The sequence below is a fragment of the Dermochelys coriacea genome, chromosome 8, assembly GCF_009764565.3.
Source record: "Dermochelys coriacea isolate rDerCor1 chromosome 8, rDerCor1.pri.v4, whole genome shotgun sequence".
Lineage (NCBI taxonomy): Eukaryota > Metazoa > Chordata > Testudines > Dermochelyidae > Dermochelys > Dermochelys coriacea.
In genome coordinates this window covers 71344142-71416230 of record NC_050075.1, presented here as the reverse complement: position 1 = coordinate 71416230, position 72089 = coordinate 71344142, and the positions used below count along the sequence as shown (strand labels likewise).

The 72089-nt window shown below is 40.5% G+C and overlaps 1 protein-coding gene across 2 annotated transcripts; it reads left to right on the top strand.

The window, feature by feature from the left end:
* Positions 1 to 32856: 32856 nt before the first annotated feature.
* Positions 32857 to 70536, top strand: PALMD (palmdelphin). Of its 2 annotated transcripts, XM_038414964.2 has the most exons (8): positions 32857 to 33178; positions 38700 to 38780; positions 49970 to 50100; positions 61041 to 61155; positions 62258 to 62291; positions 62390 to 62503; positions 63357 to 64454; positions 70414 to 70536. In XM_038414964.2, the coding sequence occupies exons 1-8, from the start codon at positions 33134 to 33136 to the stop codon at positions 70455 to 70457; spliced, it is 1662 nt and encodes a 553-aa protein (XP_038270892.1). In that variant the 5' UTR covers positions 32857 to 33133; the 3' UTR covers positions 70458 to 70536. The 2 variants fall into 2 exon arrangements, with proteins under 2 accessions (XP_038270892.1, XP_038270894.1); XM_038414966.2 differs by lacking the exons at positions 32857 to 33178; positions 38700 to 38780; positions 49970 to 50100 and adding an exon at positions 56025 to 56349.
* The last annotated feature ends 1553 nt before the right edge of the window (positions 70537 to 72089 follow it).

The following is a 72089-nucleotide window of genomic DNA, read 5'->3' as shown; positions in this document are numbered from 1 at the left end:
ATAGCTATATCAATTTACAACAGCTGAAGGATGTTGACACATATTCAAAGTTTGAGCTACAGAAGCCTTAATATACCTCGGTGCAATTGCAACAATTCTTTGGGAAAGAATTTAACTTCAGTTGTGTTGAATATGAGCGAAGTAACCCTCTTTCTATAGGTTTCATAAGATTTTTTATTATCTAATGATAGGAGGTTGCAGTAACACAAAGTGGACTTAAACTGTAAACCAGAGGATCCCTACACATCAGCAATCACAGCTTACTTATGTGCTTTTGCACTAATTTGTACTATCTGAAATGGAACGGTCTGTTTTGAGGTAAGGAAGTCTGATTAGCTTTGGTTTAACAGGTATTCTATACAATATGGTCAAAAGGGGTGGAAAAAGTTATTCTGAGACGTGTCACCACAGTAAGACAAGTACAAAGTAAGTAACCATTTGGCCATTAATGTGCATCTTATTGTTCAGTTGTTGAAAGTCCAATACAGAGTTGTCTTAAGAATTCCATACAATAGGGCTTTTATCACTTCTCTCGGGAAAAGATTCCACAATCTGAAATCTCACCTCACAGGAAGTTCATTTTTATCTTCCAGGGTTCATTTCATTATTTCTAGTTATTCCATTATTTATTCCTCTCCACTGGCACTTCAAGTATTTGCAGGCTGCCTCCTTCAAGTGTTTGCAGGCTTACTCACTTAGTTAAGCTAACTATTCATGTTTAGCTCTTCTAATTTTTCCTCCCAAGTCAAAACCTCCAGCTCTCTGATCATTTGTCACTCTTCTCTGAATTCTTTCTTATGTATCTACAACTTCTTGCAGTTGGTCTATAGAATCACCCTGGAGACATGGAATCCTTTAAAATACATGTTAGTTTTCTGATGCCTACATGTGATTCTCCCCTCATGGCTATTTTTTTTTTTTTGCACATGTCCTCCTTTAATATTAAGGCCTCCAATTTTCATTTCAAAACAAACACTCAAAAAATAAATTAGACATGGTCACAGACATTACTGTGCTTTCAAATAATAAATCAGCAGCATCTGAACTAGAATCTGGATAAAAATGTACTGACCTCTTTTCACACTGTTTCCTCTATCTCAACATCACATTTAATAATGAAGGATTAGTGTTCCTTTAATTTTAAACAAAAGCAAGAGCATAATGTAAGCGATTTAATTTCAGCATGTTTCCTTAGAAGCATTATTAAAAGTTTTCCTGGTTAGTATCTGCGAATGTACAATCTCACTTTTTGCCATAATCTTGGCCCACAATAATCGTATCAGGTCATGAAGTTGAAGAATGAACGTGGTAACAAGAAGTTAGGTTGCATAAGGAATGGGGTGGTGAATACGACAAGTAATATTATAAAGCCTTTATGTAAATAAATGGTGGGGCCTCATCTGGAACGCTGTGTACAGTACTGGTTATCCTAGCTCAAAAAGGATATTGAAGAACTATGGGGGGGGGGTCAGCAGACAAGGGCAAGGACAATGACCAAGCACCTGGAAGAACTCTCCTATGAGGATTGATTGGAAAAGATTGGGTTTTTTAAAAAAACCTTAGAAATGAGACAAGAGAAGAGTCCATACATAATGAATGGTATAGAGAAGATAAATCAGGAGCTGTTCTCCCTGTCTCAAACACACCAGAACAAGCAGACATTCAAAGTGGAAAATTCAAAAAACAAAAAATATTTTCACATAATGTGTAGGCAGACTGCAGAACTCACTGGGCATTTATATGGATATTAAGAATATCCTGAATATAAGAATATAATTAATATAATTAATAACATTGTTGTGGAAGAGAGATTAAACTTCATGCTTCAGGATTTATCTTGATTTCGAGTAGTTGGTGATTGGCATGAGAGCTTATGTGAGGGGGCAGATTATTCCTCATTTACCTACTGCAAAGTTCCTGCCTCTGAAACACCCAACAGTGAACACTGAGAGACAGGATACTGGATTAGATGGGCATTGGGTTTGCTCCAGTATGGCTGTTACTAAGTTTAGTTACAGTCACAGAGCTGTGAAAATAATGCATTTTGCTAGCAGTTCTGAAAAACTGGGGAAACATTCATTTTGGATTGAAGAAAATGTTCAGTTTCAATTTTGACCATTTTAAGGTTGATAAATAAAAATTAAAAAGGACATTTTGAAAAAGAGTTGTTGCAAACTGGAAAAATCCAAATGTTCCATTTAAAAAACATCAAAAAACTACACTTTTATTTTTACTAGGGTTGTTTTTTTTTTAAATATATTTTCTTCAAATGAAAACAATTTGGTGAAACAGACACAAATTTGGTGTTTTGGTGTTGCTGAAACTGCACTTTTCATCAAAAAAAGTTTGGGCCAAAATATTTGACTCTAGTTAGCCGTCCTATAAGAGTTGAGAGGTTACTAAATGATCAGGTATTACGGCAAAGGATGTGGTCCAAAAACCTAGATGAATGAAATACAAGCTTCTGCTCTTACCAAAGTTGTTCCGTTTTGTTTGCAGTCCTTGTCGACCCTCACTTGCCTAGAAATTGGAAATGTCCTAAACTCAAACCTTTTATACAGAATCCTGATTTGTCGACAGGGAAACAAGTGCATCATCATCATTGCAAACCCCACTCCATAACTTTAGTGCTTCATATAAAATATCTTCCCAGCAATGTCACGGGAAACCCCACTCAGAAATCCAGGTTCTGGTGGAACATAAATTAATTCCAGAGCCCACAATCCCTCACCCAGAATGCCTTGTTGCCAGCAGAAAGGCGGTATTAGCTCAAGTACTTTGGATTTCAGCTACTGTGATCTCACACAAACAGAGGCAGTCACCCAAGTAGCTGGGGCTCAACCCATTTTAAAAAGGGGATCTCAAACTGGGCACCCACGAACTGAAGCAACACACGCACAATAACTTAACCTTCACCCAGCACATCAACTGGTAGCCAGTGCCAATCACAGAACAAGGGGGAGGAATTCTCCACTTTCAACAGAACATTATTTCAGTATTTCATTTTGGCCAGCTACCTCTGATAGCATTACTTCCTTCCCTGGATCCTCAGAGGATTCAATTTGCTGGTGACTGAAACAGCCCTAGTGCAGGAGAGATTCATTTTAAAGCATTTTTCCCCAGGGTCAGAGTACTGGCTGGATTGTGTCCAAGCTGGATACAGCATGACTACAAAGAGCAAAAGGCACACAGCAAATAGACACAGACACAGCCTGGCACCGTGTGTATCACCTCACTGCTCTGGTCATGGACTTTATGATCACTTAAAATGGGCTATGCAACTGATAGCAACATTTATCTTGCACACAAAGCTACGTGAGTCCACGTGATTTCACTAATGGAATCATTTGGATGCAGCAGAAAAGGTTTATGCTGGTCTGGGTCTTCTTATGAAGTTCTGTAGAGGAGTTGTGGAGAGGACAAAAAGGTCAGGGTGTTGAAGGTGGTGGTCTAGAATTAATCAGAATAATATAGGATAGTTGTGTGTGCAATTTGTGGCAATAATAGAGCATAATAATCAAGGCAGTAATCACAAGCCATCACTTGCCTGGCTGCTTTCAGATGGCAGTTTTCTGTAAGTATCCCAGCAGAGGAGAACTTTAGGGAATAATTTGTATAAGGACAAGGTGGTACTTCTAGATTGTTAATTTAGGACTCTAAGCAGATTCTTGTATTTTGCTTCAAGAGTCTTCAAATTGAGTGATGTGGCGTCTCCGGATGAGAAAAAAAATGCACAACCTAGTCTGGGACCAGGGCCAGATCCTCAGCTGGTGTAAACATTCATAGCTCCATTGGCTATCAGTTTACACCACCTGAGGGTCTATGCCATATATTTTTGGAGAAGGGGACAACATAGGCTTCCTCACTGCCTTATAGAGTCAGTTTAATCTGTGCAGTGAGGATGTAAAGTACTACCCTTCTGAATTACCACCATCTCACAATGCTTTGCATTGGTGTAAGTGATGACAAAGTGCAGGGCAGTGAAGAACAAAGGCTGCAGCAAGCACTCTAAGGTTTAGTTATACCCACCCTTCTGTTATCTCACACTGACCCCTTCACCCATTAACTTCATTTGCCTCCATTGGAGTTCATGGAGTTCTGCAGCCACCATTTCATCACAAATCCTGTTCACCTCAGCGTGAGTTAATTTGTATCGATTATACGGGTCAAACAAGAGGCAAGATTCTAACGTGCCAGTGATCAGGCAGGAAGTGAGAAAGACCCTTGCTAAAAAGACAACCTAAATGAACACCAAAACTATGAATCACAAACCAAAATGTTTCAATCATCTTGCCACAGGACCTGTTGGCCAAGAGCTAGTTCTGCAGCTAGATTAACTAAATTTGATGAACCTACCTGGAAAAAGGAGCTCTCAAATAGTATTGGAGGCAGAATAATTTTTAAAGAGTGAAGAGCAATGCAAAAGAGTCAAAAGGATTTGGATTATTTTAGCTCCCTTATGCTACAATTAAATCCATAGAGTTTTGTTGTGCTGATAGTCCCGTTCATTTTCCTTGATGGACATACCAAGCACTGAATAAATAGATCAGTATAGGTCTTTGGACAATTTAAATCACAGCAGAACAGGTGAATTTTGTTTCCTTGTTTGCTTTATAACTTTGAAATCATCTTTGACCTACAATAAAATCCCTGAAGGATGCATACGACAGCAGTTTTAGGTACGTTGTCACACAGTGCATGCTCCGAGGGATCACTGACACAGCAACCATTTGACAGGCTTCTCAGTTAATGTTCTTATGAAAACAAATAGGTGAAGCAAGTGAGAGGTTCTTGAACTTCTCAGTATTTCTGCTGAGTGACCTGACACTAAGTGATTTATCAGTCACGTTCTCATGCCTCCAATATTCCTGCTAGCAACTATTTTCCGCATTTGCACTAAGATTTAATACATTTAAATAAATCAACTTAAAGTGCTGCATTGATAAATGCCACAGGAAAATTATAGTAAAACATGAATTTACTTTGAACTGAACAGCCCATTCAACAGATTTTTCCTCCCCACAAACTCAAACTATCTACCCTAAAGTGCCATTCAGTTCTACTGGTAAAGTCACAGAATGCAGGAAATGCAAATCTTAAGATTTTTTCCAGTGATGTCAGCTGAGTTGTCTTTTCATTCCTGTGGGCCTGTTCTCATTTACACTATTTTTTTCACCTGTGAAACTACATCAATAGGTCCTGAGAGGAGGAGTAACTCTGTTTACATATTTCACAATAACTGCATCGTCCCCTGACTGCATGGGGGATAAAGTGACTAGCAATGCTGTTATAGTGACATAAAACTGCCAAGAGGAGGAGGAGAGAGAGAGAGAGAGAAGAGCTAGCGCTGCAACATCACCTAGCCTCCATCCAAAACTGCAAAAGGCCCTTTTTTTTAGGAGCACTGCATGCATCGCCTTGCACTTTGGCTGTGCCCGTCATTTTTGACGGTGCCCACTTCCAGAGCTGGGTCAGCCAGCTAGTAGGAGAGCTGGGGATGCCTTTGCAGGTCTACAGCTCCACTCTGAGATAGGCATTTAACCACCAGAGACCTGGGCTTCAGTTTCCGTTGGTGACTACTGCTGGAATCTGGGAGTGAACCCATCTGTTTTACATATCTCTAGATGAGCAGGAGGAGGTAGACCAAACCAGTATCCATGCACAGGGTTACATTTCCTCCTGCATTGCCTACCCTCCCTCTTTGTCAACTCTCCCTTTTGGAAATAAAGGCCACCTCCCCTACACTTTTTTTTTTAAATATATATATATATATATATATATATATATATATATATACATACATACATATACATATACATATACATATATACACACACACACACACCTCCTCTGTGTATATAAATCTCCCCACTGTATTTTCCACTGCATGCATCTAATGAAGTGAGCTATAGCTCATGAAAGCTTATGCTCAAATAAATTTGTTAGTCTCTAAGGTGCCACAAGTCCTCCTTTTCTTTTTGCGGAATACAGACTAACACGGCTGCTACTCTGAAACCTCCCCTAAGAAGAAAGTCTACAGGCGCAGAAAGGGAGAACAATCTTCTCAACTTAGTGAGATGCTTACAATGCTCATTTCTATGCAAGTCTCCAGAATGCTATACTAGCTCACAGCTATTTCAGACAAGTGCCCAAGGCATAAGAACAAAGCTCATTCTACTTGGGTATTCACAGTAAGCTTGCCTTTGTGCTTTGTCTATAGCCCATGCGCAATTACGTACTTTCCCTACAATTGGCAGAAGCACAAGAACAGGCTGATGCTTCCTTCAGTGAAAAGTTTCCATTACGCTGGGAACAGATAGAATTGGCACTGCTGGCTGGAGAAACAGTGAATCGGAAAATACATCATCTGTTACTTAAGAGCATGAAGTGGGAAACTAATGAGTGTTACTGTTAATCTTGAAGCCTGGGTTTGCCCATCAATTAGAGTTCAGGTGTGAAGGCTGCTTGGTAGCAAGTAAGTTCTGTATTTGCAGCTAAATATTTGTGTAGCACCTGGATGTGACGCCAGGTATTTGACTTGCATTTGTAACTTGTGGGGATTTGTTCTACTGAAGTCACCTAAAAGAGCTTGCTAAACCAGTGAGAGACTGGAAATCTATTTTAAGGATTGTGAAGTGTACAGCAGCAAAACCACCCATTCTTTAGAGAAACAGGCAGCCACGGAGAAAATGCCATGGCCAGTAGCAAAGATCTGGGGTTGGATTATGCCTTGGCCCTTATGTGGGTACACAGACATGTGCAAAAAAACAGCTTCTACTATATGTCCTGCTTCTTAGTGGGAAGGCCCCGTCCCTGCACTCAAGGGAGAACAGGTTTTTCACCCTTGAGGTTCAACCCATGCCAAAGGTGGAGCTGAAACCAGATCCTTCTCCACTTGTCCCACCCTGAAGAACAGACCAGGTGAAGAAAGGAGAGCACTGAGCCACATCCTGACCTACCCCTGGGAGTGCTAGGAAGCTCCTTGTGGGGTGGTGCTGCTCCTCACTTAACCCTCATACAGGATTGTGTACAGCATACCCTGTTTCACTGTTTCACTGGTTGCTCTACTTACTGCTGGATGGCGCTGCCTCTTGACGGTTCTGGGGATTAGCTCAGTCAGGCTGATGCCCCTTCCAGTGGTTACACCCTCCCAGTTTCTCCTCTGTAGCTCCTCTCTCGCTCTCAGGGGCCACAGTTGTCCTCTTCATGACTCCACCCTGGTCACTGTTGTGATTTCCCCTCCTGGGGGGCAGAGGGGAGCATATCAAGATTCCTGCTCTCCAGCAGTCCCAGGCAGTTTTCTACTTCACAGTGCCACTCCCACAGTGGCTGGCAGGGGAACCCAGGCCCACCCGCTACTCTAGGTTCTGGCTCAGGGACCCTCTAGACAGCAGCTAAGGTCCATTCCCTGCACCTTTCTGCCTTTCCCTGTATCGCTTCCATACCTCCTGGCATTCCCCATTCCTCTGGGTTTGCCAGTCTCTTCTATCCCTTCTCCCAGTGAGTAACTTTAAGCAACCTCCAAGCTCTTCTCCGTCTTCCCAGAGAGAGGCTGCTTTCTCTAATTAGCTGCATCCAGCCTAAAGCTCCTCCATTTGCAGCCTAATTAGCTGATTGGGTCCACCTAGCCCAATTCAGCTCTTGCATGGCCAGTGTGTGGAGCACACCCAATCTCCAGCCTGTAATGACAGAAAAACCTACACAGTATTTTTGGCATTAGGAGTCCTTTAAATGCAGTAACAGAGATGGAATAGCACCAGTAAAATAACCTCCACCCTAAACATCCTGTCTTCTCATTAAACTACAGTATAGTGACTGTTCAATCGGAATGCTAAAGTGTTTTCATATGATTTATATTTTACTGACTGATGAGACGACAACACTGTCACATATATCCATAGCAAATCAGATTTAGAGAGAGGGCAGGGGTGACTTATGCTGAATAATAAAGGAGCTGAGCTGCAATGCAATAATTTAAAGAAAAACTTTCAACATGGATCCTCCCAGAGGGCTTTGTTGAATCCTCAGGGCTAAGACTATATGGGCCAAATTCAGCTATATTATAACTCCAACTTCAGTAGTACACCAGGGATGAATTTAGTCCAGCTGGCTTCTGTCACTCCTGCCTCACTATTATATTCCAAGTAGTAACTTAAAAGTCTCAAGAGCCAATCAGGTTTCCATCTCCCCTAACATACTGTATGCAAACAAGAGAGTTCCCCAGCAGATTCAGAATGGCCATGCTGATTTGTGTCTTGGCTATCATTTACTCACATGCTGCTGATGGAGAGCAAAGATTTATCCTTTCCGAACAAATCCTCTCCAATTGTCCTTACAGCTGGAGAGTAACTTAAACAGTGCAGTGAAATTTACCAGCAAATGAATGCACTTTGTCAGGGGGTTAGGACGGGGGCCAAAATGAAATCTGCTACAGACCGAATCCTGCTATTGCTACCATTTGTTTTCATTTGTTTGCACTAGTACTGTCCCTGAGTCTGACACTGGATCTGCATGCGCGGATCTTTGCACCTGGCAAGAACTCCAGGATCACCTCCACAGTCAGTGCATCGCACAGGAAGTGGATAGGTCTGCATAGTCTAAGAAGCCGTCAAACAACAGATCAAATGAAATAACCTGTTAACCATTGTACTGCTCATTATAACAGGACTCAGATAAGAGACGTCTCTCATTCCTCCTCACTTTTCAAGATGGCCCCTTCACTGCAGCAAGTTTAAAACTAAACTCGATTAGTTGCTAGAGAAGGCCATTTTTACTTTAGTTTAGAATTAAACAGTTCTATGACAATTCTGGTTTTGGTCATGCAAAGCTGTAAGTGTAGATAGGGCCAGTAATCAGCATTTATGAGTGGGATACACACACACACACACACACACACACACACACACACACACACACTCAAAAAGATGTAGCTTTCAAAATATGTAGCTCACGCCAAGGCACCTCATTCCTCACCATGACCCACAGCGTGCATAGAGGGGACCTTCCTGTCTAAAGTGGGAATTCAGCTGGAAGTAAGTGATATTTCCCACACCTTTCAAGGTCTTGGGTGCAAGAAAGATTTTGATTCTCTATTCTGACTAGTATAATTTCACCATATCTATCAAAGCAACAGGCTGTGGTATTTGATTTTATTTACAGACACCATTCTAGAGGTACCTGACTAGATGTTTGGCTTTATAAAACTAACCCACATGAAAGAAAATTATTTTAGAAAGCTAATCCCAAAGGGCCTACAAATGGAATAAAACCTGTCTTTGTTTCTCTCTCTCAAAGTTACTCTATGCAATCTAGCTTCCTAGTCCACTTTTGAGTGTTATAATAACAACTATTACCTAGTCCCCATGCATAGAATGACTGCTAAGCTGTTTTTTTCAAAGCTTCATCCCCAGTGATGCTATAAAGAAGAGAAATTATGCTGCAGTCAGAACCTTCTTAATGAGACTGCTCTCGCCAAATAATTAAAGCTATAGTTTTCCCCCATCAAGTGAGAGCTAGCTCAGTGTTGTAATCAATGGATTAAAGTATTTTTGAACCTAACATTTCAGACCTGGGATTAACACCACTTGTAGTTTTTTCACAGAGAACCCAAGTCTCCACATATTTGTGTTTATGTAAATCTGAAGTAACTCTGTTGAAGTCTATGGAGTTAAATTAGTTTTGAAGTGGTGTCAAGGAGAGAAGAATCAGGCTCACTATATTTAATCTTTGCCAAGTTGCTCTCAGCTGATTCATTTGATAATACTATTTCCCCAACAACATAGCCTGGAAAGACAAGAATTAATATATGGGGTTTCCATATGTTACTGGTGTACAAGTGATATCTATCCACCCATAGAGGTACTCAGATAGCACCCCTAACATAGTATCTGAGTGCTCTATGCATTAGCAAAATAGGTTTCATCTCCATCATGAAAACGTGTAATAGGAATGGCAGGAATAACTGCTGGCAGCTGTCATTGTGAGCAGTCACCATTTTAGGATCTCAGAAGAGGGGTATCACCTATTACTACTGTAATTTTCAGTGTCTCCGTTCACGGTAGGCTTTGTATCAGCTGGGGATTGTGCCCTTGTGTTGTTTTCAAGCCACGCTGCAGCCCATGTGATGCTCCATCCTTACATGGCATGACAACAATCCAGCTTTCTTCATGGACAGCATTGGAGCTTACCATGATGTGCCGTGTGATAAACATAGAATCTACCCATCTGCCACAGAGAGCAAGTCTGCAAGACTCGGCAGGTTCAGCTCTGCAGTACTGCCAGCCTTTGTAATTTTTGTTTGGAAGTGCTGCTTCTGACTCCTGCTGAATTGGCAATGCTAACTGTGCTGTCAGTCATCCCTTTCGTTCTCTCCCTTCTGCTTCAAACAATGGTTTGTCACTCTGTCAGTCCTCTGCTATTATTCCACCCAATGCCACAGTGGCTCCTGCTTATTGCTTGTCCTGTAACTCAATTTATTTGTCAGAATGGGGAGATCAGCTGAGCAAGCTGGCTTGCCTTATTCTCAGGGTATGAGCAGGAACTGTTGATCGGAAAGCTTTCTACTTCTGACATGCCACATCTGTTTTTGCTCAGCACAGTGACCAGACTGCAGAATGTGAGCATTGCTTTACAAGCAGGCTGCTTCCTCCAATACCCTTCGATTCTTTCCAAACAGTCTGTGTGACCTTTGGTTCTCATGGTTCAAGAAGGATCTTGATAATTGGAGAGGGTTCAGAGAAGAGCCATGAGAATGATTAAAGGGTTAGAAAACATGCATTATAGTGATATACTCAAGGACCTCAATCTATTTAGCTTAACAAAGTAAAGATTAAGGGGTGACTTGATTCCCATCTATAAGTACCTACATGAGGAACAAATGTTTAATAATGGGCTCTTCAGTCTAGCAAATAAAGGTAGAACATGATCCAGTGGCTGGAAGTAGAACCTAGACAAATTCAGACTGGAAATAAGGAGTATTTTTTTTAACAGTAAGAAAATTAAATTTTGGAACAATTTACCAAGGATTATGGTGGGTTCTCCATCAGTGGTAACTTTTTAACAAGACTGGATGTTTTTCTAAAAGATATGCTGGTTCTATGGCCTGTGTAATACAGGTGGTCAGACTAGATGATCACAGTGGTCCCTTTTGGTTTTGGAATCTATGAATGATCACATCCCGAGAGCCCCACTTCTTGGGGTGATAAAAACTCTAAGATCTGTTCCATACACAGCCATGCCCTGTCCAAATGTAGTGTATTATTTGAACATTTCAGGAAGTATTTATTGTTTGAATCAGGGAGCCAGAGTTAAAAGCAGATCAGTGCTAAAGAAGTGATACTGAAAGTCAGAGGAAGGCAACCAACAGATAGGAAGCAGACTGGTTGCTTTTTTGGTTTAATTTTATCCTTTATTTTTCTGGCTCTGCACTATCCATTCTGGGCTAATTTCCCACCCTCCACCCCCAAGCAGCAGCCATCTGTCAATACGACCAGCCCTGCCATGTCTCCCATAATGATATACTTGCTCTTTGATGGACTCACCTGCCAATTCCCTACAGTCACCAACCCATCTGCCTACTTTTGAAATAGCTTCAGGCAGGCCTTACATGGTGTTTGTCCAGGATCTTGACTGAGAGTCTCTCCCGCTGTTGCCCCCATTACATTTGATAAGCTCTACAGCATCCTGTCAGGCCAGGTCTGCAGTGGGGAAATGTGTTTAATATATTTTCTAACATGACATTAAACAACTTAGTAGCCAATGTTATATGGCTGCGGTTAAACTTAGGAGGCGGCCCAGGGTTAATCAGCTAACATGTTTTTAAATATGACAGTCCTTGATCACACTAAGCCCAAACCTATGATGTGTTAGAACATGTGTTCATGCAATTTAACTAACACACTGCACTTTCCCCAGTGTAGATAAGGCATCCTCTTTTGCTGGAAAGGCAACACCTTTTAGACAGGGAGAAGCAGATTGGATCACAAACCCAATGGCTGGAAGGCGTTGGGGCAAGGCCTCCAGGAAGGTCCATTTTATCTTCTAAGTTCCTCAGGGCAGGGACTATTGCCTATGTTTGTAGGACCCTAGTACAATGGGATCCCAATCCTCATCAGGGCCTGTAGGTTTATAAAGAACCTGTGATATCTCTGCAGACCACAGCTGCCTGGAGGAAAAGAGAAGTTATTTATATGGTAGATGTGTGAGAGAAATATCTGATTTTTCTGGGATGTAAGTAGAAAGATACACATTTTCCCAGTGTGCACAGAAAGCAGGTGACTAGAACCAAGTAACATGTTGCTATTGCGTCTCCTAGATACTGTGGTGACTTGTGCTCTATAAATACCTTAGATATAATCTGTCTTTGTGCAGTGCCAGTTACTGAGCCAGACGCAATTATATGTCTGAGAATCTCTATGCATTGGCATGTCAAATGCTCTTCAGAATCCAACACACAGTTACCCAAGTCTTTGAAAATAAAGCAATCTGCACTTGGTTGTTTGCAAAAATGTACGGTTATTACACATTGAGGCAAATTTTCAGAAGTCTGATGCCCACTCTCCCAAGCAATTTTCCATCTCACATAGAAGTTCACATCTCACTTAGGTGCCAGATTTTCTAAAGAAGCTCAGCACATTGGGAGTTGAACTATTTAGAAAAAAGTCAGGCCATTAAGTGACACAGTGGGAACTGAACTTTTGGAAAAATCTTCCCTCAGTTGTGAATACTGAGCACTTGAAAAATCTGGCCCCTTATTCCCACATGACGACTTTTGAAAAAGGTAGCTGTGTGTGCTTCAACAGCTATACAAAGTCAAAAAGATTTTGTTGTGCAGTGCAGAGATCTTTCAGTAGGCAGTCACTTAATTTCAAAGGTTGTAGTTCTGCTGAATAAGTGTATCCACATCATTCTTTTCTCCCCGTTAGCATCCATCATCATCTCATCAAGCTGACCCTTGCAGAGACAAACAGACTGAAGGAGACAACAGAGTTACCTTAAGCCCTTCTAGTTATATTTCCCCCTGCATATCAAAATGGTGGCCTTTGCACAAGCTCAGGATTTCTTCTGCAGCGAAGGCAGCCCATGTCTGAACTTCCATCATCCCAGGGTGAAAAACACCCTCCTTGCCAATTCCAAATTCTGACATCTGTGAATTCCTAACATCAGTCTGGGGGCTGATTTAGGAGAGCACTAAGATGTGATTTGAACTGTGGCTCTTCAGGCAGACAGTCAGCCTATTGTACTTGAGCAGCCTCAGTGTGCAAAGAATTGAGGAGCCAGCCAAGCCGCACTGACTCAAACATTTTTCAGAGACACTAAATCACATGACAGGCTCTTCCTTTGGCAGAGTGACAGGTGCAGGTTGCACTTATTAAATGAAGCTACTACTAAAAAAGGATGGTGAGATCATGAAAGGATTAGCATATGCACGTCTGTTCAAGGGCAAATCACATTTGCTGATGACAGCTTTGGTTTATGTGGCTGCGGCTGTGAATGAGCCATCCTCTCAGTCAAGGATTCTTCTCAAGCAATTCATTAAAAATAATAAGTTATGGATTCCAACACAGCAGAGTGGTATACTGCATTGGAAATAGAGTAATACCAGGAAGGGAAAAAGTGTTTTGGAGTCAGAATGTCATTTAAAAAGCTAGAGAATATGTTAAGGCTTAGATTTATCACTACCAATCACAAGGTAGGGTTTTATCCTGAAAGGTACTAAGCACTATTGGCTTGATATAGTAAAATACTTAGGTGTGTGCTTAACTTTAAGCATGTGCTTCAGTCCCATTGGCTTCAGTGGGAGTTAAAGCATCTCTTTAAGTACTCCTTTGGATTGGGATGAGAAACAGTAGCAGAATTATTGAAGTCACAATAATTTCTGAGATCAGCTACTTCAGTGGAATAATTTTAGCAACAATCAATAATTAGCTCTTTACTGTCAGTTGTTACTGGTATTCTACATGAATGCTAGTAAGGAAGAACTGCTGCAATCAGTCTTCTTGAAAGTACATTTTTTTTCCCAACAGACAAACTGTAGTTTCAGTTGGAGTCAGTGTTTTTCCTAGCCTAAATTGCCATGCCATGAACCGTTAAATAGTGGTTATATTCTTCCCCAAGGGTGGAAGGCATACTCTGATGAATGAAGAGATTTCTATACCTATAGAAAGCATTTTGGAATCTCAGGATAAAAGGCCCAATAAAAGAAGAAGAGGACTCAGTGGATCTATCATACATATAGGGGTCCTCCTTAATAGAATATCAGAGCCTCTCACAATCTTTTATATATTTGTCCTCAACACCTTTGCAGGGTAGAGAAGTATTGGCCTGCCCAATTTACAGATGGGGAAACTGAGCCCCAGAGTGAATAAATGACTTAACCAGGCTCAGACTTGAAGTCTGTAGTGGAGCAGCACTGATTTTTCCACTGATGCAACTCCATTGATTTCCATAAACTTATTCCCAATTTACATTCACACTAATAGAGTGAGAGGAGAATCAGGACTTATACTTTTAGCTTAATACTAAGAAGGACAGAACTTCTTTTCCCAAATTCAGACCCCACTTGAAAGCCCTTGGCTCTAGATTTAAAAGAGAACTCAAGATGTACAAGGTTCCAAGCATTAGACTATAAGCAATTTGGAGCAGTAACTGTCTTCCTATTAAATGTTTGTGCACTGACATATACAAAGGGAGCCTGACTGAGATCTTAACTGCTACCAAAATAAATGCAATTAACCACCAAGAATACCATTTGCCTCTGTCATATAGCAAGTTTTAGCCGGTATATTTTTAAATTTATTTTCCTGATTATGCTAGAAGTCAGGCAAAAATTACTTTTAAACATAATTTTCAATGTTTACATAGCACAGGCCATGTTCTTAGAAATACATTAGGGAGAAAGTTAAAATTAAAATTTGCTCCTGGGAAATAATGGTTTCAATTATGAAGAAAAATATTTCATGAACTGAGAAATTTCACTTTTTTTTTTTTAAGTGAAGTGTCAGTGGTGTCACAAAACCCAAGATACCATCCAACTTCCCAGTCCCTAGTAACTACAAATAATTAAGACTGAATGCTTTCATTTATCTACAATTCATAATCCTCAACTAATACTAATCTCCTGTAAAGAAGTAGCTGAAGAGATAATTGTATTCAGTGGGTACGTTGTTCTGATATGGCTAGTCTTAATTAAACTTAGTTTTTAAACAAGCCATTTTTTTATTTGCAGTATTGCTCATGCCTGATGTTTCTTCAGAGGAAGGCAAGGAAAATGCCTTATTAGAACCAAAAATGGATATTTGAGAACTCTCTGGGAAAATTAAGAGTTGCCACAACTTCTTAAAAATTGCACTAGAGAAACTAGGAACAGAGAGCCTTAGAGATGGCTGAAGATGACAAAATGTCATTCAAGTGTCATGGCTTCATGAGAATATACTTATGTAAGTGAGTAGTCTGCATTTGTGTCATATTCACATTTTCAGCTCCCCAGCTTTAAGTTCAGAATAGCAGTAGCTCTGAAAATCATGTTGTGTACTGAGACACTAGAATGAGGTGTTCCTTCATGCAGAAATGTAGTCCATCATCCAAAAGGCTAAGGTCAAGGTCAGTCAGAAATAGGAGAGAAGCAACATCAATTGTTTTTCCCTCCACAAAATCAAGTTTTCATGCAATTTCACCATACTTGTAAATATATCTTTAAGCTGCTCCACTGAGGGAAGGAATGGAAAAAGGTGTGCGCTGGGAACTAGATGAGAGGAACTAAAAGCAAAGGTCATCTGAGACAAGGTAGAAGAGATGGAATTACAGGAACAAGGGAAAGAGTAATGAAAGCCAACGATAGTGAGAAATGAAGCTTTAGAAAGAGAGGACAATAGGGATTGAGATCCTGCAAATAAAGACGAATCTGGCTCTGGAAGTAAAGGAAGTCTAAGTCTGAAACTAGAAAATATATACTTTAATATGATACATTTCTTTATTCAGCTACTAGGTATCTGTATGCCTTAGAGTTTCACAGTGTGTGTGATCCCTAGTAAACATTGGAGACAAAGTTGGCACTCAAGTTCTGTAGAAGCCTGTTTGTGCCTGTAATTTCCTATAATCAGGGCCCTCTGCATTCTGCAGGATTTACCGCAGAATTCACCCCCATAGCAAAGAATTGTGCTCCAGAATCTGACCTTAAAATTTAAAAAAAAAAAATTCTTGCCCTTATGGTTTCAAAGAAAACCTCAAACGCTAATATTCAGTTTCATCAGCAGAGAGCCTGAAACAATAGCTTTGCCAAGTGTCATCTGCCCCACTGATCTGAAAGCACTGTGGATTTCATAATTCCGCATCTCTATAAATTGGCATTTCCCCCCATCCCACCACACGACAACGTGCAAAGCAATTTAGAATTTTTGCCACAAATTCATCATTTTGCTTTAGCCAGCCATCCACTCACCCAACCAATAAACTAATAAATGGCCCCTGTGCAAGACAGCAATATCAGAGCCCGTGACACTCCAAGGAATGGTTAAGAGGGCGAGATTTGGAGGGGAAGAGAGAGTAACTATTAGTCTCACCAAAAGAGAGAGAGAACCAAGGCCAAGACTTTAGGTTTGGTTTTAATATCACAGAAGTCCAGCAGGAGAGTAACATAGTCAGCTAGAAAGCCACATGGTAATTTGTGTAGTTGCAGTGCATAGATAGATAGATAGATAGATGTGCAGACTGTTTCCCCCACTAGTATCCTTAGCCACATTTCATTCTGATGCTGGACTTTAAATTCTAACTATGATCACCCATAGTGCTGGAGGAAGATTAATTTCAGTTTTCGCTGAACTCTAAAGCATTGTCAGTTTGCAAGAGGAAGTTGTGATATATAATCAATGAAAAAAGGCCTTTCCCATCATGATGAAGATAAGTTGTATGTCATCAATATACTTGTTTACTCTTGCAATATAACGCAACAAAGAAAAACTTTTGGAGATGCTCCACCACTGACTTATTAATCCTAAAGCACATGCCACTTCAGTTGAGAAATCTAACATCAGGGAAGCCCTCACAAATTGTGTTAAATGTTTTTGGGGTTGTTTGCTATTAATCAATTTCTATTTATAAAAAACAAAACAAAGCACACACCACTGCCAAATAGATTTCATAGTACAAAAGTCCTCTTATAATTTGAGAAACATAATGGTTTTCCTACTGACATGAACCAATTTGGATGTTGTTGAGCTATATTAGCTCCAACCAAAGTATTTAATTTTGGGAACTATAATAATGAGACAGCTACTGTCTTTTACGTTATTCCTTCTATGTCAAGAAACTTGATTAAGGACTCACTTTCTTAGATCTGGAACAGGCATATTCCAACAGTTTTTCATTTCTGAACTGCACAGGGAGCAATTGTAAAACTCTGTCCCTCTGTCGTCATAACTGGCAAAAGGAAGACTAGAAACAATCTCTTCAGTTAAGAATCTTCTTGGTGGAACCCAAAAGAGACCCAAAAGTTTGTGGTTTATCTGTCCTTACAATGTACCTTGTCAATATAAGGAATGTGAAACAGAACCTAGCAGCATACACATCTGTGCACGCACACACAGACACACACATGCACACCCCTTGTTAGACAAACCTAATGGTTTTATAATTAAGCAGATTGGAGACAGATGCCATCAAAGATTTTCTCTGTAAACTTCTGTGGATGGAGAGAGATTAAACTAGGCTGATTACTAATTTAGCCTACAGATAAAAGGTAATGCATAACACACAACTCCCATTCTGTTTACAATGCCATCCCTCATCCACTAATTCAAAGGAAGAATTGGCACCTGGATTAAGAGTTCTTATAAACCTTTTTCCTTTATGCGGGAAGATCCAATTACTCAGGATGATTGAATGCCAACATAATTGAATAATCAAAGCTATACAAACCTGAGAATTAAAACAATTCTTATTCCACTTTCATATCTGAAGCTCTGGATAACTAGGGACCAGGTGCATGAGTTGCAGAGAATTAGTCATTGTCTCACAATGGGAATTTCATTATAAACTAGACCAAAGTTTATTGGCTAGTCATTCAGAACACGGATCAGGTAAATGAAAGGCAAAGGTATATTTCAGATAAAACTGATAAATTAATCTAGACATGATATTATAGGATCTAATGGGGGTGGTGCGAGGAGAAAGCAAATAAAAAACAAGGGTTAGAACTACAAAAGCAACTCAGATGTATCTATCTTCTGCACCAAATGGTTTTCATAACTGCATTACAAACAAATTTTACCTGCAACAATTAAACAATCAACTAAATTACTACTTAAAACAGCAAATTAAAAGGAGACATTTTGAGTTAAGAGGGCCTTAAAAAAAAGTTTGCTTGGTTTTTTTTCAAATCACATTACTGAATTGAAATTCCTCTTTTAAAGCTCAATGTAACACAAACCAAATCCTAATATCCTTGCTTATGTGAGTAATCTATTGAGGTCTATCCCTCATTCATTTCTCATGGCATTTTCAAAGCTGGCATTTTATTGCACTCACACTGACAAAAAGCCCAGTTGCTGGAACTCACCAAGAAGGTGACTTGGAAGCATGGTCTGGTGTACAGATGCCCACAGAGGATTTTCAGAAGGGCCCAGGACAGCTCCAAAGCTGTTCTAATTGCTCAAAAATTAGTTGCAGTCTAGATACAATTAAGCCAGGAGACACAGGCTATAGTGTCCAAATACCAGCCATAACTTGAAAGACACAGAGAGGGGCAGACAGGTTTTATAGGATTAGTATGTGAAAGGAGGAAGGGCTAGGAGTGGTGAGGGAGAGGAGGTAGAAGAGACTTGGACTCAGAGAAGAGACACTGTGGGTTGGGGAACAGTATTAGGAAGAGTCTCTAGTGCAGCATGTGATCATGCTGGGACTGGTACATCATGAGACAGTTTAGATAGGAGCCAGTAGGCCAGAGGTCGTCTATAGGCAAAATCCAGACCAACAGATGCTTTTGAACAGACTCCCAAAAATTTTTATTTACTTATTATCAGTATTGTTATTTTCTCTGGAGTCTGGACCTTAACTATACCTTGACCAAAAAATTTGGACCTTGACAAAAAATAATTGACTGCATCACTGAAGTGGAAGCAGGACTCAGAGGAGGAGGTGCATTTACCATCCTAACAGGATCTATAAGCCTTGAAGGACTTTCATCATCCTAAGGCACAGGTCACACAGGGACATAGGCTATTCTACCCTGTCCTATTCAGGTTCTTATACCACAGTCAATATAATGGCATTTGTATGCCTAGACTCACTGATGAAGTCATCCAGCATCTCTGTACTGAGCTGAAGGGAAGCTATGGGGGAAGCCATGCCACCTCTGTAATAGTCAGGGTCACCGTAGCATCAAGTAGTTCTTGCCACTTGCCCTTTCAACGGGCCCCCTCTGTATCTAGAGGGTGGCTTAAAGGCTACAATTCACAGGGGTTTAAGCTTCCCTGTGGATCAATAGATCCAACACCAACTTATACAGTTATTCTTTGCCGTGGATCTCTTCCCATCTGTACTGGGCATGGCACACACACACGTTCTGAAGGGATCAAGTGGAGACAGTACAGCCAATACATAGACCACATACCTATTCCATGGATAGATGAACAGTTATGGTGGCTATCTACCCAAGAGCATGTCACAAGTTTTATACGCTGCCATAGACACACAGAGCATTTATCCAGGGCATAGCCTGAAGCCACAGACTCTACATATTGTCAGCACAGAAGGTCCGTAAATATTTGCCCAGGAGCTCATCCTTGAGAAGGAGCATTTCGGTCATTCTGGTGTAAATTTCTTAATCTCCTTAGATAAGCTTCCTTTTGTCTGTCCCCATCCTCTCATCACCTGTCCCTGCCTGTAGCAACTCTCCAAAGATGCCTAAAATAGCATATGATTATCCTGCTCACCACTGGTATCCAGGCCTCAGACATGATGTGCTAATTTACAACTGGAAGGTTCCTGTTCAACTCCCACTCCTCAGGTAATTGGCCTGGGTGCAAGCACCAGGTGCTTGGGCAATTTGGGTGTAGCCAAACACAAGCTTTGAAAATTCCCTGGTTGCTCAACTCCCACGTTAGCCCCTAGATCGAGATCCACATTGTTATTTGTGTTTCTCCAAACTTTTTAAGAGGGTGAGCCACAGTGTATAGAAACTGCTCCTTATCTGCTTCACATTCCACTTCATTTGAGCAATGTGTAAAAAGTTATCTTCACTTTTGAAAACTGACCAATTCTCCCTGTTTATTTGATGCTATTTCTGAAGCTCCATGAATTTAGAGGCTGGTGAGGCCATTTTACGGCCCCAGCAGGCTACAGGTGCCCCATGAGAGAACTGCTGCGGTGACTTGAATAGGTGACCTTGGAGCAGCAGGGAGAGATCATGCATTTAGAAACAGGAGAACACATCATCATCTAGCAGCGAAGACGTGACAATCCCTGTGCCTGGGTACCCAGCAGAACTGAATACATAAATGAAATGGGCTCTCAGAGCGGTTAGATTTACAGAAAGCACCATCTCATTCTATTTTGAAAATTCCTTGCTCGAGTTTCCAGAACTCCTTGCTCACATCCTCTGCAGAGTGTCCAAAGGGGGCCATTTGAAAACTCCCCTGGATGTCTCTTAGATGAAACACAGAACCTCAAGCTTAGAAGCTAGTTAATTTTGCCAACGCATCTGTAGGCCTCCTGCTGTCTATTGCCACATGAGAATGAGAGTTATGTTGTGTTCTGTACACTCTCTACATCTTTATTGCAGGAAATAAGATTGTATCTCACTAGCAGGTTAGGATGCAGTCCTCCAATACAAAACTTTAGCTGTTAAATTGAAAAACATCTTAGCCAAGGCTGTCCAATTGTTCTCATTCCTGTCTCCTCAAACTGTCTGAATTGCATTAAAAATTGACCCATGTCCTCACTGTGATCAAATAATTCTGAAGGGATACAAACAGATTCCAAATTGAGGTGATCAAAAATACCAGCTATACAATTTGCTTAGAATGCTAGTAATCTAAAATATAGCTATATATCAAACAAACTATTTGCAAATGGGCACATTTCTGTAGCCTTTATTTGAGCAGAATTCTCATTTGAATCTGGGTCTTGGAATGAGTAGACTTTATGGAATTTAGTGACTTTTATGCTGTTAAGGAGTCAGACTGGATATCCCACACAGGGCTTTTTGGAGCCAATTTTGCCAACAGGCCCTGATCCAGCAAAGCATGTAAGCATGTGCCTAACTTTAAGCATCCAAGTATTCCTATTGAAGACAAATGGGACTATTTGCTTTTCAGCGTCTATACGAGGGCAGAATTTGCAGATAATGAAAAACCTTGTAGAGAAAGAATCCTGTATCACATGCAAAGAATACCACACCTCACTCTTATACAATGTTTATAGATCTCAAAGCACTTTACAAAAGGAAGTAAATTTTATCATCCCTGTTTTGCAGATGAAAATACGAGAGAGACAGAAAGATGAAGTGACTTACCCATAGGCACCCAGAAAGCCAGTGTCAGGCCCAGGAATAGAACCTAAGTTTTATATTTATAGGAGACAGAATAAGAGTTTTAGGAGGTTTGGGGACTTGAGAGTCAATTTAATTTTACTTATTCAGGTTTGTGTATTGCAATTAATATCCAGGAAGGAGCCTGTAATCCTGGTCAGGCAATACTGTACTGAGATCTATAAGGAATTTTAAAATAAACTGTGGAAGATGATTTCAGGAGTCTGCCTGATGATTAACAGGCATTAGTTCTCAAGATCTGCACCAGCCATGAAATAAATTCCATACTATGACATTGGTTAAAAAATAATCAGCTTATAACAAGAATGACCTTGATGTGGGGCATTTCCTTGGGATTAGTGGACACATGAGGCTCCTTGGCTGTGTTTTAAGCCATCTAGTCCTTCCAGCTGGCCATTAAGCCCTACGAAATGCCCTCCACCTCTTCCAGCATTGTCTAAATTGATGCTATTAAAAAGTCACACTTTAGCTTTGTTATTCCAGTTTAAATTTAGGGTTAGGGTTAGGACCCACCAAGTCCTTGCTCAGATTTACCCTAGGAGCCAGCATCTTTAAATCTACCTACACTGCAAACTTAAAAATAAAAATATATAAATAGAGAGAGTATACTTCGCTTCATCAGGATCTGAGCTAGCTAAATTAAAGCTAGCTTGGGTTTGTCTACACAAACTGCAGTCATACCCTGTGACTTCAGTGTGGACATATCCTGAATCTTATCCTTATTGTCCTCATGTACCAAGCCTCCATAATGCTGTAAGGAAGGTGAATGTAACCAATGGACACCTTACCCAGGGGTAAAAAAAAAAAAAAAAATGTATATCCTTCTTGATCCACAGCAAGCCTGAAAAAACAGCTCTGACAGCTGCACCAATATGGTAGGGACAGGGCAGCTTTCAGCAGTAAGAATGGCTACTGTGTGTGTCCAGGAATGCTTAGACATACAAGGAAGGCGGGCCTGATGGAGCCAGTCAGCTCCCTCAGCCAGTGGGCGGTTAGAGGAGGTGGTGTTTTACTCTATTTTTTCTGCTCCATGGATACCTAGGTATGTTCTGGTGCAGTGAACTACCTGAAGGGTGTCCATTCCCCTGGTAGGCCAGACACCACCCAAGTCTTAGCAGGAGTTAGAGGCATTTGGACAGGAAGCCAGGTGACAGGGGCTCTAGAATTCACTAGTTTGGTTTCCCTGCTGCTACTTCACATTTTTATTCTCTTACGTATACTTCTCTTGGGGGAATTCTGCACCGAATTTATGTCCCCTCCAAATTTTTTTGCTTCCCTGCACAAAAATTACTTTCTGATGGGGAAGCAAAGGGAAGGCATAAGAGCGAACATGCCACTCTCCTCAGCAATATGTTTTAGGTACCCAGGCCAGCCGGCAAAGAAGTAAATCACTGTGAGGCAGGGGACCAGACTGGGGAAGACCTGGTTGATGGCTCCTACCCTGCACTGGGCTCAGCTGCTAGTCCCAGCGGGGCTGAGGGGACGGGACTTCCTCTTCCCCTGCACGGCATCCAAGGCTGGGTCAGATCCACCCCCAGATTTCTCCCCCAACTGCAGGAAGCTCTGCAAAATTACACACACACGTGCGCGCGCTTCTTGTACCCATCATTCCTAAGCTGCAGGGGAGGGATCCCTGTACAGGGAGCTGCTCCCCCATTTGCCTTACCCACATGCATCCAGAACCCCTCATACCCAGACTCTCCCGCTGAGCCTCTCCCCTCCCCTTGCACTCAGAACTCCCCCAATGAGCTCCACTCCCCCTGCACCTGGACCACCCCAATGAGTCACCCGCACCCCCATCCCACTGATCCCCAACCAGCTGCACCTGGATCCCCACCCCACTAAGCCCCACTTGCTCAGCAACTGGGCCTCCCACACCCAGATCCCCCTGCTAAGCTCTATCCCCCCGATACCCAGACCTCCCCCCCCCTGCGCTGAGCCCCAACCACCTTCACCTGGACCCCCCTGCAGAGTCCCATCACTGTGGCACCCAGAACCTCCCCCTCCCAAACAAGCCCCTGTGCATCCAGATCCCCCCTGTACCCAGATCCCCCACTGAGCTGCCCACACCCAGATTGCCCCACACAGGACCCTCTCAACCCACACCTGGATCCCCCCACATTAAGTCCCTCCATACTTGGATCCTGCCTTGCTAAGCCTGCCCGCCCACATTTGGTGCTCTGGGCATGGAGGCCAGGACCCTGGGGTGTTTCTGGGACAAGCCTGGTCCTTGTGCTGTGTCAGGGTTGGGTGTAGCCTCACCACTGAGTCCGTGTCCCAGGGGGGAGCTGCACAGTGATCTCCCACCTCTGTGCAGCCAGTGGTCTGTGCTCCCCAATGCCATGCTGGAGCCTCCACATTTATTTGACAAATAAAATTTGCAGAATTTTTCAGCATTTTAAAATATTGTGCGCATACATTTTTTTGGTGCAGAATGCCCTCAGGTGTAATATACTAGGCCTTATTCTTTAAGAGACTGGTGTACAACCAGTATAGCTCCATTGACTTCAGTGGGATGTCTCCTGATTTCAGCCAATGAAAATGAGAGGAATATGAATATCTGGTGCTTAGCTGTAGTTACCAAACATAGTAATCTAAGTAATTAATAGTACTTAGTCTATGATATTAATGATAAAAGCCATAAATGGACAATACTAGACAACTGTATTAAACTGTGTATTTTTTGCCTCTGTATAGTTCTCACTATTTTGTGATATTTGTCACAATAAAAGCTGGTTAAATAAATACACAATTGTGTAATTTGTGAATATTTTAGAGAATAAAAGTGAGAAGTTCAGTTTCCTGTTAGTTGTGGGATGATGACATTTGTTGTTCACAAGTATTTAGATTATTTCAGGTATTCATGAATCTTTTGCAAATGTTAGCATGAATGATGTGTTATTAATTGTTCCATTATTTAAAGAGATTCAGTCATCCAGTCAGAGAGCAGAAACAATCCTATGTAATGTAGGTGACATGAACTACATTACAAATATAGAACAGTGAAGAGTTGAAGTGAATTCTTTGAGAATGACTGATGGGCTGAAAATTGTTCTCAGCCTATTTGGTGGATACTTACCAATATTGAATACATTAGCCAAAAAAAGAGTCAGGATTCGTTTGCAGAGTTTGTTACTTGCTACAAATAATTTGTTCTGCTCCACTGACATTAATGTTATGCATTAGCTCCTGCCATTTATTTATGCTCTTTACTACTATGAAAAGCTTAAGCAAAGTGACTCCCGTGTTAGCTGGTTTTCTGACCACCCACACTCTACAGGATAGAGTGGAACTGAGAGCATGGCAGGGATTGACAGATGTCTGAAGTCACCATTCTTTCTAGCAGTTTTAAATTTCAAGCAAACAGCTTGGTGCATAAAGGAAGTAAACAGTAACTAGACAACTGTTACACTGCTGACCGAAGCTCCAAAAGTACAATATGCTTTGAAGCTATGGGAAGGTTTAAGCAACGTACTATTGGGAAAGTTTCCATACATTGTAACACAAGTGCAGATAATCCAAAGACATTATTTCATATGTAGCTACATGAGTTACATATTTGCAGTCCAAACAACTGCATGGATGTTTTCAGTAAGTTTAAGCATTCTACAATCAGTGTTGCATCTAAAAGGACTGGGGCTGGAGAGAAAGAGAATGGACAGTCACCTCCACTGAGCTTTATAGTTTACTTAAGGTCCCAATCATTCTCTTGCTAAGACAAAACTCCCATTGGAATCGGTGGGAATTTTGCCCAAGACAGATATTAGGACTGAGTCCTAACTTTTGTACAGAAATCCTGACGTGCGGAAGACTTAAAACCGATTAGCCATGAAATGAAGGCCATAACCAGCAGAGTTCCTAGACAGAGGGACTCTGCACATCCCTGAGCATTGTGGTGATCCAAGTAATGGATCTCTACAGCCCCTTACTGTGCACCCACACACTACTGATCTACCAGGCCAACACCCCGAATGGAAGGAGAACAGCAGGTTGCTTCTGCTTTCCCCCCAATGCTCTGTTGAATAGCTGCAACCCAGCTACGTAGGCAGCCTGGCTGATTGGAGCAGAGGTGCTCAGCCTCAAGCCCTCTAATGCACGTGTGCACGTGCAGCATAGTGCTTTTATGTGAGCTTTGCTCCATTCCCCAGGTTTTGGCCTCGCTTACAATGTATTTGATTTTGGTTAAAATGAAAGAATTCCACTACAACTAAGGCTTGAGTCTCACAGCACGCTGCTAAATATTCCCAGCACAGTTGGCATTGTAGAGTTTTAAGTCCTGCGCTATTCTTAGATGGAGCTGCAGCAGTTGGAAAATGCTTGGGTGCAATCAACACATCCCACAACATGCTCAAGGGCTGCTATCTTAAAGATTCCTGCCGGCTCTCCTGGCTTTATTTATTTCAGTTTATATAAAAAGCACTTGTCCCTGCTCTAGGCACTTGAACAATTTCTATTAAAAAAAAACCAAACACCAATATTCATATCAAAACAGCAACTTGTTTTAAACTAAAGTTTCAGGGGAAGTGGGACATTTAAATACAAAATAGAAACCATTTCTTAGTTTCTTTGGATGAATTTCCATTTTCAGGCATATATAAATGCTTTTCCAGGTATTTATGGCCCATGAATTGCTATATTATCACGAAATATTTGGTAAACCATGGAAATGATTCAAAAAAAATTGAATATATTTTGTCAGTTTATTGAATAATCCTAAAAAAAATGGACAAGATACAGTTAGTAAAATCACTTTTTGAGGTTGATTAATCTGTGTAATAGCAGGTATGTTGGATATAGATCCAACACAGATATATACACAGTAGACACTTTCCAGGATGTGCTATGCTAAGCAAATATTCCTAGGACAATTATACAGAGAAGTTAATCTGCAATGTAACATTTATATATCATCTTTTATCAACTGTGACAAAACATTTTACTATAAAATATGATCAAGATAATCAAAGTTTTAAAATAATCAAAAAGAAGACAATGGCAAACAGCTATTTCTTTAGTTTGGTTTAAAAGCTATAACAGATTGGGGGTTATGAATAGAAACAGGAAGGGAGTTCCACCAACAGAAACAATCACTCAGAGCTCTTCCTCCCAAAGATTCAGGGTGTGGGCTTGCTTGGGCAAGCAAGGAAAGCAGGATTTTTTCAAGGGAGCTCAAGATGCTGGGTACCAAGTACTTGAAAGTCTGGACCTGAGCTCTGGAAAAGTCTGATACCAAGGGTGAAATCCTAACCCCATTGTCATCAATACGAGTTTTCCCATTGACTTCAGTGGAACCAGGACTTCACCCTTATTACCCAAGAAGGAGCCAGAGAGAAAGAGATTTAAATTACTGTGTAAATTGATGGAAATCCAATCTAAAGTAATATGTTACATCTACTGCATACCTTTGAGAATACAGACTACTGTAGTGTCATTTTAAAATATAATCGAGAACATCTGCAAACAAGTTAACAGTAGCTAAAGGGAGTCAGAGCAAATCTCCCAACCTGATGATACCATGGGTATGGTTGGAAAACATTCCATTTTCAAAATATGTAATATTACAAGTCACTAATAAAGTTCATAAACTCTTTAGTCACCACCAGTAACTACCCATGTTCTAAGGGTGATATTTAAAAAGCCATGTGTTCCCAGTTCTTCTAATTGTTTTAAAGCTTGCTCATATTTGGGACCATTTCTTATTATGGAATCCTTTCATGAGCCACTGCCCCTCCCATTCCTGCTCAGAGTTTGTAGTACTTGTGGATACAAGTGTTTTCCGAAGGCAGTATCAAGATCCAATGAAAATAAACTCCCTTTAATGTGCTGGGTGTTGCTTGTTGGTAACTTCCTCCCATTTTGTATTGTCCCTGTGTTATTTGTTTCTATTCCCTGCATTTAAGATTTTATGTTTTTCTGACTGAATCTTCTCTCATTGCCTAAGTTTGCCAGCGCACCAAATCCCCAATTCATTTGCAGGTTGTTCTGGCCTACTTGTGAAACATCTGTTCAGTGGTGTGCTTGTTGGTCAGAAAGAGCCTCTATAACCCATTAAAAAAGTTCTAGATGGGGTAAAATGAGCAGGGCATATCTCTGGATGAAAACTGACCCATGCCACAATATTCTGAAAGCCAGGGCCAGCTTTGTTATGTTAATGGGAGCTTTCCAATTTACACCCACTGCGAATCTGGTCCTATAACTGTAGCCAAACTTCTATTCCCTAATAAACAAAGGGGTTATTACCTGTTGACTATGAGGAATTGCTTATAACCTCAATAATACAGAATTCTCTTTTGATTTAGTTTAGTGTTGCCCTTCAGACAAACTGCAATTTCAGTTTTCAGGGCCCATTCCTATTTTCAGTTATGCTGGATTACAGAGTTTAACACTATTTTTTACAATTACCATTAAAAGCCATAAGCAAGGATATGGAAAAGTGGGTAAAGGGACAGCTGGTGCAGTTCTGATGTGGCATGATTTTTCTGTGCTGCTCTTTAGAAATTGCTTTCAGGAGCACAAATCTCAGAAACAAGATCCATATTCATTTCCAACTGTGAATGTGCGTCTTCAGGCCCACTTGTGAACTTTTATCACAATGGTCTATTCCCCTAAATTCCCACCCACTTCATTACATGACTATATAATGCAATTGTTTCACCATTTGGATACACATTAGGATACACATTAGGCAATCTGACTCCTACATTAGGAATCCATGGCAGAATGGAAACAAATGAATAAAGGGGATGAACACAAAAGAATGTGGTTTGCATGACAGATCAAGTGGCACAGCCATCCTTTTCTAAGTAACTCCCAAAATATCAGTCCATCCAAAGTAGAAATATAGATTACATTACCACCCACAATAAAAAAAAGATAGGTTAAATACACTTTTCCACGAGAAGATTTTTTTTCCTTTTAATTTATGGACTAGGTAAGATATTTCCAAAGGAAACTATTTTAGCTGTCAGCTTTCAGGAATCTTGCAGACTGAAAGCCCAGCTGTTTGGATCCACTGATTTGACAATATGTAATGTCTTGGTTACTGCACTGTCATTGGTGAAACACGCTTAGGGGCAGACAAAGTGACAGCTGGCCCATTTCTTCTTTTGCCATGTAAATCCAGTTTAGAATAGGATTAACATAACTGGAAAATAACCTAGCGGCTGAACCAAAAATTCTACCTAGCAACAGGTTAATTGAGAAACACACTTTAAATACTTTCATAATAATGGGCACTTAGAGAGCCCAGTAGCATTACTCATACTTGCCTTTCCTTTTTAGAGTAACCATGAACTCTTCAACATAGATGAGGGAAAGAAAACATTAACTCTTAGCTAGTACATCTCCTTATGGCCACTTAACTGGTAATAAAGTACTCTTTAATAAATCCCACCTGTAGACTAAGTGATTTAGGAACTTACTTCCTGTTGAAAGTCGATTGGACTTAGGCACTTTAAGAAATGTTACCATACATTGATAGCATCTACTATAGTTGAAGTTTGAATGATACGGGTAGACACCAAAGGAAGTCTCATCTAGCTCCTTTCAGCTGGAGGTGTGGTAGATAGAGAACACCTGATTCTGTTCCCACACACCTTGGGCAGTCATTTACATCAGTGCTAAGTATAAAATGCTCCCAAATCCAAGTGGCAGGATTTTACACCCACTATGCAAAAGACAGTCAGCATGGATTCACCAAGGGCAAAATCATGCCTGACCAACCTATGCCTTTTACGATGAGATAACTAGCTCTGTGGATATGGGGAAAGTGGTGAATGTGATATATCTTGATTTTAGCAAAGCTTTTCATATGGTCTCTCACAGTATTCTTGCCAGCAAGTTAAAAAAGTATGGATTGGATGAATGGACTATAAGGCGGATAGAAAGCTGGCTAGATTGTTGGGCTCAATGGGTAGTAATCAACAGTTTGATGTCTAGTTGGCAGCTGGTATCAAGCAGAGTGCCCAGGGGTCAGTCTTGCCGGTTTTGTTTATTAATGATCTTTATTAATGATCTGGATGATGGGATTAATTGCACCCTCCGCAAGTTTGCAGATCACACTAAGCTGGGGGGAGAAGTAGATATGCTGGAGAGTAGGGATAGGTTCCAGAGTGACCTAGACAAATTGGAGTATTGGGCCAAAAGAAATCTGATGAGGTTCAACGAGGACAAGTACAGAGTCCTGCACTTAGGAAGAAAGAATCCCATGCACCATTAAGGCTGGGGACCGACTGGCTAAGCAGCAGTTCTGCAGAAAAGGACCTGGGGATTACAGTGGACGAGAAGCTGGATATGAGTCAGCAGCGTGCCCTCATTGCCAAGAAGGCCAATGGCATATTGGGCTGTATTAGTAGGGACATTGCCAGCAGATCGAGAGAAGTGATTTTTCCCCTCTATTCGGCGCTGGTGAGGCCACACCTGGAGTACTGCATCCAGTTTTGAGCCCCCCACTACAGAAAGGATGTGGACAAATTGGAGAGAGTCCAGTGGAGGGCAACAAAAATAATTAGAGGGCTGGGGGCACATGATTTACAAGGAGAGGCTGAGGGAACTGGGCTTATTTAGTCTGCAGAAGAGAAGAGTGAGGGGGGATTTGATAGCTGTTTTCAACTACCTGAAGGAGGGCTCCAAAGAGAATGGAGCTAGGCTGTTCTCATTGGTGGCAGATGACAGAACAAGAAGCAATGGTCTCAAGTTGCAGTGGGGAAGGTCTAAGCTGGATTTTAGGAAACACTATTTCACTAGGAGGGTGGTGAAGCACTGGAATGGGTTACCTAGGGAGGTGGTGGAATATCCATCCTTAGAAGTTTTTAAGGCCTGGCTTGCCAAAGCCTTGGTTGAGATGATTTAGCTGGTGTTGGTCCTGCTTTGAGCAGGGGATTAGACAAGATGACCTCCTGCGGTCTCTTCCAACCCTAATATTCAATGACTTTCACAAAGGTGCAGATTAAGGGTGAATCAGGGCTAGTAGCTTGGATAGAATGGGGGCTTCTCAGAGCTAGTCCTTCTCCAGAAAAAGATTGCTTATAGATTTAGAAACATTAAAATCTTTGTCTTGAGCTGAATCACTACACACATCTAGCTGAATCACTGCACACAAGTTGTCTGCCGAGATGTAATTATTATTTTGGGGCTTGGTCTGAAAAACATCACATCAATAGCACCAGTGGGCCTAGTTCTCCAATGCTTTGCCCCTAGTGTAGTCATTTACACCTCTCCAGAGTGAGTGTTACCAAATCAGTTTAGACTGGTAGCATTTTGTACACTCTTTCCATAGGTGTGAATGATTACAAGAGATGCAAGATAATGGAAATCAAGGGGCTATTTGAACTCAAGTTTGAACCCATACTGGTTTTACATCCATGGAATCCCACTGATGACAGAGAGCAGAATTTGGTTCCAAACCTGCTTCTTTATTTTGGTCATTAGCATTCATCTCCTTTAGGAATGGGTTAGGTTCTAAAGATCAAGTAAGTATCCAAAACTTAAGACAATTCCTATAGATTCATTAGGCCAGAAGGGATTTCTGATCATTTATAGATTTTAATAAGGATGAAACAAGTAGGAGTTTATGAAAAAGTAATAGGTTCTATAGAAGTACATCATGTTACAGAAAATGATTGTCTCACTATAGGACTCTATAACAGGGATATTATTAAATTCTACGGGTATAGTTAAAAAGTTGTTTTCTTTTAAATCCATAAGGGAATGTTTATCTGGACATATCCAAACTTCCGTGGGCTACCACACTTGCACAATCAGGCTCTTGTGATAGCTCAGTACTTCGGGCTTTGAACAGCAAACTTCACCTTTCTTGTGGTATTTTTAATTTTAGGTGCTGACCCAAACCAGGAAGAGCAGAACATGTTAACAGTGAAACAAATTAGTTCTCTATCACACAATGAACATGGGTTAATTTCAAGTTTTGAACAAGTGTTCAAGGTGGATCTTGAAGACATTAATGCATCCCGAATCTCTGCCTGAAGGGAAGTGTACTGCTTAGATGCATGGGCAAATGATGGCATAGCATAAATATGGGATATGCAATTAAATATTGAATCATATCAGGATCTGTAGAGGGAAGATTCACTCACTGGATTGATCATTTGTAAGTTGTCAATTCTGTTACATCTCAGCATTTGTCAGGAGCTGGTCTATACCCATTATGGTAATGTACTGCCAGTTATGTAGGTGGGCAGCTTTTGGACCCAGCCAGGGGAATAAAAAGTGTTAACTTAGGAGCCTGAGGCAAAGGGAGTAGGATTGGAAGCGGCTTGGATCTTGCATATTGTTCAGGAGCAAGGTACTGGTGGTGCTGACTCAGAATGGAACATGGGGTGAGGGAAAGATAGTGAAATACCAAGGTAATTGCTGAAGGTTTTTACATCTGTAAAGAGAGAGGATCAGTGGCACTGAGGCAGATTTGGTGCTCTGCCTTGCCTATGGCTATCAACCCTGGCACAGGGGGAGCATAAAAACATACACACCTACCATTCACAGCATGAGAGGTCAGAGCAACAGGCAAATAGTCTCATCCGTCTCTCCTCAGCATTGGTGAAAGTCATTTCCTTGCACTAACTCATTACATGTGAAGTAATCCCATGATTCGAATCACAGTCTATTTAGTGTCTGTGCATTAAGTGTAAAAAGAGTAGAGACACTGACAGATCCTTGCAAACACCGTATTTGCAGAGATTACAGTTACACTGCTGAGGTCTGAAGCACTTCCAGACTCAAGTTCCATTTTACGTATACCCAGCTTCAGCTTTTACGCATGCGCTGGGATTTTTTCAGTGAGTGGATTGTATTTGAGGCAGTTCCACCCATTTTGCAGGTTTCCTTGTCTTATTTTAGAAGGCTCACTCCCACTCATGTAACCAGAAAGGTAAAAATGTACGCCATCCCTTAAGCAGCATAATACCAAGTTCCAAAGCACATGACAAATATACACATCTCATTCCAGTCCACTGAATAGCCACCCACTATGAGAGCTCTGTTAGAACACAAGCACTAGAATTGTAAAAGGCATGCTAGTAATGTTCAAATAGAGAGCCTGACCCTGTAGTCCTTATCCAGGTTGTTGAAGCCTGAGAATCTGACTCCTTTATTATGTACAATTATTTGTGCTTTCAAGTCTGCAGCATAGTGCTTTAAACTTTTTTCATTAAAGACATACATATAAGGAAAAGTGGCTTGTGTTTGAGAGCATTTGTGCCATGTTCCTGGAAATTGTGCTTTGGGCATGAAATAGTTAAAGAAACTATGGCCAGCTAACTGTGCACATTAAAACAAAGAGTTGGCAGCTTCTGAAGGAAAAGGGCTTGTGCTCCACTGTTCAAACTTGTCAGTCAGCTCATGCCAGCACTCTCCACTGCTGCCTCCCCACCGCACCCTCATTACATGTGGTCTGCCTCAGCTGATCTGCTCATCTATTCAGAGACTCACCGGATAAGTCAGGCTTTCTCCCTTCTCTCTGCTGTGGAATTGGATCACAAACCACCCCGCTTTTCTTGAAACCCTCACAGGTAGCTCTTTGCCTGTGGTATCTTTTCTTCTCCCTTCACCGCTTGTCTGTTTTTAATTTCCAGAATGGAAGAAGCTGAACTGCTGAAGGAAAGATTCCAGGCCATAACAGTAAGTGCGTACAGTTATAACTCATGAGGATAGTCTTAGAAAAAGCAATGCATTAAATACAATACTGTATGTTTTCTGAAGAATCATTTGTTCCATAAAGGAACAAGAAAAAGCATCTATTTCTGCTTGAAATGGTTACTTTTCCTTTATTTTTCTTTGTAAGTTATATGCTGTGATACAGTAAATTTGCCAGTACTCATTTTATTATGGTTTAATAGGTCTGAAGACTAAAGCCAGTGCACTGAAGTCAATTATTATACCTCATATCATTCATACATACTGCTATCTTCATATCAGAGTGTATGTGTTTGGAGGACATCAGGTCAAAAAGCAGGTCTTCTTGAGCTAGAAGCTCTGCAACTGATAAATTACCATATTTCACAGGCAAAAAGTAACACTGCAGGATTTCTAATTTCTGCAAATGTTAAAACTTAAGTTAAAAAAGTCAGAAGGAAGAGCATGGGCTGACTGAATTCCAAGCTATCAGCTTTCTGTAGAACAACAGATTGAGGGATATTTATAAAGAATGTAATTTATGCCGAAGACTGTAGAAGACACCTTCATTCCTGCTCTAAACAGAGTTCTGCTTTGAAAGTCTGAATGTTTATGTATGGGGGGAACTTTTTGATCTCTTTAGAACAAGGAGCATAGATGGTGGAAGTTGATGTAACCAAAAAAAAAAAAAAGTCAGTCAAATCTACAGGACCCTGATTTAACCCCCAACAAAATCAATTAGATTAGAGAAGGGTTAAATTGGGTCAGACTTCAGCTCTGGATGAGAAAAAAGAAAAAAAATCTGTAGTAGGATAGTTGATTAATTACAGGCAACCTTTAAGCCAATGCCTTTATTTTCAAGCCCCTCATCCCCCCCACACACACACTCTCTCTCCCCCCGCCCCATATGGTGGGTTAGCATTACATGATCTTGCAATTAGCTGACAAAGATAGATTAAATAGCCAATGGCATTAAAAAACCCTACCAGCAGTAAGCACATCATGGATAAACATGAAGGATTGTCGATGGAAATACTGATAAAGAGTTGAACTAGAGTTTGTTTTTACTTGTTGCATCTTAAAACACCATATACTAGACACTAGGTGGAAGCACAGCAAACAGCATATTCATTTAAGACCTGATCAATTCCCCCCTAAGATCTTTGGATGCGTTTTCATTAATTTTAATGGGGTCTAGACCAGGCTCAAGCTGCAACCTGGTTTTCAGTGCACAGCCTCAAAGCTGACAAGTTTTTTAAGAGGGCTATCAGATGGAATAGCTGGAAGGGGTTGCACTTTTCTCTCCACAGAAACACTTGAGAAGCAGTTTTTAAAGACTTGTGACCACTTCCTATACCCTCTGCTGCCTATCATAAGACATAGGGAGTCAGGCTTGGGGTTTTAGCCAGGTTCTTATTTATTGCACTTGCTGCCTGAAGCAAATTCCTGCCCCTAACTGTAGAATCTGTAATATTTTCCATAGCAAATACATACTGAGACAAAAACCAGGGCTAAGTCCTCCCTTCCATGGGAAAAGCAGTAGTGGAAGTACTTGGGAACAGTTCTAGAGCATGGCGTTTCCTTGGCCTCATCCCATTAGGGTGACATTTCCCTCCCAACAGAAGAGATGAGGGTGTGTCCTCAAAAGGCTATTGTCTACTTGGATGAACAACAAGCACTCCCAGGAATCCTTGTAAAAGCAAAAGGTGCACAGGCTGGCTGGTTAGCTGTTCTGATAACTAACAATACAGGTTTCAGAGTAGCAGCCGTGGTAGTCTGTATTTGCAAAAAGGAGTACTTGTGGCACCTTAGAGACTAACTTAGGTTTCAGAGTAGCATCCGATGAAGTGAGCTGTAGCTCATGAAAGCTTATGCTCTAATAACAAATTTATTAGAGCATAAGCTTTCGTGAGCTACAGCTCACTTCATCAGATGCTACTCTGAAACCTAAGTTAATCTCTAAGGTGCCACAAGTACTCCTTTTCTTTTTACAGATACAGACTAACATGGCTGCTACTCTGAAACCTAATATTCATTCAGTTATTTAAAATGTTCAAACCGCTGTGCAGACCCTGTACAGACAGCAGTAAAATCTAGACATTGCACAGAAAAGTGCAGCTTAGGGAATGCCCCAACCTGCCTTAAATCCTTTCATGACTAGAAGGCTGCACATGTACTCAGCCTGCGTGTGGAATTTGGCCCACTGTGCTCAACAATCAATTTCAGATGAACAGGTGTCCATACAGCACCAAAAATCTATTTTACTTTACTTAGTTAATGGTTTAGTTACTTAGGGAGGTGTTAGCAATAGCCACAGATATTATGAAGGATGCAAAACCTGAAGGTGAAGCAGAGCATAGGAGGAAACATGGGGGTAAAGTAAAACAAATGTGCGAGGTGTTCACTTAAAAAAAAAAAAAAAAGATTCCTTCTTTTAATATTGTACATTGATCTCATTTTCAGTTGGATTTTTTTTGTTTCTTTGCATTCTACTTTTATCCCTTTAGGATTGCCTTTTTATATAGTATTCTTATACACTATTCATCTGTGTTAGTCTGGATACAGTACAGAAAAATGGTTCAAGAGGAAATTATTGTTATTGCAGGATTTTTGTCATTTTGAAAGTGTATTTGCTGCCTGATTGTTTACTTTGACTTCATAATGCTAAAATAAGATTTTTTTTTAGTGAATATGTGGACTCCCAGGGCATCTTTCATAATTTACTATTTGTACCAAAGTTAGCACTGGTATATTTTAGCATAAACTTAAGTTGGGTGCATTCTCTGGCTTAAAGCGTGACTATCAAGAAAACGCATTCCTTAGAAAGTGGACCAGTCTGAAAATGTGTGTGGTCAGTCCGTCATCATTGAACTTTTTCAGGCTCTCTCTTTTTCTGGATTCTGGAGTGACTCTGAAGTCCAAAGCGTGACACACATGCTCATGAACAGATTGGGCAGACAAAGTCATCGGTGAGCGTCTTGGTAGCTATAGCAGTAGTATGATGCTTTTACGTTGCAGATAATAATCTATTATTTATGTCCTCTTCAAAGGCTTGGAAAGCTCAGAGTGTTGTGTGCTAATCTATTTAATGCAGCCTTCTCAAGATCATCCAGTTTTATTGCACCAAAGCGTATGCTGTTCTTGATGCTGTCCTTATAGTGCTTTCTGGGGCAGCCTTGAGTCCAGTGTCCTTGTGCCAATTCTCCATAGAAAATTTTTCTGGGGAGTAGATATTCAGGCATCCTAATGAGGTGTCCAACCCAGCATAGCTGGGCTTTTATCAGGATAGCCTCGATGCTTATGGTATTTGACTTCTGGAGAACCTCCAGGTTGGTAATTTTGTCCTGCCAGCAGATCCCCATAATGGTGAGCAGAGATTGCATATGGAAGTCCTCTAGGTGTTTGATATGTCATTTGTATGGTGTCCAGGTCTCACAGCCATAGAGGAGAGACATGAGCACAAAAGAATTATAAAGTTTTATTTTTGTTGAGAGGGTTATGTTGTGAGATTTCAGGACTGTGTTACACAACTTTCCTAATGACTGAGAAGCTTTCTGTATCCTATTCTGTAAATGCAGGATGACTTAAAGACCTGTTCATCTAATGATTGGATTAATTCAAGAACACTTATACAGTGATATTAGGAAAGTTCTGTATTAAAGAAAGCTGTGAAGTTCAGAGATGGCATATTCTTGAAATCAGAATAAGCTGAACAGTAAGAAATCTATGATAGCAGATCTTAGCCAAAGCATATTTTATAATAGATGCTGCTGACAAACACCACCCACCAATATCTTAAATCCATTGGCTGTTAGGCAAATGAGTTACAGAAGAACAAAGAATCTTTGATGGATAAGTGTTATAGGAACTGTGTCAAGCTATATTCCAAATCTAAACTCACCTTTAAAAGTTGTATCTTATATCGCAGAGATAGACCAGTAGCACCTTTCAGGGAGATGGAAAACAGAAGTTATGCCCACTTGTCGTTTGACACTTTTCAGAAGAGAAAGTGTGTCAATGCCAATTCACTTACTACATTCCAACATGGGGGCAATCATACTCTGCCAAGCTACATTCCTCCCCATGTACTTCCAATTGATTAGGTGTTTATCACTTGCTGTCTCCCCCAGACAGGTACTGTTTCTACCAACAGTCACACAGTTGACAGCCTTCACATGAGAAGTGGCTGACTTTCAATACCAAGTGAAGGGCTTCTCTGATAGCACACTAGCAATCCCTGTGTCTTGAGGCTACATCTCCCTTAAGGCAGGTCCAACATCACACGCACACGCACACATTCCATCTCAATCATAAGGGGGAAAATAAACCATCACTTCAGGGAAGCTTCCTTAGTCGTGGCCCCTAACTGTAATGCCAAACAGGGCAGCCTCTCCCCACCCCTACCCCAAAATGTTCATAAATGATCAAAATATAAATAGGATTGCCTTGCACCAAGGAAGGCTACTATTCCCCTATTTACTCCTTTTCTTGCTTGGATCAGGCATTTCCAGGCAAGACAGCGGAGTAAAGACCAGCTCCTCTCCCTTCCAAAAAGAGACTGAGCAATCCTTTGGGAGATGCCACTTCCCTTTTCTCCACAGCTGTCAGTTCCTCTTCCTAACAGCTAGGCCCATCTTGACTGCTCTTTCCACCAGGTTTGGCAGCTCAGGTAGTCTTTGAGAACCAAACGACTTCCTTTTTGCCCAGTAGAGGGGCATAGCCTTTTTCTAAGTGACATGGGAGGCCCATACACCCCTGTCAGAAATCCCTATATGCAGTCTTCTACCTTCTACCTTCTAGTCATTACGTCAGTTTTTACTATGGTGCATCAGTTACTGTATAGAACAGCAGGTGAGACATGAGTTAGTTATTGCCCTACCAGACATTACCATAAATGAATAGGTGCCAGAGTTGTTATATCTAATAACAGTACATTGTGGAAGCAATGATTGGCAGCAGAATTGCCCGTTAGGGGTGCTTGTAATTGTACAAGTTACTCTGTGCTTGATTCAATGCCCATTGAAGTCAATAGGAGTCTTTTTACTTCAAAGGGAGTTGGATTAAAGTCATCTATCACCATTGTATGTTCTCCCCGATTCTGGAGGACACTGAAAGTGGCACTGGAATAATTTTTATAGTGCGGGTACTGAGAGCCATTGAACCAAACTGTATATGATAGAAACCACTTCAAGCCAAGGGGTGCAGCAGCACCCCCAGCATCTATGCCACTGGGCACCAAATCAGTAGTCTCCTGGTGACAGGTAGAGCAGCCACAAGTTTATTTTATATTATGGCAGCTATCTGTGGCTCCAAGAGGTCATCCCAGGAGGTGGGAATTGCCTGGGTGTAGGACACTCCAGGCATAACCCTTTCCCTTAGCCATGACCTCTGTATTGTAAATAGGAAGGAAGATGGTGCTGTGGTGGTGCTATATCAATTAAAAATTCCCCTCGGAAGTCCAAGTTAAAGCACCAAAGCAGTGACACGTCATTTTTAAAATTAATTTGTGGGTTTTTTAAATTTCCAGGACAAGAGAAAGCTTCAAGAAGAAATCACAGAGAAGCGTCTTAAAGTAGAAGAAGAAAAATTAAAATACCAGCATTTGAAGGTATTATTTTGTCAATATCAGCAGCTTGTTATTCAACATTTCAAAATATCTGTAAGAGTCAAATAATAAAACACAAGGAAAGTCCTAGCTATTAGCATTAGGCAAGACTGCTATAATTAAGTTTTGCTTCAGCCTTCAATCTAAGCATCCTTACATTTATGGGTTTAAATCATGCCTTTACTGTTACATTTGCAGTACTGTTTTGAGTTTTACCAGAAGGACTCCAATTGACTTTAATAGGCATCGTACAAAAGCTTCACACAAAGGGGTTAATGTTGTTTGATATTTTTTGTATCTTAAAGTGAGATCATAACCAGAAATAATTCCCAGCTTAAAATTGGGCTTCACATGTCAGACTGAGTGTGTTCACTTTATAATTTCAGCACAAAATGCAATATAATCATGGGATGCAACCAAATGGCAAATAACAGCTTCTTGCTAAAATCATTGAGTAGCTGATTATTTTTATCTGGCAAAACATCTATCAATTTAATTTAATGCATCTCCTAAGTGAAATAAATGTTGTGACCCTGTATGGGAAGCATATAGGAGAAGCGTCTGCAAATTTTACACTGATGTCAGACTTGGCAAGTTCACATTAGTATGGTTTTCAAAACACTGATGTGATCGGACAGCCTGGAAGGGCCACACTGAGAATGCTACACTCAGGGCAGACAATATCTCAAACTGGGGTTTATTCTGTAATTAGATTCACCAAGCCAGTAATAAAATAACTTCTCTAATACCATGTTGGTTAACAAGAAACCAAATACGCATTTAAGCATTCCCATCTTGACTCCCATCTAGACAGCCAAGTCTGGTATAGTGAGGGGTTATTGAAAACCTGATTCACCATAGGTGAGGTTCACCAATCCCAAAGGACTGGACACTTATCCCCAGGTCAATATGAGTCTTGGATCTTACCCAATAATCATGCTTACAGCCAATCGTTAATAGCTAAATCTACTATTTTGATAATAAAAGGAAAAAAAGAGTTGCAAATGGTTAAAAGATCAATATACATACAAATGTGTGTAAAGTCCTTAGGTCAGTTTCATAGCAGAGATGGTGTGGTTGCTGATTTGTAAAAGTCTTTCTGGAATCAATTTAGGCAGTCCAGATGTAGAGTCTGTCCCAGTCTTTCCACGCATCTTCCAGGTTATTCCAAATCATTATTTGGAAGATGTCTGTTTTACAACTTGTACTTTCTCTGTTCAAAGTTTAAGCAGACTAGAGATGAAAAGGATTAGGCCCAAGGCTTCCTTCGAGTTCTTCTAGAAGGCTGACAAGCTTCCTCACAGAAATTGTCACATCAGGGCCTTCTCTGGAGGAAGAATACACAATGTATTCAAAGCAAGGTCTTTGCTTTGAAGCTAATCTTCTATTTCTTATGCATACACTGGTAAACTAGTTACACTCATTCACAAAAGGCAATTAACCAGTCATGCATTATAACTGAGATATTTAAACCAAAGACAATGTGGATAATATTATTAGTTTCCTGCAGTATCTTACATCTTTGATCTTAAGGTTAACTGGACACAGTTGCATACATAATTAAGGCAAATAGACATGAAAGGGAATTAGCACCGACAAGATAATCCAGTTACATTGTTAAACTTCTAACAAGATATAGGTAAACACAGACCAATACACTTAGCGGCTACTCTTGATTCCTATTATTACAAAAAGAAAAGGAGTACTTGTGGCACCTTAGAGACTATAAATTTGTTAGTCTTTAAGGTGCCACAAGTACTCCTTTTCTTTTTGCGAATACAGACTAAAACAGCTGCTACTCTGAAACCTATTATTACAAATGAAAGAGCTGATGATTGCTAGTCCAGTACAGCTCTTTGAAATTCACATACAAGTAGATTGTCTTGATTACCATTGTAATGCCTTCGGTTACATTGTTATGGGTCATACACAGGTTGGCTGGTCTGTCGGTGTCACAACTGAAGAATCAAATGATCCACCTCTTCAATCATATGATTTAAAAAATGGGATGACTATTTTCTCAGGTGTCCCTTCTGCCTAGGACAGATTGGCATTTCAAGTAATTTAAATAGGACATAATGCTTGCTTCTTGAAAGTATGTGGAACTGATATTCTGCTATCATAAAGATCCTAAGCATATCTTGGCCCATATTAATTGCATGTCTGGAAGGAGACATCCAGCAAAGGGGTATTGATTTCAAAACCAGGGGTTTAGCTTGCTTTCCTGAACAAGTTACATAGAATCGCCTCTCCCACGACACAGAAGTGTATCTAAAACTGAATCATCTTCAAACTAAGCACAGGTAGCCAGTCCCATTCATCTTCCTCTTTCACCCACACAAGAACATAAGAAGCTGTGTTTGCCATGCTAGATCATTACATCCTTCAGTGCCATGTCCTACTGCTTTAGAGAAAGGCAGGAAAAACTGCAATGAATTTGACCAATTGTGCAGTGCTATATGTGGGAAAAGAAACCCTCTCCTCCATAAAACCTGCAACTAACAGATTGCAGACAAATCATTTGCTTGTCCCAGTTTTAGCACATATACATATGAAGTAGTAATTTCAAGGGGATAATACCCTATTCTTATACACTTCAAATATTGACAGCACCACAGGGCTCTGTTCTTGACTGTTACCTCTAGGCCATTGGTAGGCAACCTGCAGCCCGTCAGGGTAACCCGCTGGCAGCCCATGAGACAGTTTTTGTTTACTTTGACCGTCCACAGGCACAGCCACCTGCAGCTCCCAGTGGCCATGGTTTACGGCCAATGGGAGCCGTGGGAAGCGGTGGCCAGCACGTCCCCGTGGCCTGCGCCACTTCCTGCAGCTCCCATTGGCCAGGAACGGCAAATCGTGAAAACTGGGAGCTGTGGGGGGCCATGCCTGCAGACAATCAATGTCCGCAAAATGTATCCTGGCCTGCAATCAGCTTACCCTGATGGGCTGCATGTGGCCCGCAGGTTGCCTGCCACTGCTCTAGGCCCTACCTTGACTCAAATAGTGGATTTAAAAGATTTGTCTCTCGCTGCCCCCAAGTACTTGCAGTAAGTGACATATCTTCCTATACTTAAGGAAGGGGAGGCCACGTGAGCTTGCAATCACTGCAGCATGGCAAATGGGGCCCAATGTCACTGGCGACCAGTGATGCACATTCCCATTTTAAGTCCCCTCTAGCTCTTCTTTCATAATAATGGTTTTCGCAGCCTCCCATCATATTTAAGCCTGGCAATATCTCCAGATATCTTATTTGCCATTTTCTGGGCTATTGAAACTCAAATATCTCTTTCCACGTGCTTCCCAAAACAGAATACAGTATTCCAAACAAGAGTGTACCGCTATTTAAGATAGCATCATTGTAGTATATTCAATACTATTTATTTTCTGTCCTTATATGAACAAACTCAAGCATCCTTTTTATTCTTATTAACGCTAGAGCATGCTGAAGGGCAACTCCCCATCCCCACAGCCACCTTTCAAGGACATGAAATTGCCTCCATTTTAATAGAAATTAAGATGACGACATGTGGAACTGGGGGACATAGTGACTATGGAGATTCTTTCCCCTTGTTCCTGGTATCTATTTTAAAATACACAAAAACAATCCCTAGTTGCAGGAATAATGACCTATAATTATTTATGTTAAATAGTACAAGTGTACACCCTGCCCTGCACAGGTGCACATTAAAAGACAAGATCTTCAGCTGGTATATATCAATCACACTAATTGAGTGTCAGTCCTTCAGAGCTATTTTTTTCAAAACCCAATTGTATATGGGTATGGATATGGATACACACACCACACACACACGCTCACACAATTTGAGAAGTGAGAGGGTGGATGGGAGGGGAAGAGAAGAGAAGAGAATGACTTTAAGGGTTCTTTAGTTTGTGAGCAGTAATTTCCTACCCCAATATTACCAGTGCATGTTCCTTGGTCACTGCATAGAAACCATGTAGAAGCCTCTTTACGTTGATCATGGTGCACAGAAAGACAGATAGATGTGTCGCAATTACAAGGCATAGTCTAACTTTCAAACTAGATGTGTTTGAAAGTTGCACACGCTACACCAAAGTGATTTAGGCACCTAACACCCATTGACTTTCACTTTTGAAAATGGTACTTCTAGTCCATCTCCATTCTGCTAATGCAGAATATTTCATTCATTTGAATTTATCTCTATTACACAATTATCAGTACTTTGTCCAGTCTATATTTCAATGACCCACACAATGGAACAAAGATGTTCCTGATACTCAGACTGGATTTTTCCTTTCCTAATTTTGTTCTATGATTCCTCTGTGTTCTCCCTGGTGCCAGCCTAAGTACATTATTCTCTTTCATTAGTGTTTACTTTCTTCAGGTATTGTTGGCTATCCTATCCCACTTTAGTAGTTTCAGCTAAGCTACTAAAAGAGCTAATTATCTTTCCCCATTAATCAAATCCTCTGTTCCCCAAATAACTTTGCTTGCTCTTCTTTGAACTACCTCTATTTGTCAGTGTCTTTCTGGTAATGAGGTATCAGAATAGAATTTAATATCCCCATGTGTGGCCACAGCAGAGCCATATGGAGAGGGATTACCATCCCCTTTTCCATGACTGGTTGTATTAGCACACAATATACAAACCAAGATTATGTTGGCCTGTTTTGCTTGCATATTACACAACAAGCTGATCTCTCATTAACCATCCACTATCACCCCTAGATCTAGTTCAATATTATGGCTTTCCGGGTTTGTCCCTTTCACTGAATTGCTTTGTGTTGCATCACTTTTCTCCATCCCATAACTATGGACTACTTGCTCCTCTCCAGTACATGGTAGAGGGAAACAAAACTGGGCAAGTAAGCCCCCAACCTGCATGAGGCTTTCATGGATTAGCCCCCTTACAGCAGTCTCACTCCCGATCAGTTAGGTTAGAGCTCTGTGGGTCAGGAAAGGATGTTCCCCAGGGCCAAGGGTAGTATGCTTCCCCTATATAGAGCACATATTAAATCAGCATGGGAGTTATAACTGGTGCAGCCAGCAGTAACTCCCCTCTGCACCTACAATCATTCCCATTGAGAGGATGGGGAAAGGTATAGGGACCAGAGCGGTGCTGCTGGAGGTGGCGTGCAGAAAGGATGGGACTCTCATAGTTCTGGGTAGACTTTCCAGCAGATTGTATGGATCCTTTCATTTTACCTGCTGAACCTGTCTATCCCCACCCCCTTCAATGTGTCTTTGACTCTGAGTGCTATCTCGTGGAGGTCACATGTGTTACCATCCCAGGGGTTTATTCTGTGAGAATAGTATGTGACCCTATTTTTAAAAGCTGTTAAAATGTGAAAAACTCAAACCTCTTTCTAGATACAGTGTGTGGGTTTGCATTTTGCACATTGGGAAAATAGAATATGCATCTTATGACCAGGCATAAAATTTACATCAGACTGTGGAACACCTATTCAGGGGACAAAATGATGACATCCTGCTACATTACTCCAGACTTGTTCTGTGGTCTATGACCAGCTACATCCCACTCACCCCCCCCGAACATGCTCAGGAGTTTGTTCACAACAGTGTAATCTATTGTCAGTACCATTAGCATGATGGAATATGAATCACATGGGGCAATGATAACATTCCAGTCATTCTGAGAGTCTTAGCTGATCATATTGTATTTACATCCTTTTCCTCTATACAATGTACAGAAGCCAACATGATAGCATGCACTCAGAGGTACAAACATACTGTAGCATGCATAACTTTGTACTGTACTAGAACCACTTTCATTCTTTGTAATGAAGGAAGAGCAACATGGCTCTGCAGAAAGTTTCTGAGACCCTAAAGGCAGCCATTATTGCTGTACCTCAATGAATTATACTAGTTTCAGTGGAGCCATGCAGGATTCTTCTCTAACCAGAGCTTCTCCCTTTATACAATAAACATTTCCAAATTATACAGCATGTAAGCCATTCATAAAAGTTTCAGAGTAGCAGCCGTGTTAGTCTGTATTCGCAAAAAGAAAAGGAGCACCTTAGAGACTAACAAATTTATTAGAGCATAAGCTTTCGTGAGCTACAGCTCACTTCATCGGATGCATTTGGTGGAAAAAACAGAGGGGAGATTTATATACACACACAGAGAACATGAAACAATGGGTTTATCATACACACTGTAAGGAGAGTGATCACTTAAGATAAGCCATCACCAGCGGGGGGGGGGGGGACCTTTCATGGTGACAAGCAAGGTAGGCTAATTCCAGCAGTTAACAAGAATATCTGAGGAACAGTGGGGGGTGGGGTGGGGGGGGAGAAATAACATGGGGAAATTTTTTTGAAGCTTTTTTTTTTTTTGAATCTCTTTGGTCACTCGATTACAGACCTAAGAGTGGCTATCCTTCAACAAAAAAGCTTCAAAAACAGACTCCAACGAGAGACTGCTGAATTGGAATTAATTTGCAAACTGGATACAATTAACTTAGGCTTGAATAGAGACTGGGAATGGATGAGTCATTACACAAAGTAAAACTATTTCCCCATGGTATTTCTCCCACCCACCCCACCCCCCACTGTTCCTCAGATATTCTTGTTAACTGCATCTTGTTCATGCATCCGATGAAGTGAGCTGTAGCTCATGAAAGCTTATGCTCTAATAAATTTGTTAGTCTCTAAGGTGCCACAAGTACTGCTTTTCTTTTATTCATAAAAGTGTGACTAATGAAATAAAATGTGCAAGAAAGCTATTATAGGAAATTTACCCACGTTTCTTATTTTTTATATTATTGTACTTATGTGGGTGGTGTTCTGTTTTCATAGGGATTATCCTTATAGTCCTTGTACACAAAACTTCAATTGATTGTAATAGGCAATATGAATGTCTGAGAACTACAGGATCAGATCCTATGTCATATTTGGAAATTATAATCTCCTTTCCCCAAAAGCAGTGCTAAGTCAATTCAAAACAGAGCAATACCTGGAAAGTCATTACTCTGAAAGCCCTACCTATCATACACATTTAAATAAAAGATACCTTACCTTAAATAAAAGATACCTAATCAGACTAGATTATTGTAGGAATTGTCCTGATCTGGCAAGGGGAAGACATTCTTTAAATGCCCAATATTATAGATTCATAGATATTAAGATCAGAAGGGACCATTATGATCATTTAGTCTGACCTTCTGCACAATGCAGGTCACAGAATCTCACCCATCCACTCATATTCTGGCATAATCCCAATCATCTCCTTTCTGGTTACAATCACACATCTGATCATGCCAAGACCAAGACACATTCATTGACAGGGCTTGGTGAAACAGTTACAGAAAGAGGATTGTGCTTGCCTTGTCAGATGTACACTGTCCTCTCTCTTGTTTTAAGTCTCTACCCCCATTGCAATAAAATGATGTTCTGTTACTCAAATTTATCAAATGCAAGTCCAATGGAGGCTGCATTAATATTTAGAGCTGAACAAATAATTGGGGGTTTTTGGGCCAGTGGCCAAATTTAACCCTTTCCCACCAAAAAAAAAAAAAAAAAAAACCCCAACCCAAATTGGTTTCTTTGAACCAAACTGTGTTTTTTTGTTTTGTTTTTTCAGTTTTTCCCTCAACAAACCAAATATTAAAAATTGTTTGGGGGTGAAAAAAATTTTGAATGGCAATTCAAGAGTGACATTTTGCACTGAAATAGTTTCAAATATGCTGAAATCAACGGTTTTGACCAAAAATAAGGCAAGGATTTGGGGGGAGGGGTTTGGCTGAAATGATTTGCCAAATTCATAAGGTTCTGGTCACTCCAACAGTGCCTCTTTGAATATTAAATTTGTTAATGTAAAGAAATCCACCCAGCTCTAGTAACATTTTCTTTGCCCTCTCTGCACTGGGCCCCCTTCTTAAAGGTAGGGTCCCAGAGGCGATTGCTAGCTGTGGAGTTTTTGGCAGCACTACTGTGGTGGAGTTGTACTGCCTCGGAGTTGAAAAAAGGACCAGGAGGCTCCAGAGCTAGTTTGGAGGCACAGGGCTTCAGATTCTGCAGGCAGATCCACAGCTTAGGGAGGCAAAAAGAGCTGGCCATTCTGCCATGGGGAGGGGCAAACCCCATCCTTGTGCTCCACAAAGGAACCATCTTAGGAAAATACTGCAAGGAGAATCTCACAGATCCTCAATCCACATTTCCCCTCCAGTGGGTACTTCCATGGAAGAAAGTGAGGGATCCAGGTGTGCGTTAGCAGTCAACGTCCACCTTTGTTACATGCGTACATGGAAAAAGTTTGAAATGGGTCTTTTGTTTGCACTCTGTCCTCAATATACCCTCTGTCTTCAGCTGCCCTCCATCAACAACCCTACATCTAGTGCAATGTGACTGAAAGATTTTCAGAATCAGCCCAGTCCAAAAAAATGGGTTGTGTGCCTTTCTTCTTTGCACAAGCACAGACCTAGCTTCTTTTGGTGGCTTAGTGGTGAACGAAACGAATCCACTTCCTGTTCAAACAGTTGTCATTAGGAAGCCGATGCTGTGCTGCCAAAATGAAGGAAGCATTTGTCAAGTTACAGATTGCTCACAGAACACAGCAAGGGGTGAGCAGACTAGGGGTCAGCCAAGGGCTTCAGTACCCACCAACATCCCAGGGGTGGCCTCCAATCTTAGGCTGAAATATTATGTTAACATAAAAGTCAGTCAAAATGCCAGTTTAACATCTATTCCTAGGTGTTTTCACTAGGCATTTCAATATTGTCCTGCAAGGCAAGAGGCATTATCCATCTATGGCCCATACCAACTGAGCACTTCACAAATCTTTGCATTTCTCCTCATACCACCACTGTGAGGTAGGGGAAAACTTATCTCCATTTTTCAGGTGGCGAACTAAAGCACAGAGAGGCTAAGTGACTTGCCCAAAGTCACACAGGAGGTCTGTGGAAGAGCAGGAATTTAATTCAGGTTTCCCAAGTCCTAACCATAGGACCATGCTTCGTCTACCACATCTGCATCGATCAGCAGCAGGTTGGAAAGATATAGGGCATGCAGTTCCTAGGGAGGGAAAGGCTACTCCTGGTTGTCTTCCGCAGGACTACTCTTCCAGGCCTTCGAAGTGCAAGCACATTGAATTTGGCTTGGGGAAAGTTTCAAATGCTGATCAGCTCCTCACAGCTCAAGCCTATTTCTATTTGAAAGTGAATCTACTCAGTGAAGGAAAATGTATATATGGGTGAAAATATACTTGTAGCTTCTTAGATGCACTTTGACAAATTAACACATTTCCTCTTATTTATTTTAGATTTCAGTGTTGAGTGTCTACACATTGCATTCTAGAGGTCTTTCATTTACAAAGTCTGGGCAAGATTCTCTACACACAGTTATGGGGATTTGCACTTCTCTGGTGTGCAAAGGAGCCATAGCTTTCACAAACACCCCATAGAGAATTCACCTGTTGAAAGGGAGCTCCCTGCTGACATAAACATGCCAGATCTGGGCCCTGTACCCAATGCATCCTTCCCCACTCCCTCAGTCTTCCCAGCACAGGAATGCATCAGGGTAGGAATGGACATGCTGAAACATATCTCTAACAACCCTACACCAGTGGTGCAATTTAGAGGAGCCCAGCAGCTGCTCTAAGTTGTGTTGTGACCAGAGCAGCTCCTGTTCCTGCACCAAGCACAACACCGGCATAGGACAGACTATAGCCATCTGCCCCAAAACAAGATCTCAGACAATGGGAGTAATAACCGAGTGTGCTTTATAATCCTCTGCAAAGTGGATCAGCAGCCACTTCATGCAGTTGACAAATATATAAATGAATAAGTGACTGAGCGCACCTTCTGTGTGATCAATTCACCAGCTCAAAAAAAACATAAGTCTGTCTTTCATCTGTGGTTTCTGTTTTAATTAATTAAGGCTCATTAACAAGTGCAAAAGTCCAAACACCTGCTACTAATGCATGGTTCCACTCTTTAACCAGCCATGAGTGCCACTTCATTCCACAGGAACTGGGATGTCTCCATCTGTACTGCTGTGGTTTTATCTTTGAGGGGTTTAAGGTTTAGCCTTACATTCAGGAGGCTATGGTGGGACACCACCCTCAAGCATGCCCCTTCACAGCTCACTACCCTTTTACTGACTTACAATGATTTACTCCTATACCAGAGTACTCAAGGTTAGGATTCCTGCTTTCTGGGACTTATGTATTCATTGTCATACAGAGTCCAAACTCTCTAGCCCCTCAGTACCCAGAAGAAGGGCAGACGTAATTCAGGCAGGCCTTCTCTTCTAAATTCAGGAATCCTACCGCCTCCCCCTAGGTCTCTGTAATAACTTAAGTAGGCTTACACTGTTTGTATTCAAGAGTCCCACGTCTTATCTTGGGGTCTGCTTTAATAATTCATTCCTTCCAGTCCTGCACTGGGAAAGCTCAGCAGGCAACAGTTCTCCTATTTTTAGGAGCTCCTCTAAATAACCCTTGCAGCAGGAATTTTGCACACACAGCAGAAGACTGACACAATGAGAAAAGGGCAAGGCAACCTGGGGCTCTAGGCATGCCCTGATACAGGCCACTCCCCAACATCATGGCTCCACCTTTGCAGCCCCACTCTCGTACCACATTCAATCTCCAAGTGAGCAAGTGACACCTCTCAGAGCTATTGTTTCAGGCTGTCTGCAGACTCGGGCAGTCATCACTTTGTTGACAGTTTCAAAATTTTCTTTATAACGATCCTGGCAGGAAACTGTCATTTAAAAATAATAATAAAAAAAAAAAAGATATAAATACAGATGTAATCGCATGACTTCAGGAACTGGGGCTCTAGGCATGAGCCTATAGTACATATGATTTAATGCAGCACAGAGTAAAACAAAAAATTTCAAAAACTGGGTTTACAAATGTTAGCCACACAGCTAATAAGTGACATGTGATCTGCTCGCCTGTTAATTCAGCCCATCTGTAAAGCAGAATGATTGATAATGAAAATGTTTTGCTATTAATTACTCTATTGTTCAACCAATCTCTAAACAACAACAGTTTATTCTTGTTCATTTATATTTCTATTATGGGAGTCCAGATGCCCCCCCATCAGGTCTCATTATGCTAGGTGCTGTACAAACACCTTCAAAGACATAGTCCTTGCCCCAAAGAGCTTACAGTCTAGGAAGCAGATAGGGAAAGTTAATGATTAGCATTTTTTAAACACACTTGTCTTTATCTTTCCTGAAATTAGAAAAAGGCCCTTCGGGAGAAATGGCTCTTGGATGGTCTGAGTGCTCTCACTCCAAAAGAGCAAGAAAATATGCAAAAGCACAATAGGGAAGACCAAGAACGGACCAACGAACTGGAACAAAGCATCCTCAGGTACAGCACAAATTTGTTGTGGCCCTCTGTAGTCATTAAAATGGTTCATTCTTAAAAGCATGAAGAAAAGGAGAGGTCCCACCCTCCATTGTTACAGGTAAAATGAAGCATCAGCTAAGGCTAATAATTTGCAGTGTTTTATTAAATTCCAGTGGTGCAAGACAGTCTTTAAATATATTCCAAGGGCTTCTACAACTATCAGAAGTATAGCATGTGGGTTTGAAAGTCATTATTCCTTCAAATCTATACAATACCCCTAAAGGATTTGTTTTTCTGACTCCAAATTCACCATTCACTGTACTCTACAGAAGCAAGCACCGGCATGTGGTTTTTGCTCAGAGATGCCAGCAGTTGAATGAATATTTTAGTAAATCAGATAATGCACACTTAAAATTAAGATAACCAATAAGTTCTTAATTTTAGCTAAAGAATATGTAGCCTTCAAAACTTGACCCCTTGCAAAGCATTCCACATCACAGTATAGTACCTCTAAGTCATGTAATCATTCGTGTCCTGTGATTATCTCCAGTCATGCTCTCACTCATAACCAATAGTGTTAAGCACGTCCTAAATTTAATCCTCAGAACCCTCCCGCAGAGTCCTTCCTTTACCCTTTTGCTATCTCATCGTACCAGTGTTTCTACAAATCTCACAGCTTGGCTCTCCACCACATATAGCTATTTTAAAGCTACATAAGCAGATTCAGACATGGTGGACCTATTGCATCACAGGCATGTTCTTCAGGATTGTTAGCTGCATTCACTACTTCTTGACGGCTCTGGGGTTTGTACTGTACACATGTTGTCGCTCCTCTGTGGCTAGCAGTATCAACATTTGCCCAGTGAGGACTACAGCAAAGATGAAGAGCTGTTTCTTTAGATCCACAAAATTGCCTTGTCCCTGGAGCCTTGATGAAGCTTCTTCCTACCTTATTTTAATTTAACAGCATCTTCATCTGAAGAGTCCTCTTCCTCAGCTCTCCTCCGCCGCCCACTCCTTTGGCTAAATTGCCATCAAGATTATCTCCCATCCACCTCCTCTCTACTTCTTGTCTTATTGGTACAAGTGATATTTGTTTGCTGATGGGCTGCACTGCTGTGCCAGCTTGTGATCCATAATTAGACTGATTCCTTCCATGAAACACTTTTCTCAAGGAGAATCACGTTTTGAGTACATCAGTGGAATGCTTTGTTGTGGTGACAAGGGTATAGCTGCCTCACTGGTTGTAATTATGAAGACCCAGTTAAAATGCACCATCAGTGTATTCCACTGACAATGTGATTTTCAAATATTGCGGGCGCACACACACACACACGGAAGGATAGGCTCAGGACCAAGCAGAGGACACACATCATGCTGTGAGCTGCTCTCCTACTGTTAAAGCCCCAAGGAATCCTGTTTCTCTGATATACCAGGAGGAGATTTTTTCCAAGGCTCGCTGACTTTCAGTAGGAGTGGGGCATCTAACTCCACTTTGAGCCTTTGGGAAAAAGGAGGGGAAAAAAAACCCACCCCAACCTAGCCTCCCCAGCAATTTTTTTAAAATGCTATTTTTAAAGCCATAGAATCAGGTCAAGACTCTTCCTATTTTTCTTTCTCCTCCCTGTAGCAGTCCTCTACACTGTTTCAAATTCATTCAGTGACACCTAAATAAAGAACAGTGCCCATATCCTGCAGCTCTGTGAATAGTAGTAGAGCTAAATTGAGAGCTATTGACTCCTGACAGATTAAATGACCCAGGCACCCCAGCGGAAAAGTACTGTAACTCCAGAGTATAAATCCAATTTGTCACCTGATGAAAGTACCTTAAGTGCTCTCTGTGCCTGAGTCATAGTATCTGGCAGGTCTCATAGCAACAGTTGCTGCAGGTCTCCTGCATCCTATCAGTAGAGAGGACTTAGAATGAGCATCAAAATAACACCTACAGTATTAGCTCAAAGCTTACAGCAAGTTTTTAAATCCTTATAATAAATGGCCAGACTATTACATTAAAAAAAAAAAAGACACTACATTCTTAAAATTGACTGAACCAGGTTTCTAATAAGGTTAAATCCTATTAGAATCACCTGTGTAGTGATGATATTTTTGTATCTCTTACTATACTTAATTCCTAAGGACTGTTAAGGATGTTGCAGGATCTCATTATGGAGTACATGCTGTCCTTTGATGCTGCCTTTATTCAAAATATAGCCATTATTTCTTCCTGGACAGGAGGTTGTATACACTGATAGTACACTTTCTTTTGCACCATATGGAACCTTTTGATTTCATATCACTTATTGTTCTTACTATAAAACCAACATACCGTAAAGGAGAGAACCTCCCCCCCCCCCAAAAAAAAAAACCAAACCAAACAAAACAGAATTAAATACTTCTTTATATTTCAGGATTAGATTGGATTAGAATCAGAGCCCCTACTTTTCATTCCACGTTGAATACAAAAGTAGACAAGGGGTAAAAATTTCAGAAGTGCCTAAGTGACGTAGGCTCCAAAGTCCCATTTTCAAAGGTTACTTAGGCACATAGATGCAGGTAGACTCTTAGTGAGATTTTCAGAAGTACCTAGGCATCTAATTCCTATTTACTTCAATAGGAGTTAAGAACCTAGATACTTCTGAAAATCCCACTAAATGCCTATAATTTAAAAATATGGCCATTAAGCTCCTAGCTCACTTAGGCACTTTTTGCATCCTAGATCATATTTTTACCAAAGCCTAGTTTGTGATTCTGGTTCAGATGTAGCCAAAGCTTCACAGCAACAATAATTCTCATGAGATTTGGCCCAGAGATGTTGAAAAAAAAAAATCTCACAGCTGGCAAGCTTTCTACCATTTGGAAATAAAACTACATAAAACCAGCTCATAGATATAAATGTCATCTAATCCATAATCTAGATGGGATTCAGCCTTGAACCTGAGCCCAAGAATAACCCTCCAACACCGATCCAAAGACTTCCTTGTCCCTAGCCCATCTCTGATTGTTTTCTGCAAGTAAATGTAAAAATAATGGAAAACTATCAAATAGCTTAGTTAGAGAATACAAATATCCATTATATTCCTAGTGGAATTTTAGCCTGAGAGTTTTTAATTATTTCCACTCTATCTTCACTGAAGATCTATTTGCAAATCCCTTCCCCAAACACAGTGTTTTCCTGTATACCAGGAAGTCAATTTTTAAAAAGCTAACTTCTATTTCTGTGCCTGTACATTGCAGGTTCGAGCAATTGTAAAAGCAAATTTGAGCCTTCGGTTGTTTACAGGCATGATTAACATGCCGTGGGTGTCTAAGCACCTGACTCTGACCACAAATCAGTTATTTAGATTGCAAAATTATTTCAATTGCTCCCACAGTCATTTACAGATGCAAAATCAGAAGTTTAGTTAAACTCAAGGTGAAAATTTCATCTGAAATGTTCACTGCCCCACAACATTAAAAGCTTATTCTCCTCATATTAGGCTACTTCATTTTGCTACTCATGAATAGTGGAACTCAGAACTGTTGCTGATTTTGTATGCATCCTTGTGGCAAGTGACCTTTTGCAATGTGGACATTTTCACAGCTCTGTGCTATTATTATTTGCATCATCTACTTAATTTTGTTGCCCAGCTAACTTCTCCTTCCCTTTGACCTTTGTTTTCAAGCACTCTTAGATCATTTTCTCCTCCAGATGATTTCCACTTCTTCTTGATGCACATACAAAATATCCTAGCTTTAATTGGAGTGCAAAGAGATCCTGACACAAATGGCATGAGTATAAAACTGCCAAGGGAAATGCAACACAGGGAGAGTCACTGTACTCTTCTTAAAGCGAGAAGATCTAGTTAGGATGTAATGCTACTTAAATAGAATGAGTGTCAGTAAATATCACTTAGTTTTGTTTTGAATATGCTGGGTTTGAAAGAATGTAGAAAGGAATCAGTGCTATTACTCAGCAAAAATATCTCCCAAAAGATATGAGCGAACTGAAGTGTAGAAGAAATCACACACACAGCTCTTTCACATAACTCACATTCTTTAAGCTAACACATTTGGCAGCCAAAGAACTACATTCGAAACCATTGTAAAATACTGCAGGAATTGCCCAGAGCTCTGAGCCATTGTGTTCTCTCTCTGCCTCAGGAGGAGTGGGTTTTGCTGGAGATTAGAGTGTGTGTCAGCTCCCACCCTGCCCCCATAATGTGTCTTCCTCACCAGCCATCTGGACACTCTTCCAATCTTCACATGCCTAGCATGCAAAAGCCAGTGAACTCCAGCCCCACAGCTCCTCAGAGATGTCTTTCTTCAATGCACAGCCCCATCACTGCACATTCACCGAAAATACTACATTTGTTGCTCCTTTAAACCATCAATACATTTCAGCTCATTAATGTAGCTGGTATTTGACATTCTTATTTCAGTCACAGCACTGAACTGGTTTATGGTAAAGGTAAAACAAGATTCCACAAAAAGCCATAGGTTTAAGTGATACCAACTACTAGGAGTAAAGGTAAAAAGGTGTACAAACAAACAAACAAAGGTGTACAAACAGTGGTAAGAATACACTTTCTAAAGGGCACAGACTTAATTTAGCAAGTTGTAGTCTTCATTCAAGGTAGCTTCCCCACCAATATTCCTTTTCCAGCAATAGCTGATTAGCTCATAACCAGGCCCTGTTCTTATATCTCAAAGTCTGCCTTTCTTTCCAGGGTCAAATTGATCCCCTGGGGTTCAATCTGCTGTCTCCTCCAGGAGACCAACTCCATCTTGATTAAGGTGTCCCCTGGTGTATTCCAATGTGATGGGTCCTGCTGCTATTTTACAATGCAACTGTCCCTATAGCAATTCCCCATGCCAAATGACTGGGAATTGTCCTTCCTTTTGTTTACCACATACGTAAATTGCAATCCCATCATCATTGATCAACCCTGCTTTGTTTGTATTCAACTCCTGGGCGTACTTGTTCTCTACTTTGTTCAAATACAGACTTTACAACCTAATATCAGAAGCCACCCACACTCAGCCTTGGCACATACATTTCACAAGGATATCATTGACCAGTCTGTTGTAACTTGCCAAATGATACCTCACAAGGCATATTTTGTATAAATATTTATTGCAATAGTGTGTAGGCTGTGAATACAAGGGTACCTAGAGTCACACCCAGATCTGATATAATGTAATTTAATTCCCAGAGAACTTAAAAGACAAGAAACAGGAATCAATCTGAAATGATTAACACTCCAGGAAGTACAAAGGAATAATGAGATGGTGTTAGCTGTTGAAAGCATGATCTGAATATCATCAAATTCTAATACCACAAAATAGTTGGGGTTTGATCAAACTGTAACAAGCTAAAACTCCATGCAGAGCAAAACATAGCATAAAAGCATTAAAATCTTTGAAAGTGAAAGCCTCACCATCTTAGTGCTGATCTACAGATAGCCTTGTGTAGGTGGGCCAGAGAGGAGAGAAAGTGTAAGAAACTCCCCCTCATTTCACCACACCTGCTAAGTGTAGTTCAGCTGTCTGCACCCAGGAGCACAAAATATAGTGACCTCCTAGCACTAACCAGGCCAGAATGGGTGTGGCTATGGTCCAACCTTCCTGCACACTGATAAGTGCTTGCAGGAGAGCACAGTTACACCTTTTAAAAGATATAGCAAGACCTACTCCTGATCAGACTTCCCAGCCCCTCTGTTCTGTATTATACAGGTATAATAGCTACCATTGGTGGAGATCTAGATATGCTTTAAAGGTTTTCAGGACCTTGATATACAAGAAACACCTAACTATTTACATGAGCACCTCACAATCATTAATGGATTTTATCCGCAACACCTGTGAGAGGTAGGGAGCCATTATCCTCATTTTACAGATGGAGAATTGAAGCATGGGGTAGATTAAGGCCCAGACCACAAAAAAGATGTAGGCACCTAACTCCTATTGAAATCAATGGGAGTTAGGCCCCTAAATACCTTTAAGGATCTGGGCCTAAGTGTCTTGCCCAAGATCACATAGGAAGTCAGCGTGTGAGCAGAGAGTTGAACCTAAGTCTTACAAATCTTAGTGTAATGTCCGTTCCAATAGCCCACCTTCCTACCACTGTGATATAACTGCCTATCCAACAGCTCTGAAAGAGAAGACAGATACACTGCTCATGTGCACACTTGCCACTGAGTAACACTGTATTATTGAAAATCCCAGAGAAAGAATTTTACTGTTCATCTGAATGTCAAACTGGAGAGTGGCTGTCACATGTACTACCAAGGGGTGAGTTATTCTGTGCTTCTCTTTCTTTCTCACTCTTTTTAAAGAAAAACATGTAAATTCCTTTAAGGAATATTGCAGCATTTCTTCAGCTCCTGGTTTCTTTCTGCAGTTGCAGGCAGATTTCATAGTGAATGCATGCATCTTTCCCTCTCATCCCCCTAAGGGGCCTCCAGTTTGAAGCATTTCTTTTTTGGAGTGCCTAGTAGGTCCCTTCAAGGGTTAATTTGTGCCTGTTAATCATTTAGTACACAAGCAGGATTTCTGGTTTTTTAGAGAAACGAGAGAGTTCCGTTCTTTGTACCAATACTGAACAATTAACAGTGACCTGCACCAAAACTGCAGGCGAGTAGTTCAACACTGAGGTTACGGGCCAGAATAGCACTCACAGTATCTATCCCATAATACTCTGTTTACATGGTAGAGGTTACAGGGCATAAAGCCACACATTCTCAGCTGAGGGTGCAAACTGGCTGCAGAATCAGGTAGACATATTTTGTCACTTAACTGGACAGCTTGGTTGCAAAAAAGGTTCATTCTTAGTAGAATTAGTTGCTAGACAACTTATTTAAAAAAGATTACAAACAACATAATGTTACCAAGCACCATCCAGGCAGTTGGGAATATCCAGGATACTCCCAATTATCCAAATAGCGATGGGTACATGGATTTTATTCAGATACTCAGGAATTTGGATCATTAAGAGGGCAGGAGCCATTCAGCAGCTGAGTGGCCTCCCCTGCAGCCTGGGGCTTGTCCTCTGCCTCTTCCTCACAGTCCTGACCAGGGGTTTCTGCTCTGCCCACCAGGACTGCAGTCTTCTCTGCACCTTGCACCTGCAGGGATTGGGTGTCCCCAGCCCGGTGGCAGCCAGGAAGCCCTCTGCAACTCTGCTGTAATGGCCCCACTTACTCATTCCTGTGACAGTGGTCTGCCACAGGAGCCATTGAGCAGCAGTGTGGCCTCCCCTGCCACAGAGTCTAGTCCTCCTCCTTGCAGTCCTGGCCCAGGGTCTCTGATTAATTATTTGAACCCCTGCATTATCCAAATCCGTCCCTTGTCCCCAAGCATGAGATACCTGCCTTCTGCAGCACACATTTCATGCTGCAGGACAAGGAAGGGGCTCAGATAAGGGGAGGTTCGGATAATAGGGTTTCAGAAAAATAGAAGCTGTAATTTATGAAGGGAAGTTATGGCTAGATGGAGCCCAGAGCTGCTAAAATGTTGGCCCTCCCCGAACTGACTTTTCCTCTCTTTCTGGTATCCTCCAGCCAGACTCTTGTCTTTCTTCCACTCCTGGGTCCTTAATCTTTCTTCCAGGTGAGGCAGAGCTGCCTCTCCCTGCAAGCAGCAGCAATCAGCTGTGTACTGTACCGTTTCCTGAGTCAGTCACTGCTCTGATTGGTCACCCTCTGACTTGAAGTGCCAGTTCCAAAGATCCTGCCTTAATCTACTGATAGAAATGGGAAACTGCCTCGAGCCCTGAATGTTACCCAAGGGCAGATGGACAAATACCTACACCAGGTATTTAATATCAGTAGATATGCCCAGCTTCCCTACACCTGAAACCTGTACAAAGCAGTGAAAACCTCCAAAGATAAGTGCCCCATAGCAGCCAAATTCCTCTTACAGCATACGTATTTTAAAAAAAAAAAAAACTAAGACGGGGAAATAGTTAAATATCAGAACTTTTTTTTCCCCCAAATAGAACATTTAAATATTTCTAAATCAGATTTTAAAAAAATAAATTACAAAAAGCTATTCTGGCACAATTTTCAGCCTCTCCAGCTATGCACGCGAATCTTTGGACTCATGCAGCATAGGGCTTTTGCAAGAATGCATCCCTACAAGTTTCAATATGCAAATGTAGAAGAGTCTTTGCAAACTGACCCTAAAAGTTTTATACATAAACATGAAATGGCAGAAACAAGTGCAAAAGCAATTATTTTAGATCCAGATCCAATGCCCACTGAAGTCAAGGGGAATCTTTCAATGAATCCAGTGGAAATGTACCTATGGATTTAGTTTAGGACCATAATTATTGTTCTCTGTTGTGGGCTCGAGTATCTTATAGCTGGGCTGGTGAGAAAACAAGCCTTCCTTTTCACAGAAAGTTACAAAGTTTCAAAACCTTCATGACAACATTTTCCTCAACTCCAATCCCTTTCTGTGAAACATTTCAGTTTTGACAAAACAGCATTTTTGAAGGTAAAAAGTTGTGCTGAAGTGTTTTTGACCAGCTCTAACATACAGTTCTGCACAACAACAACAAAAGAGAGAGGGAGGGAGAAAAGAATTGTGATTCCCTATAGATATACAGGATGTAGAGAGAGGCCACACACAACTAGTAAGAAGACAGGGTGAAATCCAGCATAGACCAAGAGATGAATTCTTTCAGCTGGGTATCAGTGTGCCTCTTCTGAAACAATGAAGGCTTTAAAAGCACTCAGACAGCCAACATGTCTGGCAGGGAGGCTATTTTGGGTTAGTACTATTGAAATCTGGAAGGGAGATAGCAGGATCTCCAGTAATGGAAACACTGTCTTATTAATACCCAAATTTAGTTTACTAAATATTCATGGAATATCTGTACTCTTTGCAAAACACAGTGGTATTTTAGGTTTATGCTTGCATTGTAACTAATCTGCTTACAGAGGCCTTTGGTTACAGCCAGGCATGACCCAAGAGACTTTCCTTTAATAAATGGACCCCTTAAAATTACCTTCTTGTTACAGAACACCTAACTCAAGTGGGAAGAAGGTTCAGAAAGGGGATGTCATTAATATCCCACTGACATATATCCTGCTTATTGAAGCTGACAAGCTTCTCTCACAAACTGACTGGCTGCAATTATGAGGACATTACCTTGTACGCTTGAGGCCCTGCCTCAGCAAGCACAATAAACATTGTTTAGCTTTCCATGCTGCCTGTCTTTGGTGCATTGAATCAGCATTTCTGGGTGTATTACAGTTCTTCTGAAAGAGAGATACTTCCAGAGATGTGGAGCCAGCACTTCTTCCACAGAGCAGGATGTATAGAAATGTTGAGTTATAATGGTAAAGGGCATATGGCAGGAAGGAGCATTTTAGAGACCATTGATAGCCGGGACATGGCTTTGTAACTCCATCTATTTAAAAACGGTCAATGTTGTAAAGTTGTAGAAGGTACGCATCCAGTTCTCTACTTGTACTAAGGTGTGCCACATCTAAAACCCCATCTTCACAGTACTTTGCATTTATGCATCACCCTTCCTTTCACAATTAATCAAGCCTCATGCAGTAACATGCCTGGGAGTCAGGTATTGTTACACCCTGTTTATGGATTGTAAAGTGAGAGACAGAGATGGGGGGAGGGTAAATGTTCAGATCCCACCTTCTACATGTGGACATGCATACGGAGGAGCAAGTATTAGACTATTCATCCCCCAAGCCCCTTGTCACTCAGTATTTGTAAATCAGTTGTACTTGGTCCCAAACAAATGAAAGTGAAAGAAGTAAAGCTTTAATCCCAGACTCTATAGAAGTTTTTTGTACATGGGTGGCTTTGTTTTTGCCAGATACACAATTAACAATGGTTGGAAGGATTTGTGCTAGTATAATACTATTATCAACACAATTATGATTTGTAACAACAATTGTTTTCTAAATTGAAATAATTACACTGAAGAAAGATAATGAGATAACTTTATTGGTTTACTTTAGTCCTACAAAGTGAACTTTAGGTATTTGTAGCTGTGTTTTAGAACTCAAACAAGTGCTCATAATCCCAGTTCCACTGTGTGCCAGCTACAAGGAACAAATGCAATTTTATCTCCAAGGGCAGCAGTTTAGCTCTCTGTATCTTCCTCCATTCTTTTGAGCTCACTTCTGCCACACTTACTCACACAGAGTAGTACCTTACTCCACAAGAAGTCCAATTGAAATCATTGCCGCTATTTATGTAGTAAGGAACTAATCCACATTATGTAAAAATTGTCAGAATCTGGCCCCTTAATTATAATCTTGTAAATTGTTTATAACTTTCCTACCATCAAGCAATCAAATTGCTCTGCTTGTTCTAGAACATGGGAGAATGGTGATCCAGAACAAAGAAGTGAGCAAATAAACACATTCACCCCAGTCTGTGAACTGGTCTAATATGTTAAGTCATTGTTATATGAGGAGGTGAACACCATTTTAGTTTTCAGAGTAGCAGCCGTGTTAGTCTGTATTCGCAAAAAGAAAAGGAGTACCCGTGGCACCTTAGAGACTAACAAATTTATTAGAGCATAAGCTTTCGTGAGCTACAGCTCACTTATGCTCTAATAAATTTGTTAGTCTCTAAAGTGCCACGGGTACTCCTTTTCTTTTTACCATTTTAGTTGTGATAATGCTTGATAATGAGAGAATTTAGTTAAAGGTGAAGAAATCCTCCCCCCACAGCTCTTCTAAAACAAGTTAATAAAGAAACTTTACCAGAGTGCCTTAATCTGCTTATTTTCAAAGTATCCTCTGAAGAGATCTGTGACAAACAGGCATATTCTGATTTCATACCTTCCTAAATCAAGAGCAAATCAGTTTCATCAGTGTAAAAATGGTGTAAGTGTGAGAGGAATCAGGCCCATCGATATGTCTATAGGAAATATACCGAAAGCATAAATGCATTTTAATACATATTCTTTAAATATTGTTATATAAAATATATTATACTTGCAGACTTGAGAAAGAAATTGAAGCTCTGGAAAAAGAAGAGATGAAAATCTCAGTTAATGAACAGGCAATTTTAAAGAAGCTTAAATCAGTTGAGAGGACAGCAGAAGATATCTTAAAGGTTGGTGTTACAACACTTCAGAAAACAGGATTCTTTACTAAAATCTATTTGTTATAAGAATGAATTAAAGAGGAATTGAATGGATCATGGGACTGATAATGAGATATGGGGTATTTCACCTCATTAGTTCAAATCTAACACAGAAGAGTGACCAAAAGATTACACTATCCAATGGCTACATGATCTATATGGAAAGAGTTTGGTGGTTTCATCCCATTACTCTATGGAAAAAATATCTACAGCACATCACGAAATCACACACTGCAATTGGCAGCTTTGCAGGCAATCTCAGCAGAGAGGGCAAGGAATGAATAACAAGCATGGACACTGAGCTATCTAAACCCTTGAGGTGGTCACTCCAAGCAACTATATTGTGACAACTACCTTGTCTCTCCGTGGGAGAGTATCGTGGGATTGACAGGGCTACAGCTACACTATATTGTGCACCTGTCATAGATCCTAAGTGCACTTACAATAAAAATTGTATGGTACCATTAATCATTAGTCAGCTACGCTGAAAAAATGTCAACAGCATTTTTTAAAACCCTCTTATCTCCCTCTTGAAATAAAAGAGAAGCCTTAACCCATAACTTCAGGAAAATCCTAGCTAAACATATTTTCAGCAATATGCCTGAAAGTCAACAAACTTGGGGCCAGAGTGCACAACACTTGCTCATGCAAATAGATTCACTGACTTCAATGAGATTACTCACATCCACAATTGCCCTTTGGCTTTGTCAGCTCCAGGGGGAAAAGTAATTCCTGAAGTGAGGGCCCTCCACTAAGAACACTCCGTCCTCTACACTCCAGAAGTACAAATCTATGGGTTGTTCTCTAGTGCCATGGGAAACTATGAGAGAGGCCATCAGGAGCCAGACTCTAAGGGAATAGATAAAGCATGCTGGCAGAGTGGAGTGGGAAAGCTTGCCCCACTACTGCAACTGTCCTGTTGAGAGGTTGTTTCCATTTCTAGGTATCTTCCAGTTCAAACTGAGCTACACAGAAGGTTAAAGAGTTGTGCAGTAGAAAAGTCTCTATGTTTTGAGTTAATTTCTTAAAACTGCAATAATCACATATCATATTTGTTGCTCTTTCTTCATAGTCTGTGAAGGCACCTAAAGCAGGAATTCAAGAAGGTATGTTCAACAGAAGCATTTTATATTTAAAAAAAAATGTTTGTTGCATGAAGCCAATGAAAAGTACTGTGGATCTCCTATTTATTTATTTTTAACAGAGCCAGTGGACTACATATATACTAATATACCCGACCTTCCAAAATCCTTCAGACCTTCTGCACTGAAAAGGGCAGGACAGGCAGGAACTGAGGATGATGAGGAAAACAGAAGAGGTACAGATTGGTAGTAACTCTAGAAAGAGTGCAGATTTGTAATGGTTCATAAGCCTCTTAAAAAATTAAAGCTAACTTATTTAGGGAAAAGATAGACTACAGATAATAGGCATAATTCTCTTCTTACTTACACACAGTAACTCCATTGTAGTCAGTTGTGTGGCACTGGTGTACCATTGAGAACGAGGCCCCATTTTTCTAGCACTTTCATCCAGCACTGACTTACTGTACTTGATGTAACCCCTATCTGGTTCTGATGTACATAATGCATTTTCTATGAGCAATTATGCCTGCTGAGTAACCCAAATCTAACCATCCCCTGACCTCCACAAAGCTTCCTATCTCCCACTGCCTTTAAGACCAAGACTCTACTCCTGCATAGTATTACACTCCCTCAATTCCTATTGACTCCCACTGCTCAGCACCTTGTAGGAGCTGGCCTCATGTTTAACCTGGCTTTCTTATTTGGTGTTGCATATTAGAGCCTCAAATAGCTGATTTTCTATCAGAGATGAGTCCCAACCAAAATATTATTTCTTAATATCTTCAAACTTTGAGGAGGTTAGCAGGGGATAAAGTGGGGGCTCAATCTCAGAACCCAGATCTGGATTCAAATTACAAGGTTGACCATTTTTGCTATTCTATGCTGAACCAAAAGCTTAGATCTGAGTGCATGCCTCATTCTTTGGTGCCTTAGACTCAGGATCCAAATTCTGTGGCACAGGACAATCTCTGCTGAAAATTGGACTACGAGATTTGACAGTTTATACAAACCACCTATCATAAGGATAAGATCTAAATATTTATTGCAGCTACTATGTTATCAATGTTAAGTTCTTATTTCTCTTAACAGCATTGTTTGCCATGGAAATTAAAGTTGAGAAAGACATGAAGACTGGGGAAAGCACAGTTTTGTCTACCATACCTCTTCCATCTGATGAGTTTAAAAGTACAGGAGTAAAAGTCTATGACGATGGTAGGAAGTCAGTCTATGCAATGTGGTCCAACGACAGCGTAACACACAATGGCATAGATGAGCTTGCACCTGTTGAAGTGGAAGATCTTTTAAGAAAAGCGACTGAAAAAAATGCTAAATCTCCTACAGAGTATCATGAGCCTGTGTATGCAAACCAGTTTTATAGGCCAACAACTCCCCAGAAAGACAAATTAGTTCCTGGACCAAATTTGGAAGACACTGTTAAAAAAGAGACTAATGAACTTGGCAATCATCAAAACGAATCTTTCTATAACAAAGGCAACAGGCAACATAATGAAGAAAATGGTTTTGATCGTCCCAAAGTAACACTGCCAAAGTCTCCCTCTCCGGGGTCTCAGCAAAAAGAGGGAAAGGTACACATTAGTTCAAAAAACAGGATAATACATAATGACAAAAGAGGAGTTCTACAAAAGGATTTGGAACCCTATCAGAAGACAAGAGAGAGTCATTGTGAGGCAATGTTTATGAACTCAGAGAATACCAATGAAAAGTCTCCTGTAACTCAGGATGCTGATGAAGATGTTAGGTACAGCATTGTTCAAGCTGTGCCATGTTATGTGGATGATACAGAACCTGTTACAATGATTTTCATGGGTTATCAGCATGTAGATGATTATGAAGAAACAGCAGCAAACAAAAACTTGTCCAGATATGATGGAATTATCCGTGCGGAACTGGTTGTCATTGATGACGATGATGAAGACAACAGCAAATCTGAGAGACCATCGTATCATCCTGTAGGCCACTACAGTCAAGTTTACCAGCCACCCAATAAGCAAATAGCAGAAGTTCCACAGAGGATCCTGGAGGACAACCTAGGTGGAAACATGAATAAATCATCCCACAAAAATTCCATATCACTGGAAGAACAAGAAGAAAGTTTGAGCTCTATGTATCATACTCATCTTGACGGCCAGCTATCTGGAGATGGTACAGAGGATCCCTCGTTAACAGGTAATAAAAAAGGAAAGTCATGTCACTGTTGTTCACTCATGTAACAACTGATTGCATCATTCTTTTTTTCAACTAACAATCCTTTTCACTTTCCCATTCTTCTGCTGTCTTATGGACAATTACTGGTCAATGTCTTTACTCTTTTTATTTGTTAACGTATGCTAATCTGAATTTTTAGTACTGTGGAATGCTTTTTTCACCTTCAGCAATGCTCTAGTTGGCATATTTTGAAATAATGATCATTTTGAAAATTAATTTCCAAAAACTTATTTCCATAATGTTCAAAGATTAAAAAAAATGAAACAGAAATTTAACACTGTTGATTCTTCTAGAAATGCCAATTTAAAATCCTTCTTTTGACATATGATGTATAAGAATATATTCACTTTGCTTCTCGGTGACTAATAGCATTACTTCTTACACAATGTATCTCCTTATTGGGACATATCTGTGCCTGTGTTCTAACTACTTCCTGTATAATCTAATTTATGCCTTAAATTAGAAAGACTGTTTAGCAAGCTGCTTTACATTCTTCTTGGATCAATTTTGCCTACCTTGCCTTGACTATGTTTATGCAAATTAATGTTTTTTCTAGCTTGATTTATTTAGATATTTTTATAGTTTTTAAAATATGACAAAATGCCATTTTCCTGTCTGTATATTAACTTCAGTCTGTCTCTATTGTCTATCTATCTGTCTTTATTTATTAAAATACTGTACTTTTTTCTAATCTGTTAACATATACAGTCTTGCACTCTTTCTTGCTGTAAAATTTTACAAAAATGTTAAAAAGAAATCCTCAAATAGCAATAGTTGTCTATCAAAGTAAGCTAATATGTTTTATATTTATACTATAATTTAGCTATCAGTGAAATATATCTAAAGAATAAGAGGAGCATGTTTCAATCAACTGGTAAAGGTTATATTACATTTAAAAGAAGAAGACATCATAATATAACTCAAATGTATTCAATTGCATCTTGATCCTGTACCCCTCCCACCCTCCAAAATTCCCAGTAGTTTTGATTGCAGAAGATATGCAAGATTGGACCTTAGCTAATAATCCACTGGTGATCTAGCAATAGTTAGAATGTTAGGAAAGGAGTAGCAATTTAAATGGAAATATCTCCAGAGGACATGGATACTTCATTGTAGCAAGCTAGCAATTTCAAGTAATATTGCTTGAGTATCACTGTACTTGAAGAAGCTTCTGCATAGCTATTGTGAAAGGATGCATTCACTTATTTCATGTTGGCATGGTGCGTTCATGTACCATACAGCCAGAAATTTTAAAGTTTACTTTTCTTTCACTTCCAGAAGCTGAATTTCTTTTTGCAGATAGAAATACACTCACAGGCTGGTTCTGCCTCATTTTAACACTAAACTAACGATTATTTCAATGGGAATAAGGCAAGCCTTAAATGTATTAAAAACATAAGAGAATCTGCTCCATTCTTTTAAACCATTTTTATCTTTGCCTAATTCCACTGATTTAAAATTTGTATAAGAGAGAGGAGAAACAGGTCATTGGATGTAATCCTGGCCCCATAGACATCAATAGGAGTTTTGTCATGGACTTCAATGGGGACAGAATTTCACCCCCTATGTGCAATACTATCTCTAACAGCGTATTTTAAAGTTCCCAGTGGAACATGGGGAACAGGGCCACATCCCTCTCCTTCCCCAATCTTTTTGTCACCAACCCTTGCCCTATTAGATGGTGGAAAAAGCCAGGAAATGACTAATTTTTCCATACAGCCACACAGTCATACTGGTAGTTCTAAAAAAGAAACAAAACTATGAAAACCTCTTATATCCAAAGTAACAATGTATTACAAAGGGCTACTGCTTAGAGAAAGAAAAAAAACTGTTTACAAATCAATAATTCTCTCAAATCCAACTACCAAATTCATCCTGGTAACTCCACTGAAATCCATGGAGTTTCCCCAGGGATGAATCTGGCACATTACCGCTAATTGTTATCCCATTGCAAGCTCCTGTTTTGTGCTTTAGACCAGTAACTCTGGGTCAGATGCTACAGTGTAGCATAGAGAGGAAAACAATCAACTAGGCACTTGAGGGTTGAGGAGCCAATGGTAGCATGTGCACACGAAGAACATGTAGCAGGGACTCTACTAAAAATGAAGGGGAAGTGGATGGCAAATGAGACTAGGGAACAGATATCTTATGGCAAAATTAATTTGAAAAGAATCTCCAGAGTAAGTTGTTGTAGAGGTTAATGGTAGTCAGGGACAGCTCAGAGGCACATGAGCCATGTTCTCTGCTTATGTATATGGGGATCCATGGGTTTGAACCAGCTTCTTGCACATCCCCATGCAGTACTAGAATTGCAGAACAAACCCCTCCCCTTTCCACATGACAACCATACTTGCTTCCCTCTGAGAATGGTGGTGTACTCATGACCCCAAGGTACAGTTGCAGTCTACTGCTTCCATAGGGTCTAGCCCCAGGATTACAACTTCTATTTTTTTTTTAAAAAAAAAAAATCATTTTCTTCATTTAATTTCCAGCATGTGAATTTGGCTCATGCAAACATTTGTAGACTCAGGGAAAGGAAAAGTACTTAGGCATACCCAGCGAGTAGTATGGGATCATGGTGCCCATGCTCCACCAATATTTAAGAATGTGGGCCCGGCTCCACCAATGTTTGGGCTTACCATGCTTCTGGGAGGACCCGTGCTTCAGGGGGACTCAGGATCCCAGGCAGCCTGGGGGATTAGCAGGGGGCCTGGCAACAGCAAGTGACCCAGCCGCAGCGCGCCCTGCCGGCTCCCAGTGTCACTCGGGGAGGGGGCGGAAAGAGGTGGGGGAAAGGCTTGTTGGAAAGGGTGGAGTGGGGTGGGGAAGGGGCGGTGCAGGGGCAGGCTGGGGCTGGGTTGCTCCTCAGGTCATACAAATACAAATACAAATAAATATTTAGGCTGAATAGCAGGAAAATCTCCTACCAGTGATCTTTAATAGGGTGTAGAATATTCTGTCAGGAGAAGTGGTGAAAGTCTGGGCCTTTTGGCAGGGAGTTGGACGGGATAAACCAATTTTTCCTTACCCATTACTTTGTTATGCAAGGGAAACAACTGATGTGCAACTACGTTCATGTGGCAGAAAGCTGTATGCAATAAAAACCTCAGTACAGAAGAAAAAAAAAAGTGTTCCACCCTAGTTCTGTAAAGCAAGGGGCAACATACATCCAGGCGGTCAAATTACATTTTTAAATCAAGTGTTTAACTGATCATTCTTCCAAACCACAATAGGATTAGTCATCCAAAATTCCTAGATCTGAAGGTGGCAGCCACAGAGCCTTCAGACTTTGGCTTCCCCAAAGCCTAATCAGGATTGTGGTCTGCTAAGCTTGTTTTCCACATAGACGTAGAGTGTAGCATACAATTAGCAATAACTTTCAAGTTTAAAATGTACACTCAGTGGCTCTCCAAGGACACTTGTTGATTCTCATAAATCAGATAACAGCTGACTAAATCCTTGACCCCACTTATCTCGCAGTAGATGAAGCTAGGCACTGGGAGAAAAAAAACAAACAAAAAACCCCACAGATCTGTGACTGAGTGATTTTCAGATGAATAGGTCAAACAGTTGTAGAGCTGACAACTAAACATCCACTGTTGCTTTTTCAAAATTTCTATAATAGACTCTTTAAATAAAGTATTATATCATTGTTTTAGAAAGAACCTTAATATTTAAGCACCTGCATTTCCATTGTAATTTTGAAATTAGCTACAGCACCTCCAGTCACAATTATAATATAGGCCCTTAGTACTTAGAGAAACCACATTACCGTGAGAAATTGAAATTAGGGTAAGATTGTGACATTGCTGCCCCAGTCCTACTCCAGTGTGAACAGAATCAAATCTTCTATGTATGTTAATCCAAAAGAAACAGAGAAGCTTCCAAGTGTTTAAACTAGGGCTGTTAAGCGATTTAAAAAAATTAATCGCAATTAATTGCACTGTTAAATAATGGAATACCAATTATTTAAATATTTTTGGATGTTTTCTGCATTTTCAAATATATTGATTTCCAGCTACAACACAGAATACAAAGTGTGCAGTGCTCACTTTATATTTATTTCTGATTACAAATATTTTCACTGTAAAAAAATGTATTAAGTGAATTGAAAAATACTAAGTACTGTAGTACAATCGCTTTATCATGAAAGTTGAACTTACAAGTGTAGAATTATGTACAAAAAATTACTACACTCAGAAACAACACAATGTAAAACTTTAGAGCCTACAAGTCCACTCAGTCCTATTTCTTGTTCAGCCAGTTGCTCAAATAAGTTTGTTTACATTTGCAGGAGTTAATGCTGCCTGCTTCTTGTTCACAATATCACCTGAAAGTAAGAACAGGCATTTACGTGGCACTGTTGTAGCCGGCGTAGCAAGATATTTACATGCCAGATGCACTAAAGATTCATATGTTCCTTCAAGCTTCAACCACCATTCCAGAGGAATTGCGTCCAGCCTGATAATGGGCTCTGCCGAATAACAATCCAAAGCAGTGCGGACCAATGCATGTTCATTTACATCATCTGAATCAGATGACACCAGCAGAAGGTTGATTTTCTTTTTTGGTGGTTCGGGTTCTGTAGTTTCTGCATCAGAGTGTTGCTCTTTTAAGACTTCTGAAAGCATGCGCCACACCTCATCCCTCTCAGATTTTGGAAGGCAATTCAGATTCTTAAACCTTGGGTCAAGTGCTGCAGTTATTTTTAGAAATCTCACATTGGTACCTTCTTTGCGTTTGGTCAATTCTGCAGTGAAAGTGTTCTTAAAACGAACAACGTGCTGAGTCAGCATCCGAGACTACTAAAACATGAAATATATGGCAGAATGCAGCTAAAACAGAGCCGGAGACATACAATTCTCCCCCTAAGGAGTTCAGTCACAAATTTAATGAATGGATTTTTTTTAATTTTAAAAATGAGCATCATCAGCATGGAAGCACGTCCTCTGGAATGGTGGCCCAAGCACAAAGGGGCATATGAATGTTTAGCATATCTGGCACATAAATACCTTGCAATGCCTGCTACAAAAGGCCCATGTGAACACCTGTTCTCACTGTCTAATGAAATTGTAAATAAGAAGTTGGCGGTAGCAGCATCTCCCATAAATGTAAACAAACTTGTTTCTCTTAGCGATTAGCTGAACAAGAAGTAGGACTGAGTGGACTTGTAGGCGCTAAAGTTTTCCATTGTTTTGTTTGAGTGCAATTATGTAACAGCAAAAGAAAAACCCAGAACCTACATTTGTAAGTTGCACTTTCACGATAAAGAGGTTGCACTACAGTACTTTTATGAGGTAAATTGAAAATCATCTTTTATCATTTTACAGTACAAATATTTGTAATAAAAAATATAAAGTGAGCAATGTACACTTTGTATTATGAGTTGTAATTGAACTCAATATATTTGAAAATATAGAAAAACATCCAAAATTTTAATAAATTTCATTGGTATTCTACTGTTTAACAGTGCAGTTAATCACAATTAATTTTTGGAGTTAATTGCACTTAACAGCCCTAGTTTAAACTAAACCACTAAGTGAAGGCTATAAACAAAGAGTTTAGTTTAATTATTCACATTTTCTTTTAAACTTGTCACCTATCCAATCAAGAACCATACAGCTGTTAGCTGTGCATTAAATTAACATTAAAGAAAAAAAATTAATAAGCTTTGAAATTTAGCCCAGCTATCTTCTAAAAGTGTTAATGGATTCATTCTCTGTACTTTGTCTGTGCTGTGAAATTACTAATCCTTTCTACTAATTTCTTTCTATAATACTAAAATAATGCTTAATCTGTTGGATCTAACCATTTGGGGTAAGTGCATTCTTCCTTATTCTAAACAAGGAAATTTTGATTCAGAAGCAGAAAGCTAATCATACTATTCACTGAGGTTTTCTGTTCTCTTTTCTATCCACAGCTCTGAGGACGAGAATGGCAAAGCTGGGGAAAAAGGTGATTTAACAGCTGGAATGACATGGAACTCACATTTAGGCTTTATTAATCAAAAGAGAACAAAGTTAAGACTTCCTTTATGCCTGTTTTTCTGGACTTCAGGTTTTGTTTATTCTAAAATGTAAATGTGTATTACATATTACACATATGCAGCCCTGTCCCTCCGCAGAGACCCAGTGACTTCACTAGGATTCTCCCCAGACATAAGGGGGCATCTGCATGGATAAACAGTGCAAATCAAATCCTGGAGTCCTTACACCTAAATAGAACTACTACTGACGTCAATAGGAAATTTTCCTACATAAGAACTGTCAACTTTGGCCCTATACGAGCATACTGATATATATCTACACCCACATGCTCACACACAGAGAGAGAGAGAGAGAGAGAGAGAGAGAGAATAATAGTTGCCATGAATACAGCACAGATAAGCAATTATACACCCCTTAAGGAAATTCCAGTCTTCAATTTTCAGACACATGCACACACTCGAAAGTGAACCAACCCAATTGAAGATGCTTTGAAGACCAACCCAATTGAAGACCAACCCAATGTATTTCTAGTTTATTAAGTTAATGTAAAAAAATGCAGCGATTTAAAATAGAAATATGATGAAATGTAAATATGCAGAGATTCCCATAGCATAAAAAGATGTTGCTCCACTGGACTCTGATGGATTGGTAGCAACTGACAACAGCTGAGGACTTGGCTCAAAAATGTTTTAGTCAATAATTACAGTTTAGGCTGTAGCTTCCTATCAGGAGGCTCTCTCAAGTCAGCTGCACCCCTGCAGGGATGTAAAAGCAAATCCAAATTCTCTCTCATTAGGTGGTAACGGTCTGTCACCATGCCGGCTGTGGGTGGGAGTTCTATAACTGTACTCCTACACATGGGCAGTGAGCAGGCAATAGCTAGTGCTAAATCTGATGTTAGACTTAGGTGCAACTCACACAAAGCACCCCGTTGTGCTTGGCAAGCCCGGGTCTGCTTATTTAGCTCCCCTGCTGCCCCACATGCAGTGAGCAGTCATCATACCTGACACAAACACCTTCTGAGAGATACACATGGGTGCTTAAAATGTAGGGCTGCAAAATCTCAAATGTTAGAACTTGGCCAAATGCAAGAAAATGAACAAATAAAACTGAATAAGGTTTAAGCTATTGGGTGGCAGTTCTTTTCCACTTGCATTGTTTTCTCTCTCCTTCCATCTTTAGTAATCTTACATTCTCCTATTGTTTTGCTTTTCCCTTTTGTCCATTTTTTCCTTCTAATCTGATCACCCCTGCTCAGCTTCTAGTACCACACTCTCTCTCTCAGGCATTTCCATCCTAAGAAGATGGAGTCCCTTCCTTTCTCCTCCTGTGCTGGGGGACTCCTTGGTTCCTTTTCACCTCTCATTCACCATACCCAAAAAGTTCTGGGATAAGGAAGTTGGAAGTCAGAGGCATGGGGGTGTAAGAGAAGGGGATGGGATTGGCTTCACTTTAAATCTGGAGAAGTTTAACTTAGTGTAACAGGTGGGATAAGTTTGCTTACTAAGACAACTCAATCCATGCAGGACCAGTCCAACTGCTAGTGGGGATGTTGAGTATACCAATGGTTAAGCAGGGTAGAATCCTCAACAGGCTGACATGCAATGAG

Excerpts from the sequence above, each read along its gene's own strand:
- PALMD (XM_038414964.2), top strand. The coding sequence starts at position 33,134 with ATGGAAGAAGCTGAACTGCTGAAGGAAAGATTCCAGGCCATAACA. Across the intron at positions 50,101-61,040 it reads CTGGAACAAAGCATCCTCAG|ACTTGAGAAAGAAATTGAAG; the intron begins GTACAGCACAAA and ends TTATACTTGCAG. Across the intron at positions 61,156-62,257 it reads CAGCAGAAGATATCTTAAAG|TCTGTGAAGGCACCTAAAGC; the intron begins GTTGGTGTTACA and ends CTTTCTTCATAG.